This window comes from Arachis stenosperma, chromosome 3 (assembly GCF_014773155.1).
Source record: "Arachis stenosperma cultivar V10309 chromosome 3, arast.V10309.gnm1.PFL2, whole genome shotgun sequence".
Taxonomy (NCBI): Eukaryota; Viridiplantae; Streptophyta; class Magnoliopsida; order Fabales; family Fabaceae; genus Arachis; species Arachis stenosperma.
The window spans coordinates 9,026,502-9,098,590 of record NC_080379.1 but is presented as its reverse complement, the minus strand read 5'-3'; the positions used below and the strand labels follow the sequence as shown (position 1 = coordinate 9,098,590).

Here is a 72,089-nt window from a genome sequence, read left to right as displayed (position 1 = left end):
ATATCTTAAGGAAATGTTTTTATTTTAATGCTTTTGTATGTCATGACAAATAATACAAAAGATTTGATTTAAAAATCTGTTAAAAAAATACGAATTAAAGAAAAAAATTTCAAAGTCATAGAAATTGAATAAAATGTTGGTAAAACTATAAAAAATTATAGAACATTGGAAGTACGGGTTTGTTTTTCTTATTAATGCTTGGGATGCAAGTTTGATAGGGGAAGACTGTAGAATTGTATACGGTCAAAGAAAAGAAAATAAATAATTCAACGCACACTAATGTATATGAAGTGACTAGTAGTTAATCGTTTGATCTTTGATCATTTATCACATATAATTAAATTAAAAAGTATTAAAATGATAAACCTTGGATAGTTGGGCGAAAGTCTTTGAAAAATTTGTGATGAATATATATATTTAAAAAATATATTTTATTTAATATATATTTATGCATAATTTCTGTATTTTATATAAAACCTTTTAATTTTTCCAAACAATTATGAGTTAGTTACAATAAATTTAAGTACTAGTTTTATAAACTTTATACTTTTTATTTATAACTAATAACATTTTTGAGAATTTATTTTAAAAAAATTGTTCACCAAATATCTTTTTATACTTCAAACATTGCAATTCTTTAAAATTTTTCCTAATATATTATTTTAAGATCCTATAAATTTATAACAAAAAATTTAAAAACTCATTTAATAATTTTTCTTTCTTTAAAAACTTATAAATCTTAATTATCATAAAATTCTTTAAAACTTATTTACATACTACTCTCAAAATAAATTCGACTTACGTTTATAGTACTTTATTGTACAATAAGGAAAAGTACTTACCTAACTATCCCTAGAATGAAGACTCCTTCATATAAAAATATGAGTCATGTATATGCTATAGAAAAAATTTTAAGTGTATCGTTATATTAGTGTTTTAGTGATTTTTAACCGTTGATTTTAATTATAAAAAATATATATAATATATATAATTATGATCAACAGTTAAAAATCACTGAGATACCAATACAACGGTACATTTAAAAATCTTCTTATGCTATATGTATGTCTCACATACTCATAAATTCAACCTAGAAGTACTTAATAACTTTGAAAATATGATTATGTTGGTTAAGTTGGATATACTTTGCCTACAAATTAGAAAAAAAAAATCAATATACACATTGTTTCAAAATACTAACAATAATCTTAAATTATATAAGTTATATTAATTAAAGCAGGATTATGTTAATTCTATCAATAGAAAATTGAACATTAACCTGATTTAAATAATATTCTAAAGAAAGATCGAAAAAAAAGGCAGAAGTAGGATTTATCTTTTAAAATAAGAATTTAATTTTGATGTACTATTAGTATAAAATAGTTTTATATATGTATTTAATTACGTAAAGCTACATTAATAAAAATAATTACCTTTTACATTAACCACGTGAATGGTCACCCAAAAAACAGATATAATTATACGATTATGTAAAATTTTTTACACTGACTAAGCAAAGGAATTGACAGTTCCATGGTGTTTGAGCTATTAAATGATCTTAATAACAAAATATATTTGTTTATAATTATCAAATAGTTCTTTAATTTTAATTACAAATTCTAACCTCTATTTTATAAATTATTATTTTATTATTAATCTATCATTATTTTATAACAAACTCGTGGGGAGGGAGAGGCCTATGCTTGCCCCCTTCCTTAGATTCGTCCTTGCCTCTAGCAACTATCTTTTTATCAAGTTATTACGTTGCGAGTTTTTTCGTTCACGAGCAAACTCATAAAGTAGGTCTCACTTACGTATCTCATATCTAATATTATTTTGAAAAATAAAAAATACTATTTTAATATGATAAAAATGACGATTTTTAACCTCTATATTTAATTGTCGTTTTAAACAATAAAAATGTTATTCAAACACTGAAAAAATATCGATTTTGTAACTGTCATTAACCAACCAAAAAAATTGTTTGATCTAGATATAAAACCATTTGAACAACCATTTTAACAATAAAATATGATGCTAATAACCAATGAAACATAAATTTTTTTTGCTAATTCTTTTTGAGCTACACTGAGAAAAAAATTGTTAAAAATTGACACAAATTCTATTATCGATAAATTTTATGATATGAAAAATCGTTGTATTACCTGACCCCTTACATGATTTAGCTAGAGTATGATTAGCAATTAATAATGTATTGTTTAGATGATTATCAGATTGATTAGTTAAGTTATTCTTGTAATGAACTTGTTAGTCATAGCCAATATAAATAACTAGGCATCTAACGGAATGAGTAACTGATTGCCAATTTTCATTTCATTCATCTTTCTTTCTTACTGTGTTCTCTGAAAACTTCTCTTTCACTCTTCTGCTAATAACTTCCCACATTCTTAACATGGTATCATCGCCTTCAGATATATGGCCCTCTTTACCATCTTCTTCTTCTTCCTCTTCTCCTAAACTCACACCATAGAGACTAATAAGAGCTGCTTGGTTCTTTCCACGACAGTGTTCCGATCAGCGAGTTAATGAGGAGAAGTTCTGAATCTCACATTTCAAGATTCATTAATTACTCTTCATTCTTTTTCAGTTCTTGATTCTTTCTTTGTGCCTTTTTTACTCCACTGCTTCCAATTTTCATTTCTTCGTGGTTTCTCTCATGGATTCTCAACATGGTGATCTCGGCAATGCTACTCCGAATGTCGATCTCAATATTCTGTCTCAGTTGCTTCTTCAGATTACTCAACTTCATAATCGGTTGAATCAACCTTCAATACATCCTTCGGATGATCCTAAGAGTCCATATTTTCTTCATCCAGGTGAGAGTCCAGGAAACCCTATCATTTCCTTTCGACTCAATTCGCATAACTACACTATATGGTCGCGATCTATATGGCTAGTCTTGAAATCGAAGAACAATATCCCTTTTATTGACGGTTCTCTCCCCAGGCCTGACATTTCTGATCCCTTATTCACTGCTTGGGATCGCTGTAATACATTTATTCTCTCATGGTTAAATCTGTCCCTCTCTCAATATATACTTCAAAGTGTGATATGGAGGAATGATGCATCTGATTTATGGAATGATCTGCGAAGAAGATATTACCAGGGTGGTCTCTATCATGTGTCTGAACTGTATGAAGAACTGTACAACACTAAGCAAGGTGATCTTAACATCACATCCTATTTCACAAAAATGAAGGGTATTTGGGAAGAAATTGACAATTTCAGACCAATCCCTTTGTGTGCCACATGCACCAGTGACTATAATTGTGGGTTAGGAGTGATGCATTTTTACAGAAATTTCTTGGATTCCAAGATTTTGTATGCTGCAACACAAGGTCAAAATTTCAATAGAGGCAGGGGTAGGGGTAGAGGGGGCACTACAGGCAGAGAGAGAGGTCAAGAAAGAGGTTACAACACCAAACATTGTTCTTTTTATGGAAAAACTGGACATATAATAGACACATGCTATAAGAAGCATGGTCTGCCTCCTCACTTACAAAGAAATGGTGCTGCCAACAACACATTCACTAATGAAGTTGATGAAACCAGTGATTCTCAAAATGCCACTGTTAAAGAGGGTGAGAGCTTAGCTTATAGCCTGACCCATGACCAAAGGAATGCACTAATGTCTCTCTTTCACCAAACCACACTACCATCATCCACAATCAATCAAATTTCTGCACAACAACCTAAGGATCACAATATCACTCAAGGTACTATTCTTGCTGTCTCGTTATCTGTTAATAAAAAGTTTCTCAAATCTGGTGCCTGGGTTATAGACACAGGTGCCACAGATCATGTATATTTTCACTTGATTTCTTTCATTCATTCACTAACATCACTCCAATCTCAGTACACTTACCTGATGGGTCCAGAGTTGTTACAAAAATTGCCGGAACAGTCTATTTTTCCTAAGATTTATACATTACAAATGTCCTTTATATACCATCATTCAAGTTTAATTTGATGTCAATTTCTCAAGTCACTTCATCACTAAATTATCTATTTATCATCTCTCACAAATTCTGTCAGATTTGGGACCATCATCTATTGAAGATGATTGGCATAGCTGAGAGTAATGGCGGATTATATGCGCTTGGTCACACAAAACCATACACTAAGGTCTCTCATTCATCACCAAACACACAGCATCATATAAACACACATGCATCATCATCGCGAGCCCAAAGCAGTCAAATTTGGCATAGAAGATTGGGGCATCCAAGCAATTCTGTTTTAGAAACTATGAAGAAAGTTTTCCCTTTTATTGATTGTGATAATGGCAATTCACCTTGTGAACCCTGCTACTTAGCTAAGCAAAAGAAAATTTCTTTTCCAATAAGCAATTCTGTACACAGTCTGTATTTGACCTTATACATGTAGACATTTGGGGACCAATTTCTATTACATCCGTTTCTGGTTATAAGTATTTCTTAACCATAGTAGATTATCATAGCCATTTTACTTGGATAAGATTCATGAAAACAAAATCTGAAATCTCTAGCTCACTGCAAAATTTCACAAAAATGATTGAAAATCAGTTTTCAAAGTCAATAAAATGTATAAGATCTGACAACGGTCCGGAATTTAACCTTCTTGATTTTTATGCTTCAAAAGGAATTTTACACCAAAATTCATGTGTGGAAACTCCTCAACAAAATGGAGTTGTTGAGAGAAAATACCAGCACTTTCTTGCAGTAACTATATCACTCTTATTTCAGTCTCATGTTCCTAAATGTTTTTGGCATCTTGCTATCTCCCATGCTGTGCATTTGATCAATCGAATTCCAAGTCCAATTATTCAAAATGTGTCTCCATTTGAAAAATTACATGGACGATTACCTGATTTAGCTTATCTCAAAATTTTTGGATGCCTAGCTTTTGCTTCCACTTTAACTCATAATCGAAAGAAATTAGATGCAAGAGCAATTAAATGCTATTTTTTGGGTTATAAAGAAGGTGTCAAAGGTTTTTTCCTATATGATTTAAAAACAAGACAATTTTTTCTTTTGAGAAATGTTTTCTTCTATGAGTCTGAATTTCCTTTTATTTCAAAAGACAATTCAAAAGTACCTTTGCCTACTATGCATGCTATGCCAAATCCCTCTGTTCATTGGGATGATCTCTTCACACATGATCCATACACACACTCACAATTTACACAATCTGATATCACAAATCACACAAGTGTAAATCCCGTCATTCCTCTTAACGATGTTTCCCCTCTTCCTCCGTCAATATCACTGCATTCCACAGAAAATAACTCACCCCCATTGCTAGTGCATTCCTTAGAGCATAATCCTGTAGAACATATAGATAGATCATCTCATCTTAGAAGGTCTACTAGAGTCAAGAGGCCTCCAGTGTATCTAAAAGATTTTTAATGTGCAAATAGCATCACTACTCAACAATCTGTACAATAATCTAATTGCAAATATCCCATTTCTAATTCTGTGTCTTACTGTTCATTATCATCTACTCAACTCACTTTTTCTCTTGCTAGTACTACTGTTGATGAACCAAAAATATATGAGGATGCTATCAAAGAAGATTGTTGGAGGAATGCTATTAGTGCATAATTCTTGGCCCTTGAACAGACTAAAAACTGGTCTCTTACCCCTTTACCACATGGCAAGAAGTCAATCGGATGCCGTTGGGTTTTCAAAGTGAAATTCAATCCTGATGGTTCCGTGGAGCAATATAAGGCAAGATTAGTGGCAAAAGGCTACACTCAACGCTATGGTTTGGATTATTTGGATACATTTAGTCCCATGGTTAAAATCACCACTGTGAGACTAGTCTTGGCCCTCACTACCATCTATGGTTGGCACTGCCACCAACTTGACGTAAACACTGCCTTCTTACATGGCGATTTGAAGGAAACAGTGTACATGCGACCTCCACCAGGGTTACCTATCTCATCTCCTGACCTAGTGTGCAAGCTTGACAAGTCCCTCTATGGACTCAAGCAAGTAAGTCGACAATGGAATCTGAAGTTATGTTCAGTTCTTCTCACTCATGGTTACAAACAATCAAAGAATGACTATTCCCTTTTCACCAAGTTGGCTGCTAATTCTTCATTTACTGTCATACTTACTTATGTCGATGATTTAGTATTGGCCGGCAATGATCTAACCGAAATTCAATCAATCAAAACCATCCTTGATGTTCAATTCAAGATCAAGGACCTTGGTAATCTCAAATATTTCCTTGGCTTCGAGGTTGCAAGAACTAAAGCTGGCATTAGTCTTTATCAAAGGAAGTGTGCCTTAGATCTTTTGGAAGAATGTGGCTTATTGGGTGCCAAACCAGCCTCCACCCCTATGGAATATACCCTGAAGCTTTCAAAAGAATCTGGTTCCCCTCTCACAGATGTTAAGTAGTATAGAAGACTTATTGGGCGTTTGGTGTACCTAACAAATACACGGCCAGACATCAGTTTCGCAGTAGGCAAGCTCAGTGAAATCCTCGACAAACCAACAGATTCTATTTACAAGCTGCATTTCGTGTCCTCAAGTACATCAAGTCTGCACTAGCCTCTGGCTTATTCTTCGTAGCATCTTCAGAACTCAGACTCTCTGGGTTTGCAGATTCTGATTGGGTTCAATGTCCAGATACACGTCACTCTATCACAGGATTTTGCTTCTTTCTTGGCTCATCCCTCATCTCTTGGAAAAGCAAGAAACAATCAATAGTGTCTAGATCATCCTCTGAAGCAGAATACAGATCTCTCGCCACAGCCACTTGTGAGGCTCGCTGGCTTTCCTATCTCCTCAAGGATCTTTAGATTCCTCATCCTCAACCCATCTCCTTGTATTGTGACAGTCAATCTGCCCGACACATCGTAGCTAATCCAGTCTTTCATGAGCGTACCAAACACATTGAGATCGATTGCCACGTCGTGCGTGATAAAATTCTTAGCGGCATGCTTCATCTCTTACCCATTCATACCACTGATTAAGTGGCTGATGTGTTTACAAAACCCCTGTCATCAGCTCCCTTCTCTTCTTGTGTTTTCAAGCTTGGCATGCTTGATTTTTATCAACCAAGCACTGCCAGCTTGATGGGCCATATTACCTGACTCCTTACAGAATTTAGCTAGAGTATGATTAGCAATTAATAATGTATTGTTTAAATGATTATCAGATTGATTAATTAAGCTATTCTTGTAATGAACTTGTTAGTCATAGCCAATATAAATAACTAGGCATCTAACGGAATGAGTAACTGATTGCCAATTTTCATTTCATTCATCTTTCTTTCTTACTGTGTTTTCTGGAAACTTCTCTTTCTCTCTTCCGCTAATAACTTCCCACATTCTTAACACGTTGTGTACCACTTTACGAGTAAAATATATACACATATTTTTTATATTTTAAAATATATTTTTTGTTAGTATATTTTTGTAATATATTTTACACCATATAATTTATTTGTGTAAATCTTACTTTATATTATATATATTTTTTCCCCTCGTAATAATTTTTCTGGATCCATTTATGGTTGGAGAAGATTATCGTAAAAAAAAAAAATCATAATGACAACGTTCAATTTTATTCTCATAGGCAGCGAAGGCCTAGCACAGATAACATTCCTATATGTCTCTTGCAAGCTACATCCGGATTCAAATTCAAGCTGAGGCTGGATGTTGTTTAAGAACTCATAGTACTCATGTAGTGTGTGTGAGTGTATCATGTGGATGTGTGAAATATAGGTGTAGTGCCTAAGATTTGAGCTGTTCAATCCACTTGACCAAAAAAAAAAAATCTTACTCTCATAGTAAAAGTGTAGCACTTTAGTGTGTAACTAGGGTTGGATCTTGAACGTTTTCAAATGAAAAAAACTCATAACAGCAATTTAAAACAATTAAAATTATAAAAACGGTCACTAAATACAAATTAATTGTAGCAACAACAAAAAAAATATCTTAATACCCAAGTATCACAGTGGTTTTATAAAACTGTCATAATATTAATACTATTTTATACTTTTTTGTAATGAAAATTTTTGAAATTTTTACATTAATTTTTTTATATAGATAAACAATCTAGTTTAAAGATTGATTTATCTAATAAAATAAAAATTTAAATACTAATTTAATGATTAAAATTATAAAAAATTAAATTGTCTATTTAAAAGTATTTAGATTATGATTTGAGGTATCATTATTTTTTTACTTTACGAGAGATATCTTAAGCAAATGTTTTTAATTTAATGTTTTTGTATGTCATGACGAATAATACAAAAGATTTGATTTAAAAATTTGCTAAAAAAACGAATTAAAGAAAGAAAAAATTAAAGTGATAGAAATTGAATAAAATTTTGGTAAAATTATAAAAAATTATAGAACATCGGAGGCACGGGTTTGTTTTTCTTATTAATGCTTGGGATGCAAGTTTGACAGGCGGAAGACGGTAGAATTGTCAATTGTATACGGTCAAAGAAAAGAAAAGAAAATAAATAACTCAACGCAACAATAATGTATGTCAAGTGACTAATTAGTGTTTGTTTGGATTATAGTTTGTAAACAGAAATTTGTATAAAATTAATTTTATAAAATTAATTTTGATAAAAAATTAAGTTTGGATTAAGGTTATGTATGTTTGGCAATCTTTATATTAAAATTGAATATAGTAAAATAAATATTGTTTGAATTATACTACTCAAAATTACTTTTAAATAAAAAGTTATTAAAAAAGATTATAGTAAAATAGATATTGTTTGGATTATATGAATAAAAAAACAATAAAATAAATAAAAGATCATATGAACAAAGTCAAACAAAAATAAAAAAAGATTTCATAAAAAATATACATATAAAAAATAGTATAGTAAATGATAAAAAAACTCATAAAAACATAACATGAGAAATCAAAACATTACACAAATAATATAAAAATATTTATTATATAAATAAAAAATACAATAAAAAATATATAAATTAAAATATAAAAATGAGTACTAAAAATAATAAAAAAATATTAAATTTGTTAGTGATTGAAACAAATATGAACGATTTTGATGAAAAAAAATTGGAATGAAGAATTATGACGAAATAGGAAGAATTACAAAGAACTACTGTGAAAGTAATAGTTACTAGTATCTTTTTTATATAAGAAAACAAGGGTAGGATTGGTAAAAAAGAAATAAAATTTTCACCTAATTTTTCAAAGATAATCAGCATAAAATGATGCAGAAGTTACAAATTTTAGCTTCTCTTAAAGTGCGTTGAGAAGCAGAATCATTTTTGCGTTTAGAAAGATAAAAATTGCCAAACATAGAAGTAAAACTTTCGAGAAACTCAAACGCTATTCTCTCCTCCCTAACGCATTTGTCAAACACACCCTTAATCATTGATAATTTATCCCGTATAATTAAATTTAAAAGTATTAAAATGATAAAACTTGGGTAGTTAGGCCAAAGTCTTTGAAAATTTTGTGATGAATACATCTATTTAAAAAATATATTTTATTTAATATATATTTATACATAAGTTCTGTATTTTATATAAAATCTTTTATATTTTTCTAAAAAATTATGAGTTAGTTACAATAAATTTAAGTACAGTTTTATAAAATTTATATTTTTTATAACTAATAACATTTTTTATTTAAAAAAAATTTGTTCACCAAATATTTTTTTATACTTCCAACAATGCAATTCTTTGAAATTTTTCCTAATATATTATTTTAAGATCCTATAAATTTATAACAAAAATTTTAAAAATTCATTTAATAATTTTTCTTTCTTTAAAAACTTATAAATCTTAATTATCATCAAATTCTTTAAAACTTTTTTACATGTTACTCTAAAAATAAATTCGACGTTTATAGTAGTTTAGGTTCCATTTGGTTTGTGTATGTATTAGGGCATAGACATTAAGATTGCGTTTGTTTAGTGTATCCTATAATACATAGACACAGAGACAGAGACATTGAAGACACAGACACAATATGACACAAATTTTTTAAACTTGTTTGGTATACAAATACAAAATAGAAGACACAAATCACAATCTTGTTAAATTTCAATATTACCCTTATTGCAAACTGTTACCATTATCATCACTATCTCAGCCAAACCATTAATAATCCATCTCAACAAAAAATAATTACCAATAACAATCCAAAACTAAATAACAAATTTAATACAACAAATATCAACAAAACAAAAATCAATCTAACAAAATTTTAACAAAATTAACAAAAATTCAAACAAATAAAAAATTAAATTATACAAAAAAAATAGTGCCAGAAGAGAGAACAGATCTAGAACATGGTAACAAAGTACGGCGCGGAAGAACGGAAAACGATCTGAAAAGATGGTAAAAGGCGAGAGAACAGTGCGTAGATCTGGATCATCGACGAGAAATGAAGCAGAGGCAACAATCGCAAAAGGTGACAGCGGCGAAGAAACAACTGTGAAGAGACAAAAAAAAAAGTGAGGGAGGAGAAAAGGGAGGAAGGGATAGGGTGGTAGCGGTGGTCTGGGTGGAAGAAAGGAAGGAGAGGCGGTGGTTTGGGTGGAAGAGAGACGGTGGAAGGAAAGGAGGAAGAGAGGCGGCAGTGATTTGGATGGAAGGAAAGGAGGAAGAGACGCGGCGGCAGACTAGTGGTACCACGGGAGGAGAGGTAGTGGTGGTCGGAGTGACAAAAAGAAAAGATGGTGGTGGTCTGTATTTTGGAAGTGGAAGGGAGAATGGATGAAAGGAATCTGAGGAAGCAGAAGAATTTGAAGGGTAATTATGAAAATTAAATGTTAAAAGTAGTGTGTCTATGTCTCAAGTTTAGTGTTCTACCCCTCCCTGCTATACACAAATTTTGTGTCTTTGTGTGCTTTTATGTCTTTCCGTGTCTATCAAAATTTTGTGTCTAACTAACCAAACGAAGAACGTGTGCTTCCGTGTCTATGTCTTAGGTAGACACACCCACTAACCAAACGCACGCTAAGATATAGACACTTGAGACATAGACATAAAATATTTGTGTTTGTATATAGTGTTTGGAAATAATAGACATGACACTAGTGTAGAGTCTAATGCTATGTTTAGTTGCAAAACACAAAAACATTATATAACTAAAAATAACTACTTTGTCCTCATAAATTAAATTAAAAAAATTAATATTAAAAAAAAAGTGAGATAAAAATCCCTATTTTTCACCATTTATCGTCAATTATCCCTATCCCCAAAAAACTTCCTTCTCCTTAGTTGCTCTCCTCCTTCGTGGATGTCTTCACCTTGCACGCTGGCCGCATCTACCCTAAACCCTCTACTCCATCTTCGTATCCAATGCTTGTTTTCTCATGTGCTCTTTCCTTTGTTTTGTTTGTTGCGAATTCCTCTTCTCCACTGTGTATGCGTTCAATTTCCATGGAGGCCATGTATAATGTGCTGCTTCCCATCAATTTCTTGCTCTTCTAAGGTTTAATTGAGAATCAGTGGAGAAAAGTTGCTGCTTAATTTTTTTAGTTATGCTGAAAAATTAAGAATTGGTGACATTGAATGAGTAAATTGTGTTAGATTGCTAAACATATATGTAAATTGGATAATATTTGAAGCCTTTAAGCCCTTGATCCTAGTATTTTTTTAAATGGGTATTGCTTTGACACTTCAAATTTTATATCTTTTTAGTTGAAAATCATATGGGCATTATGATTCCCCTCTCTTTCTTTAATATTTTATTTAATTTATTATTTATTTTTTTCATTAGTGAATGTAGTATTAAAATGAAATTTATGTTTGCAACTTGCACTATCTTCATTATGTCAAAGCCTAAACTCTTCAATGTTCAGCCTATATTTACGTGGTCATTTACCCCACTCATTACATTTGCTAGTATTTGCACATGCTTTTCTTGATCTTCTACTGCAGACTTAAAAGTTTCAGCCAAATTTGATAGAATTGCAGCATCATTGATTTTTTTAGTTGCAGATTGTCGTACTTAATTTTTCTCACTTGATGAAGCAAAAGAGGTCGAAAAGGTGTTGGGTAATTCACTCTCAGCAACAGCTAAATCCTCCATGTCAACATCGTCGCCGCCTAATCTCAAGCCACCAGTTGTGGCCGCAGCAAATGTAAACCCCGGAGTTACATATTCTTCAGCATCTTTTTCACTACATGCTTCAACACCGGTAGCCCTATCCTTACCAAAAATATTGCCAAGACGTTCAAACAAGGGAAAATGACTTGTCGGGAATGTAGAGTGTGACATTGCGATCCTAAACCATAAAACAAAGTCGACATTAATAAATATAGCAAAAGTGAAATTCACATGAAAGTTAAAAATGAAAATAATACCTTTTTCCCAAGCTTCCAATACTTACTTGCTATCTACTTCAACACATATTTTTTCCGAAGTCCATTCAAAGCCGTTACAACCCAACATCTCAGCCACATACATATATATTTCTTTTAGTCGCTTGTGTTTATTTCTGATGTGCTTCACAGTGAGGCCACATCTAGAAAACTCCTCATTCATCTTATCTGCAAGCTTTTGAAATGCCCCGGATTTAAATTGACCGGCATCCGCCTTCTTGTCTTCAACAGCCAATTCCTTCATGAAAATCACAAATTGTTCAGTTTCTTGTTCAGTCCACTGACGTAGTATGGAAGCCATTGATGCTGGATAATATAGTTGCACAATAACGAAAAAAGATGAATTACTATAACAGCAACAACACAATAAATATCAAGCCACTAGCAGAATTTTAATATAGCAATACTTACTAGCATATTAGTAACAGAAAAACACGACAATAAATTAACAATTGCAACAGAATTTAAATAATTACTAGTAGAATATCAATATAATTCACCAATTTCAATAAAAGTAGAAATAATCAAATCGTACAATAATACAACCAACTGTATCTTTAATTAGAATACAACTAATTAACCCGAATATGCAAATACATTATACCTAACAAAAAAATTCAAATAATTTATAGTACAACAATTTATAGTCCACGACAATTACAGAAATAATAAAACTAGGAAAAATTTGAAATTCTACGCGTCATGTTCTCCTCTCCATATTTTTCACATTTCAGTTGCTAAGTCCTCACGCCATTGAGTCCACTCATGGCTACTTTTCACAACATCAATTATGTCGGCTTCATCAACAATTGTGTCATCTCCTATGGGTATATATGCTCTGGTAAAAGAGTTGCATCTTCCTCGGGATCAACATCCATGTTCATCCGAATAAAATTTTGTAACAAACAACTCGCAATAATAATGTGACTTTGAATTCTAATTGGATAGAATGAGGGGCTTCGTAGAATTGCCCAGCTCTTTTTAAGCAACCCAAAGCACCGCTCAATCACATTTTTTGTCGAATAGTGCTTCTTATTAAATAACTTTAGACGATTTTGTGGTGCACAGTGACCTTGAGTCCACTCATTCACATGATACCTGACATTTCTATAAGGAGATAAAAATTTTCTACCATTGGTGTAGCCAGTGTCCACTAAATAATAAGACCCTAAAATGGAAGGATGGAAAAATTATAAGAGGCATATTGTAATTCTTTAATAGATAGCTAATGCACTTATCAAAAGATTAATTTAAACATACCAACAGGTATTTTCAAGCCATTACGTCGAGTAATTGCATCTCTAAGTACTCTTGAATCAGATGCCGATCCTTTCCAACTGCTAAAGACATAGACAAAATTCATGTTCCGATTGTAAACTCCTAAGACATTGGTGGATATTCTAGATTTCCGTGTCCGATACCTAGATTTATCACCTTGGAGACGGTAACATTTATGTAAGTGCCATCTAATGCTCCTAGACAACCCTATCAAATGGACAAAACAAAATAGTTATTACATACAAGTAAACTTGACCAATAAAAATTTAAACTTTATGCAACACCTTACCTTAAACCATTTCCATCTGGGATCTATACAATCCTCTGGTACAGGGTCTGCCTTTGCAAATAACACACTTTGGACATGCAAAATCGAACCTAATACCTTATGAAAATACCTACTAATAGTTTCACTAGACCTATAAAATCTAACTTGTACGATACAATTTTTGGTATAATGAGCTAATATGATAAAGAAAGTTGCTACTTGCTCGCCTATGCTAACATGACCATCTTTGTCTAGCCCACCTTGAACTTGTAGCAATTCACACAAATTTGCAAATGCATTCAAACTCATTCTTAACTCCTATATGCAATTTCTATCTCCACCTGCCCCAATGATATTATCTAATGCATCTCGTCTTAATAGCAATGTGTTCACTCTTCGCCCAATTGAAGAATGATCGCACCTTCTAATCATAATATACATATATAACGTAACTAAAAAAAAAACAACATCAACGTGTCAAATTGTATTCTCATAATCTAGTAATATCCAACACATAACTTAATTTGTTCAGAACGATCTATCATCACTTCTTAACAAACAATAAAAAGTAAATGCATAAAAATAAAATAAATTCTATTATCCAGTATGAAAACACTAAAAAATAAGCTTTTCTTTATCATTTCAATTAAACTTCAAATGGAGAAAATATTCATTACATAATAACATACTCATATTATCAAGCTAATAGTTTTTGATATATAAATGGAGAACTCTTAATTTAGTTACCATCACTTATAATCTATTTTATTGACCAAAAAAAAAAAAACAACAAGATAACCCAACATAATACTCCAACTGAACCTTAAACATAATACTCCAACCAAATCCCATTAAAAATATAATCATTCCAGATATTTAAAACTATAAATTTGCATACTCAGAACAGAGAGAACAGAAGAGTACCTAACACATACGTGCTCAAAAAAAAAAAGAATATCCAATATAACAACATACAAACAAACAAAAATATTATAATTATTTTAAACTTTGAGTTGAGTTTTCTAGCACAGATGAAGGAGAAAAATTGTGATAGAACAATAAAAAATTTCAGAAAAAATGACAGCACACACAAGTGAAGAAGACACAAAGTTGTAGAAAGCCAGAAACAAAGGAAAAGAGATTAGAATTAGTTAAAGTTTGTGAAAAGGAGAAGGAGATTGTCTTAGGGTCCGTTTGGAAAACTTTAAAAGTAACTTTTTTTAACTTTTGACTTATGAAAAGTAGTAGTATTAATGTCTGGTGCAATTTTCAAAATCAAATTGCAACTTTCTAAGAAGCTATTTAGGAGCTTATAGAGAAGTTAAAAAAATGACTTCTCTCATAATACTTCTACTTTTCATCACATTTCTATAAAATAAGTACTTTTAGAATTAAAAATTCAAATACAAAATAACTTATTTATAATTTACTTTTAACAGAGTCATTTATTGTCTAAGTTATTTTATCAAAATGAGCTTAATTAAATTGGTTACTGGGCCTAAGAATAATAAAAAGCTACACAGAATCAACTAACACATACCCACAATGAAGAACAAACGAAGTTTTAAAAAATAGAAGACAAGAGCTCAGAATTGATTAGGATTTATAAGAAATTTAAAATTTCAAAAAATCGATGAAGATAAAATAGTCCAAAAAAAATGTTTTAGATTAGTGTCCATAACTTTAATTTCCTATCTTATCATTTTAATGAGACACTAAACACATGTATATTGTGTATATTTTTTGTATCTTACAAACCAAATATAAAACATGTTTCACCATATCTATGTCTTAGCCATACACACACTAAACAAACACAGTCTTATTGCACAATAAGAAAAAGTGCTTACCTAGCCATCCCTAGAATCAAGACTCCTTCATATAAAAATATATGTCATATACATGCTATATGTATGTTTCACATACTCATAAATTCAACCCAGAAGTACTTAATAACTTTGAAAATATGATTATGGTTGGTTGGATATCAATACTTGCCTACGAATTAGAAAAAAAAAATTCAATATACACATTGTTTCAAAATACTAATAATAATCTTAAATTATATAAGTTATATTAATTAAGGCAGGTTATTTCAATTTTATCAATAGAAAATTGAGCATTAACCTGATTTAAGTAATATTATAAAAAAACACCGAAAGAAAGAAGTAAAATTTGTCTTTTAAGATAAGAATTTAATTTTGATGTACTAAAATAATTTTATATGTATATTTAATTACGTAATGTTATATTAGTAAAAATAATTATTTTTTACATTGATCGCGTGAATAGTTATAAAAAAACGGATATTTTGAAAAAACCTATATTGTCAATGAATTGGTTGTACTTTCAATCAATTAAATTACTAACAAACACAATTTTTTTAATTTTTATAGATGTAATGGATTAAGAGATAAAAAATTAATTGATTAGATAAAATATTTATAAAGATCATAATTAATAGAAGATCTATTTCGTTGTTATTTTTTTTTTAATTGTTGATAAATATGATAACAAATAATAAAATAATAATTTATAAAATACAAGATAAAATTTATAATTAAAATTAAATAAAGACTATTTGATAATTATTAAAAAATTTAAAAAATATATTTTATTATAGAAACTATTTAATAGTCTAAACATTATGTACCATCGAATTTTGGTCATTGACTGCAATGCAATAAAATTAAAACCCTTAAATAAAACAATATTTTTTATTCATTTTCAAAATACCAAAAAAAGAAATTTACATGATCTATTACATAATAATTGTAACAATAATATGACAAATATAACAAAGTAAAAAACTAAAAAGTAAAAACAGTTAGTAAGGAAGGGCAAAATGGCAGGAATATAAATATTGAGCCCTAAATCGAAATGAAAGCAAAGCATGATACAGGGATTTTCAGCGTGCAAGCTTACTGTAACGTCACACACCCTAGCTGCTTCTCTTCACTCACTTTCTCTCTCATCTCTCACTCTCTCTCCTTCTCTGTCGCGCTTCTTCTGGCGGCGTAGCTGCTCAATTTCTCCGGCGGCGGCGTCACATTTACGATTCCGGTCACCTGAAATGGCGGCGAACGATCGGAAAACGCCGAAGCTTCCCGTGAAAGGCAAACGCAACATCCTCATCACAAGCGCCTTGCCTTACGTCAACAACGTCCCTCACCTTGGCAACATCATTGGATGTGCGTTCCCCTATCCCTCTCTCTTGAAATTGAAATTTTCTGATTTGGAATTTGTGATTGCCGGAAATGAAATTGAAATCGAAATGAAATGAATCTGATTGATTATTGTTAGGTGAATGAGAATGTGTGTATTGTTTTTTCAGGTGTCTTGAGTGCTGACGTGTATGCTCGGTACTGTCGCCTCCGCGGTTACAATGCTATTTACATTTGCGGTACTGATGAGTATGGCACTGCAACAGAGACTAAAGCTATGGAGGAGAATTGCTCTCCCAAGGAGATTTGTGACAAGTACTTGTTTCCTCTTACTTATTTTTGTGATTTAATAATATGTTGTTTACTTACTATAGTTTATTTGATGAGGTGTAATGTGTTAATTACTTAGCTTAGTTGTGGTATGAAAATTGGATTGGCAGTGGCAGTGTTGTTTCAGTAGGTTGTTTTTTGCTCTTATTATCTGTTGTGAGAATGAATAATCAAAGGATGATGCTGTTGTTTGGAGTTTGATCAATTCTAGAGCCATATTTATACTTTATGGTATTTGTGTGTTCGTAGGTACCATGCAATTCATAAGGATATCTATGAATGGTTTGATATAAGTTTTGATGAATTTGGGCGGACTTCAGCCCCACAGCAGACTGAAGTTTGCCAAGCAATTTTTAAAAGATTGTTGGACAACAAATGGCTCTCAGAGAACACAATGCAGCAGGTGATGATGAGTTATCTATTACTTTTCAGTACAAATTGTTACCTATATAAATTTTTAATAATTTTCTTCTGTTGACACCATTTGTCACTTGTAATTGGTTGTAAATGAAGGGTTCATTACTGATGTTGAGTTTTTTCACAGACATGTTTCTCATGCTTTGTTTTTGCTTAAACGTCTATCATATTTCAGCTTTACTGTGACACATGCAAAAGGTTCCTAGCTGATAGGCTTGTGGAGGGTATATGCCCAACTCCAGGGTGTGAGTATGACTCTGCACGAGGAGATCAATGTGAGAAGTGTGGGAAGCTTCTAAATCCAACAGAATTGAAAACTCCCAGGTGTAAGGTAGTATACTACAAATCTATTTCTTAACTTCTCAATATAGCTTTCATCAATTGGTTAACTAGCGGTTTTTAATCTAATTAATGGGAGAATTTTCTCACTAGACTTGTGATTGTATTGGATGATCTTATTGAGCTCAGATTTTTTAGTATTATTTCCATTACATAATCCTTTTCCTTAAAGTTTTGTTTCACCGTTGCATGGGGTTTCCTTCTTTGGTTCTTTCTAATTATTTAATGTAGTTCAGGTTTCTTGAGCACTATTGACTAACTTGTTATGTTCTAATACAAATATAGTTGTCGCAGTATGAACTTTTGGCTGAGATTTTCACATCTTAAACAGGTTTGTCAAAATACTCCACGAATTCGTGATACAGATCACTTGTTTCTTGAACTTCCCCTGTTGAGAGAGAAATTGGAAAAATACATAGAGGAGGTGAAAGGGTCATGGAGTTCAAATGCTAAGCAAACAACAGCTTCATGGCTTAGAGAAGGATTAAAGCCACGTTGTATTACCAGGGATCTGAAATGGGGGGTTCCCGTTCCACATGAAAAATACAGTGACAAGGTTAGTTTTTCTGTTCAGTCTTTCACAAAAGAACATGTTGCTTGTTTTTTCATTCACTAATTTTATAATCATATTATTCAAATTGGAAGGTTTTCTATGTTTGGTTTGATGCACCTATTGGGTATGTCTCAATCACTGCATGCTACACAACTGAATGGGAGAAATGGTGGAAAAACCCAGAGAATGTGGAGTTGTATCAATTTATGGGCAAGGACAATGTGCCTTTCCACACTGTAAGTTATTAGATTTATCGTAGTTCAGGGTTTATGTACCATTATTGCTCCTATAGTTTCCAGGATAATGCATGTTAATATCTTGTTTCCTATGTTCTTTTTTCCCCCCAAGTGTCATCAGTGATTCCCGTTAGTTAAAATGGATCCTTCTGTTAATTTTATATTGTTTTCAATACAATTTTATTTGCTAGTGTTGCTTGTTCTTATGAGAATTGCTTCGAAGTCTCAGCTGCATACTGTTTGTACATGTGCACATCTTTTCCCTCTAATGACGTTCATTACTTGCAAAGCTTGTTATGGTTGCCACATTTTTTGAAGTGTATAGCCTGTGCTCCATTGACAATTTGACATTGCTTTGCTCTATGGATCCTACAAGTTTAGTTATGTTATGCATCACCTGGTTGCTTAGTCGAGCCGGTCAACAAGAAAAAGACAGCCTTTAATTGCATTGCAGAATGGAGTATAGTTTAGAATGATTGGAAAAATACTTCTTTAGAATCTGATTGAATTGCTTCTTCAGGTGATGTTTCCATCTACTCTTCTTGGAACTGGTGAAAATTGGACCTTGATGAAGACTATTAGTGTTACTGAATACTTGAATTATGAAGCAGGTTGGTTGTTTTTCTTGTCATGTTTATTGATAAGTGATTTATTGAGACATCACTGCTTGTTGATTTTCATTTGAATAGTTTGAAGTTGAACTAACTGAAATTTGCCTCAAATTCAACTTATTTATAGGGAAGTTTTCTAAAAGCAAAGGCATAGGAGTATTTGGTAATGATGCAAAAGATACTAATATTCCAGTTGAAGTATGGAGATATTACTTACTCACAAATAGGCCCGAGGTAACTAGTTTAAATGTACTTTTGGAATATAACTTGTATCTCATGAAGTATAATTGTATGCTCTATTCTGTCTCCCTTTATTAAGTACTTGAATGTGATTATGCAATGTAGGTATCTGATACATTATTTACATGGCCTGATTTGCAAGCAAAATTAAATAGTGAGCTGCTGAATAATTTGGGCAACTTTATCAACCGAGTTTTGAGCTTTATTGCCAAACCTGAAGGTTGGTTGAACTTTTTCTGCATCTACATCTTGAAATATCTATTGATTTGCTACTACAGATCTGTAGGAATTAAATGCCTAAGGACTATGAGTACATTATTTTGGAACTACATAACTGCAAACAAATTGTTGTCCTTTATCAGTATTTGGGAAGTCAAGTGCACAGTGCTTACATTGGAGTCATTTATCTGCTGCTTTCATCTTGTTCATTTAATGGATTCTGGACATATGGTTAATCATCTACAATATTTATGTGTTGAAAAGTAATAAGAGTCCAAAGAAATGTTTGTCTTGACCTGCTTTGCTTTTGCAATAACATTTATTACTAACTCCATCTTATATAGGTCAAGGATATGATTCTGCTATACCTGCTCTTGCTGATGGTCTAAGTAGTGAATCCCATGATCCTACCAAAAAATTGGCTGAAAGAATTTTTGCATACGTGGACCAGTACATAGAGGAAATGGAGAAGGTTGCCAATCCTCTTTTGAAACAACATTGTTTTGTGATTGCTAGAGTTCTGAGTCAGTGCACTGTATTATTATTATGACATTTCTTTTTGCAATCTGGGGACAGGTTAGACTGAAACAAGGATTGAAAATTGCAATGGCCATATCCACCGAGGGGAATGGATATCTGCAGGTATTTGTTCTCCATTCCCCTTGTTGGCATTTTAACACCAATGTTATGTTAAATGGCTGTGTAACTTGCTTCTGGACCTTTTTCTTAATTAACTTTGTAGGAATGTGAATTTTGGCGCCTTTACAAGGAAAACAAACCTCTTTGCTCTCTTGTTATGAAAACTGCGGTTGGGGTTGTATATATTCTTGCATGTTTATTGGAACCCTTTATGCCGTCATTAACACAGGAGGTAAATTCACTTCCCTTTTTACGTGATTTTCCGATGTAGTGTTGGTCTTCTGTTTGTTTTTTCCCCAAACAAAAACTGAGATTTTTTATATTGCAATATATTCTGGGTACTTTTTCTGTTTTGTCATTGAAGGTATTTAAGCAGCTAAATTTGTCTACGGAATTGCATCTTTCGCTTTGTGACGAAAAAGGAGATGTTAACAAGGCAAAGATACCTTGGGAGATCCTAAATGCTGGCCATAAAATTGGGAAACCGCAGCCACTGTTCAAGGAACTGGTATTGACTTGTTTTTCATGAATTAGGAAAGATCCTTGCATTCTAGTTGTGTGATTTATTGATTTGTTCAATGTTGTTAAACAGAAAGATGAAGATGTAGAGTTCTACAGGAAGAAATTTGCGGGAAGTCAAGCTGATAGGATCTTGCGTGCAGAGGCTGAAGCTGGAAAAGTCGCCGAGGAACTGAAGAAGACAAAAATTTCAGGTTTTGTTTTCTATAAATTTTTATTTAATCTACTTTCTCTAATTTTAGAAAAGTTTTGGTTTTTGGAGGGAAAGAAATAGTATACAAAGATAGAGGGTGAGATATCCTATTATTTCCGCGGAATATCAAAACCAGAAGACAAGGGTTGGAAAAGTATCAAAACTATATGCATTAGTGCCTTAGATGTCCCTAAATATCACAGATAGGTACTTCACCACGAAGAGGTGACAGTCAATCCTATCCCCCAATACAATAAATAGCTTCTTGGACCATTTATAATACGCTGCTCCTTTTTAACTTAATAACCCATAATATAGCAATCGTTGCATCCTTGTGTATGATACCATTAACTAATTCTTATTTATCATAGCAATCATTAGATATATCTCATTTGTTATGGTGTGTCTGATTGCATACTCTTTTCGAAGTTTTAAAGATCGGATACACAGATTAATGCCATTGTTTGCAACAGATGGTGGAAAGAAAAAATCATCGTCAAAGTCATCAAATGATGGCAAAAACAAAGCTGCTCCTGAGCCAGAAATTACCATCAGCAGGCTTGATATACGTGTTGGCCTTATTAAGAAAGCTCAAAAACATCCCGATGCTGATTCACTATACGTGGAAGAGATTGATGTTGGCGAAGAACAGCCCAGAACAGTTGTTAGTGGGCTTGTCAAGTATATACCACTTGAAGAAATGCAGGTCTGTTCAACTAGCATGTGTATATCCTGTTTATATAACTACTTTTGTAGGTACTGTTTTATCTATCGCTTGACTAATCCTAATAAATTTCTTCAGAATCGAAAGGTCTGTGTTCTCTGCAACCTAAAGCCAGCAACCATGAGGGGAATTAAATCCCAAGCAATGGTTCTAGCTGCTTCAAATAGTGATCACACCAAGGTAAGGAAAACACAATGCCTTTACATGTATGTACATTGGTGGGCATATATTTCGTTTGTTTGTTTACCAAAGAAAATAATTGAATCATGATTAGTAAAAGATGTATGATCTCACGCTGCGTGTACATAACCGCTGCGTGTATCTTTTAACCACACTGTTGCTGCGTTTGAATTTCTTTGGAATTTTCTTGCTTGAAGTATTTTTTTTTTGTTTTCCTTTCAAGTACTTCTTTCACATGAGGTATTAGAGTAGTAGAGTGCTAAATTTCTGATTGCTGTGCTCATAGGTGGAGTTGGTTGAGCCACCCAGTTCAGCGAAAGTTGGAGAAAGAGTCACATTCCCAGGGTTTGAAGGTAATCCTGATGAACTCTTGAACCCAAAGAAGAAAGTCTGGGAAACATTGCAAGTGGATCTGCAAAGTAATGGGGAACTAGTGGCATGCTACAAAGATGTTCCACTAACCACATCAGCTGGTGTTTGCAAGGTCTCATCCATACAAAATGGATCAATTAGGTAGACAAACATCAAAGGTTTTCAGTGTTGGGGAGTGTGTGTCAGAGTGATATAAATTAATTAAATAGGAAAAGATAAAACATAATTTATCCCTTACTTTATTGACTAGCCAGATTGTTGTTGCTTTTCATGTTTAAGTTTAGAATATACATTGATGAGTAATTTTCATTTTTTGTGAGCCGGACCCAAATTGTTAAGATGTTCGGCTAAATTTCAGTTGTTCTCTGTACTTTTCTTGTGCCACGTGCTCATACGATGATGATATAAGCAATCATTCCTTCAAAGCCAATGTTGAACATCTTGTGATGGAGACGCTTACGGTTATTCAAAGGACAAAGATTACTATAGGATGAATGGTAAACGGCTCCTGAACAAAAAGGATAGATGGCAGTGAGTGAAATTGAAAGTAAAGAGAATGTCGGCAACCGGGCCATGCTGGTTCTCAATTCTGGTCAGAACTAGCCCCTCTTTCTTGGCAACTTTGGTAAAACCCAAAAAGAAAAGGATTGATCCGGTCTATTATATAAACCGTGTTATGGTTCATGTTTGGGTTATCCGGCCGGGACTGGTTAAACCTAGAGAGTAGAAATGTAAACTCGAGTTAATTCTTGTCTACTTTCATTAGTTTGTCTAAGCAAGTATTGGAGGTTCGAATTAAGCCTTGTGCATGTAGCAGCCCATTAGCTAGGAGTAAACTCTTAAATGGAGCTTCGATCCACAACAAAATCATTGACCTACTAATCATTGACCTACTAGGAGATTGGATCTACAACAAATCATTGACCTACTAGGTTAGGGATATCGTGATGGAAAAAAAATCAGCTAGGCCTTTTCCTCCTTCCTTTCCTCTACTTTGTCTCTCGAATCATCTAGCCCTTCTTGGTGTCATTGATTTGTAATTTCTCTACCGCTGCGTGTTGCAACTGCAGGACTTAGTGTCATTGCTGTGGAGTCTTTACTTGTCAATTCTCATCATTGCAGGCTCTCTGCCCATCATTGTTGCTAGATATTTGTTCCTGTTACCATCGCTCCATCCACTGCTCTTCTTGTTATTTCTTCTTCTTTTACTTCTATCATCTTGCTAGATTTGTATTCTTTGGACATTGGCACGTTGTTGCTAGAGGTAGCAAACGGGAAAGTCCGTCTTGCTTGCTAAAAGCCTGTCATCAGGCGGGCTGGTCCGTCCCGCCACACCTAGTGAGGCCCTCGCCTCGCCTAACGGCGGGCTGATGGGCCAAACCCTTAATTTTTTTATAAATTATTAAATATTAAATAATATATATAATTTCACAACCATTTTAATAAATTTATAATTTCTAAAGACATAAAAAATTATAATTTCTAAATTCACAAATATTAAAGTCTTTATAATTATAAATGTAATAAACATAATTATAAACCAAGCTTTTTGAAACAAAGTAATAAAACCAACATTGTTCAAAACAAAACAAACATTGTTCAAAACATATAATTAAACATTTTCAACTTTATAATCAATCAAATATAAAACATAATCCAAAATATAACTTAGAACATCTTCAATTATCATCTTCATCTTCTTGTAGATAATAATACTATAGAAATTTCTAAAAAGGCTCTAACAAAAAAAACGTCTGGCCTACTGGGGATGTCCACCCCGCCGAAGCCTATGAATTAGGCGGTGCGGGTGAGATAGTTTCAAATTTCCAGCCCAACTCGCCTTTTTGGCGGGTTACATAGGCTAGCCCAATGAATTTCAACCCACTTGCCACCCCTAGTTGCTGCTAAATTTGCACTCATTGTCGTTGTTGCATCTTTGCTTTGTCGCCATCATCAAATAGATTTGTAAACTTTTGCTGTCGTTGCTTCCTTTGACCATTTATTTTAATACTTGAGACCGAATTATTATTATTGTTGTTGTGAATTGATGTATTTAGCATTTTTGTAGGCAAAATAAAATTAGATTGAGAATTTAATTTTGTTTAATTTCTTCGTTCATTTATTTGTTTAAAATATTCTATTAGTTTCAGTTTTGTTTAATTTCTTTTTAATTTTGACGGCCATCCTTCACGGTCATTTCTTTGCTGGCAACAGACACCTTCATGCCCAAAATATAAGATTAGTTTTGGGTCAAATTTTATCTAATTTTTGCGATGTTGCTAAACCATAATCATATGGCAGCCGAGATTTTAGTTCAAGTCATAAATCATATGCTTTGTTATATTTTGATTTGAAATTTGGCAAAGATCAAGTAATGAATAAGAATCCAAGTGTTGAGGGTGTGAGTTTGTAATGTAATATTTAGGATTGAGAACGGTTTGTTTAATTTATCTAACAAAAAAGAATACTCGTATGTAAAATGTAAATAGAGCGTTGCTTGTCAAAGCATACTTTTGATTTGTAAACTTTGCTTACTAAGAAGTAAGAACTCGCATCTTGAAAAGGTATTTCACAACAAGAATCTAATTTTTAATCTTTTAGAATAAATTATACAGTATTTATTTAATTTAAATCTTAAAAGCAAAATACTAAAACGGTCAAAAGCGAAAAATAAAATATTTTTTTTATCTTAATTCATTTGCCAACATTGTCTGTTTTATTAGGTAGGAATGTCAATTAAGTCTCTTAATCTCACCCTAGTTTATAATTTTATTCTTGATGATAGAGATGATAATAAAACACTCCATATTCACTCATAAAAAATGCGACTACAAATATTCATACCTTCTATAAGGCATGTTTATTGCCAATGAATTATATATAGCTCAAATAACATAATCTTTTCAAATAAATTCTTTTGAATTAAATGTGTTTGAAAAAAATATTCCAAGTTACATATGCTGGTTTTGGGTGATGTTTGCAAAATAATTCTGACAACTAGGTGATAGGAGGAAAAAACCGAATTAATGGTGTCAATATCATCAAAGCAGAACTTTGGAGCATGTGAAAAGATTTACATCATGCTGCTAAATTTGGAATCAAGCTCGTGGAGTATAAGTCTGACTGTCCTGAGGCGTATGATCTGGTGTCTGGATGTAGATTGCCTATAGACATAGTGAAATAGAGATGGTTAAAAGGATCTTTCACTTAAAGACGAGAGCAGATTGAGAAGTGAAATTTGAACTCATATCAAGAGATTCTAATAAAATTGCACATTGGTTTGTTAAAAGAGACGTTTGTGATATTGATGCTGAAATAGTTTGGCTACCTCCAAATGCATTACTTCCTCTGTGCAGAATTTTGGATAGTTTATTCTTCATTGTTTTCTCCTTCTTTCTCTTTTTTTTTTTTATTGTTGTTCACCAAAAAAAGACGCAATTTGTGTGATTAATCTTCTAAAATATTTTTTTGTTAGACACAAGAAACTAAACTGGAGAAAGGATGGTAAATTATTGAGTGTATTTAAATTGTCTAGAATGATACAATATAGAAGGGTATTTATAGATGTTAAGAGAATTAAAATAATAAATATTCAGATATATTAAATAATGCTAATTGATCCTAATTATATTTTAAAATCCCCTACAACTTGAGTTTGAAACTTATTGAAAACAACGAATAGAACAGGTGCAGACGGAATTGCCACTTGTATGAAGGAAGCGCGGACGGAACTACCACTTGTCTGAAAGAAGCACATACAGAACTACCACAAGAAATGCAGACGAAACTGTCTCAAGGAAATATAGACGAACTGCCACGAGAGAATACAGATGGAACTATCGAAAGAGAGCAAAAACTATATGATTTCTTGTGTATTCTAGTTATCTAGAAAGGTAAAAGTTTTTGTGTATTCTAGTTATTTAGAATGATACAATATAGAAGGGTATTTATAGGTGCTAAGAGAATCGAAATAATAAAGACGTAATATTCTATAATAAATATTCAGATATGTTAAGTAATGCTAATTGATCCTAATTATATTCTAATATTTTATGAGTTTAATTTTAATGCTTTACATAGTCGTACAATCATATGTGTTCTTTTGGATGATCATTCACGCAGTTAATGTAAAAAATAGTTTTTTTTTACTAATATGGCATCACGTAATTAGATACAAATGTAAAACTATTTTATATTGGCAATACATTAAAATTAAATTCATATTTTTTACCGTTTCATTCAAATATTGAATGATATAACATAATATAACAATAATCAAAATAAAAAAATAATTTTTTGTTCAATTGGCAAGTAGGTAATTAAGAAGAATATAATGGTTAGCTCCATCAATTTGAGCATACAATCTTATTTGGGTTTGAGATTTTGTGACAACAACAAAAATTAAGAAAACAATAATAATAATTAAGAATACTAATAAAATAATTATTTAAATACAGTTATTTTAATGTAAAAATAATAGTTAAGAATAATTAAGTAATTTAATATATTTGATTAAATTAATTTTTTAATTATTATTTTCATAAAAAATAAAATTTTTTTTGGTATGAATAATAAATAAATTTTTATTTAATAATAAATACAAGTGTAAATTATAAACCGTAAAAGTGGTTTACTAAAATTGACTCACAAAAATCCATGTACACAAGGTTTAGTAAATAGTAAATAGCCCCACCCATGAAAGGAATTAGAGTTATGTAAGTTATAGGGCCCAAAAAAGTGTCAGTCCCAGCGAGTTGGACTGAACCCATTCCATTCCTATTCATTCTTAGTTACCAAACTCACACACACACCCGCACTCATCCAATCAAATCAAATCAAATCAAATCACCCTTCATTCACCACTAACAACTTCACTTCGCTTTTTCCCCCTTCACAACACACTTCTTCGCTCTCTCTTTCTCTCTCTTACTCTGCTTCAAATTCAAGCTGTCTTTTACCCTTCTCTCACTCTATATATATATTTTTATTTCCAAACGAATAAAAATTAAAATAAAAAGTGGGAAAAAGGGTTGTGTCTGCGTGTTTGTGTCTCTCCCTCCCTTTCTCCCTAAAATCTTTCTCTCGAATCTCCCTCTCTTTCTCTTTCTAGGGTTTTGCTTCTTTCTCTTCTCTCTCTCTCTTTTACACATTCTATTCGCTCTCTGTATTTGTCTCCTTGTGTCTCTCTCTCTAGGGTTTATCACTCTCTAAGCTCTCAGCCATGGCCGCCGAGAAGCTCAGAGATTTGAGCCAGCCGATTGATGTGCCCTTGCTTGACGCCACCGTCGCCGCCTTCTATGGCACCGGATCTAAAGAAGAGGTCAGCTTCCACTATTCTCCTCCTTCTTCGACTCCCTTTGCACTGCCGCAATGTACCCTACATATTTTAGGGTTTAAAATTCTCTTGAAGTTGCCACTTTTTTTATTGGGTCTTTCATTAGAAGGGGCTTTAGCGAAGCTGTTTAACACCGTGCTAATATTATTGACTGCAAAAATCATATTTTCAGAACTCAAATTGAGTATGATTAATCTGGGGTGTGTATTGCTTTTTGAGTTTTTTCTTTTGTTTTGAACTAACTAATGGTTGATACTTAATTAAACTTATATGGGATTGAAAATTGGGAACATTACCAATGTCTATTGGTTGGTTGTGTTGGAGTGCTGTTTTGATGAATATGCTGCTGCTGCATTAGTCGTTGGGCTTGTTTCACTTAAAGAGGACGTGGCACTGTGTGTGGAAATTTTGCCCCTTTGGTGTTGTGAAGACTAACAGGTTTTCGTGCGGATTGTAATCTTGCAGAGAAGTGCTGCTGATCAGATTTTGCGCGACTTGCAAAACAATCCCGATATGTGGCTTCAAGTAATGCATATTTTGCAGAACACTCAAAATCTCAACACAAAGTTCTTCGCCTTGCAGGTTGGTTTTGTTAATGATCTGTGCCATAGCATTTAGGGTTTACGGATTTAGGGACTTAATTCATTCCTGCAAAATGTGTTCGTTTAGGTCATAATGCTATTAATATGCTGGACAACCGACCATTACATGTATAAAGCCGATGAAAATAACAAGGATATTGTTGTCCAGATAACTCCTTATTTATATATTCAGTCATTCATTTAGGATATGGTTTATTAGGGACTTAAACCGTTCCTGCAAAATGCCATGGTTAGACCGTAAGTCCATAATGCTATGACTAGTGGTGGACAAGTGTGCATTATATTTAAAAATACAAAGCAAATGACAAGGGTCGCTATTGTTTAGATAACTCTATAGAATGGTTCATTTGCTTCTTGTGCTTTGTTCTTATGATATTTGGGTATTTAGTTCTGGCCTCTGCATTCAAGAGGCTGATAGTTCTGTTTACAACATTTGTTAGGTCTCAAACTAGCTTTCCACTTGTTATCAGAATGTCAATTTAGCTGCCTTCTTACTACATGTTTTTTTTTGGCTTGTACATACAGGTTCTAGAAGGTGTAATTAAGTATAGATGGAATGCACTACCTGTCGAGCAGCGAGACGGAATGAAAAATTTCATCTCTGATGTTATTGTACAGGTATCAGCTGCATTTGGAGAAAGAAGAAACATTTAGCTAATCAGACATACCTTGATATTCATCATCTTTTTTTCCGGATACCTAGTTTCCCTGCATCATTGATATTGTTGTACTTTCATTGCACAGCTTTCTAGCAATGATGCATCATTTCGGACTGAAAGGTTGTATGTCAACAAACTCAATATCATATTAGTCCAGGTAACAAATGCCCTAATGTTGTTTTTAGTAGTTATTCTGTTAGCTTTGTAACCCCATTATCCAGTGCACGTTGTATGAGTTCAAGGTTCTTAATGTTGCACACCTCTTCATTTTCATCTCTCAAATTATTTTTCTCTTGCTACCTAATTGTTGAAACTTGAAAGTCTATTTTATTATTTAAATTGATTATTTTATTTTTAATTATTTTTTGAGATCAAGGCTGCCAATTCTTTCACAATTCGTCCAAAATCTGGATTCAGGAACATTCTTTGCGTTGAGTTCTTATTTTCATTCCCCTGGCCTTTGATATATAATCATGAATTTGCGCACAGCTAAAACCCATACAATGATCTGTTTATCTCATGCAGATTTTGAAGCACGATTGGCCAACAAGATGGGAGAAGTTTATTCCTGACCTTGTCGCAGCGGCAAAAACTAGTGAAACAATTTGTGAGAATTGTATGGCTATATTGAAAGTAAGTTTATCATGTGTTGAAAGTCAGCTTATCTTATTTTTTTAAAACTTTTATTTTTGTCCTAACAGCGAGTACTAAATTCAATTTTTTTTTCAGCTTTTGAGTGAAGAGGTTTTTGATTTTTCAAGAGGAGAGATGACTCAGCAGAAGATTAAGGAGCTTAAGCAATCATTGAACAGGTAACTCTTGATCGCTTTTATACAGAAATTTCATGTGATCTGAAAATTTTCTTTGATGGTTGCTTTTCCATTTCTCTTTCTATTAAGCTGGAGTTCTGTAGATTTAGTTATTGGTTTTGAAGCAATAGATTTATAGGATGCCTTCATGGAGTTTCATAATTTCTGTTTCAAGTAAATAAGGTTTAAATGTTGCTAGAAGAAAAGATTTTTGGACTTAGGATCATGATGTGCAATGTTTGGTATTCTGCAGTGTGTTTGATAGGGAGAAGTGCTTGGGTTTTGAGAAGTTTTTCAGTTGAAGTCTGTTGATGTGTTGGTTGGTTGTGGGATCAAAAGTTCTTGGTTTCTTTTGGCTCCTAAGCCAATTGGTGTTTTAAGGGTGTTTTGTGTACTGATTTGCATAGGAAATGTGCTCTCCATGGCCACTGCCATTCTTGAGGTTATTAGGGGAGTTTTTCTGTAGCATTTTTGGTATTTTTGTTCTGATGGAGGAAATCTTATTCTCGCCTCACTGTATTTCTGTTGCTTTGATGAACTTTTTTCCCTGAAAAATATTTTTGTTCTCTTTTGGAAGTGGTGTATTGATTGAAAGACTAGTGAGCTATTATAACTGCTTATATGAATGGCTAGGTCAACCAATTATTGAAAATGACTAGTTGGGAGAAAACACTATGGTTGTTACTGCAGTATTTGTTAATTGCTAGATGCATCTACTCACTGGCAGGTTGCATTGGGTTGACTGAAACAAAATGATATGTTTGTTGATTGGTAGGATTTTATGAAAAACAAAATCATCTTTGAAAAATTACACATTGGGGTTTTAGTACTTTCTATGTGTGTCTTGTAATTAGTTGACAATTTAACTTAATAGCATCACCTGGTTCCTTTTATTCCAGAATTCATCATACATGATTTTGCTTGTTTCGTGCTTGGTTATTTGAATATTTCTGCAACATTTTTGCTAATTATTCTACTTTCTTCTTTGCAGTGAATTTCAACTCATACATGAGTTATGCTTATATGTGTTATCAGCATCGCAGAGGACTGAGCTCATACGTGCCACTCTCTCTACTTTGCATGCCTTCTTATCCTGGATTCCCCTGGGTTATATATTTGAATCAACATTGGTAGGCCCTTTTTTCTGCTTTAATGGTATTCTATGGGAAAATTCACAAACTGATAATTTTATATTTGTTACGTCACAGCTTGAGACACTCCTTAAGTTTTTCCCAATTACAGCATATAGGAATTTGACATTGCAATGTTTAACAGAGGTATGTTTCATCATATGAATTCTTATATTTTTACCTGAAATTTTTTATGATAACATTTATTTTTTTTTAAAAATCTTTGTAGGTAGCATCCCTTCAATTTGGAAATTACTATGATGTGCAGTATGTGAAGATGTATAGTATATTTGTGGTCCAATTGCAGGTGTGTTTTGGTTGTTTTCTCTGTGTATAGTTGTATAGTGTTCAATTATTCAGTTGATTCTATTTTGAGCTTAATATAATCTAGTTTTCGTTGTTTATGGGATAATTTTTTATTCAATGTAGGGCATACTTCCACTTACTACAAATATACCTGAGGCATATGCACATGGCTCAAGTGAGGAACAAGTGGGTCTTTGTAATTTTCTGAACAAACATCCTGATTTACTTATCGAAAGAATTGACTGTGAATTGTTTTCCTGACCCTTTTCCTCATTTTCATAGGCATTTATTCAAAATTTGGCACTGTTCTTCACATCATTCTTCAAGGCAAGTCTAATTTTTGCAGGCTCTCTATAGATCAATGGTTATGGGTTTTGGAGTTGAAAAAATCTCTTCTTTTAATTGTATTTCTCATTCCCTACCCCTCGCTTTTTCTGTTTACTGTTTCTCTTAACAGTTTCCATGTATTTATGCAGGTTCACATTCGCATCCTTGAAACCACCCAAGAGAACATATCTGCTTTACTGCTGGGCCTAGAGTATCTTATCAACATTTCATATGTGGACGATACCGAGGTCTTTAAGGTCTGTTGATTTTGAAAATTTTTTTTTCCCTCTCTACATATATCCAAAGTTGTCTCTAACCTTGATATTGCTGATAGTCATGCTCTTCAACCACAACCAACAGTGTGTCTGTTAGCCTGCATTTGCATACTACAAAAGTATTTGTTCCTGCCTTCTGTTCTGAATACTGAATTTCGGATTATTCCTTGTTTGTTGATACAACAGGTCTGTCTGGACTACTGGAATTGCTTGGTATCGGAGCTGTTTGAGCCTCACCGTAGTTTGGATAATCCTGCTGCTTCTGCAAATCTGATGGGACTTCAGGTATTATCTCCGTATTGTTGGGACTCTGATTGTTGAAATTATAGAATATATGATTTTCTTGTGAGGTTAGTGTTCACAGTACATCATTTATTTGCCTATTTGTTTTTTGATTGATAATGTGTAAAAGGTTGTAACTGTTATTAAATGGGGGAAAAAATAAGATATCTAATCCTGTTCTTGTATGCTCTCTTCTCATCTAATACATTTTCCTTTTTTCTATCTAGAAAACAAAAGGCAAAAGCAAAGGAACATAATTGGTTTCAATGTCTACCGTCCTTTTTGTTTTCCTTTTACTCAATTCCTCTTAGATCTCCTCTTTTGCCAATTCTTATTTATTTGAACAACTTCAAAATATTTTCACGTCACAAGATAGAGTCTAAATCTTAACACCCACCCCCCCCCCCAAAAAAAAAAGGGTTTCTCAAACCATTCAGTTTTAAAGCTGTTATTTTGGGAAGGTCAATGGTTAACTGTCTCTGATATGTTATACCTCGTCTTTCTTCTTTTATGTGCTCCTAATGTACTATTTGCTGACGATGATTTGTGATGGAATGATCAGGTTCCATCAATGCACCCTGGTATGGTTGATGGGCATGGTTCGCAGCTTCTTCAGCGGCGTCAGCTTTATGCTGGCCCCATGTCAAAGTTGAGATTGCTTATGATATGCCGTATGGCAAAGCCTGAAGAAGTTCTCATAGTTGAAGATGAAAATGGGAATATAGTTCGAGAAACCTTGAAGGACAATGATGTTCTTGTTCAATATAAGGTTATGAGCGGACTACTAATATCAAAGAAGAAAAATGCATTGAAGCTAGTTTACTCTGAATGCTATCTTTTGATTGATGGCCTTTTCAGAATATATTGTTAAATCTGACTTCCACTCATCATTTTTGGCTTATACAGATTATGAGGGAGACTCTTATTTACTTATCACATCTTGACCATGACGATACTGAAAAACAGGTATGTGAATTGGAAATCATCCTTTTTCATTTTGCTGGGAAAGACAATGATATCATTCTTTGGTTTCTTATCATTCAAGTTATTGTTGCCCAATTTATGTTGGTTCAAGATAAGCTGACTTTATATTATTTAGGGAACCACGATTTCCAATTTTATGTTAAATGTTACTTGTAATATAAGATTAATTATCTAAAATCTGATAGAATACAGTACTATAGTGGTATGGGCATGTTTTGGTTTACAGTGATGGCATTAAAAGGGATATTATGAAATCGTCCATTGTCTTGCTGATTGACCTTTATATGGCTTGTTTCGTTAACATATTATTGTGTAATATACAGATGCTGAGGAAATTAAGTAAACAATTGAGTGGTGAGGATTGGTCGTGGAACAATTTGAACACATTGTGTTGGGCAATAGGATCTATATCTGGTTCCATGATGGAGGAACAGGTACTTTAGCTTAACGGCTTATCTTAATTGTCATTATATCCTGTTATATTATTAAATATAAGAAAAGTTATCCTATTCCCCCCCCCCCCCCCCCCCATTGCTCCATTTTCTTCGATGTTAGTGCTTTGAATAGTGATAATTATTGTTGAGGAATTTCTCTTATTCTGGTAGTGCTCGTAGTTTTAACTTCCAAGCCTTTTACCATGTTGTAGTCCTGAGAAGTGAGGACTACCATATTTATTTACTTGGTCATATCTAAAAAGGATCAATGTTTACCATGGCATCTAATATTTCAGATACATATTTCCTTATATTTTTTTAACAAATCTCTGTTTCTCTCATGGTTTCATTTTGATTTATATAGGTGTAATGTATGTATTAGATTCCTTTTTTTAACTGGTTAAATTTATCAATATGGAGTGCATTTCTATTTCTTATATTTCATTATTTTATGAAATGTTTTGCTTTTCCCTGACGTTTATAAATAAAATTTTGGATTTCTGGCAGGAAAACAGATTTTTGGTTATGGTCATTCGTGATTTATTGAATCTATGTGAAATCACAAAGGGAAAAGATAACAAAGCTGTTATTGCAAGTAATATCATGTAAGAATTGTTTTTGCTTGCCTTGTTGCTTTTGTTTTTGCAAAATATTTCTGCATAATGTATTAATATGTTTCTTTTATTGACAGGTATGTTGTCGGGCAATATCCACGATTTCTAAGAGCTCATTGGAAGTTCCTTAAAACTGTTGTTAATAAATTGTTTGAGTTTATGCATGAGACTCACCCTGGAGTTCAGGTTATTTTTCCTGCTTTGAAAGTTCACTGCAATTATTACCAGTGTATTATTTTCAATATTATTGGGAGATGTATAAACATTAATTATGAAATTACAGAACTACTTAGCAATGAATGTCGAATTATTTGTTTTGGTATTTCTGTTCTATTTATAAATATCTCTCTCTCTCTCTCTCTCTCTCTCTCTCTCTCTCTCTCTCTCTCTCTCTCTCTCACATTATAATAATATATGTGGGGGTATGTAGACACAACCAACCCACCTTATGGTTGTAGTGTTTCTATGTGTACCCTGTACTTGCTTTGGCCAGCGTTGCTGGTATTTTTTCTGTGAACTCGAAGGGAATATTGTTTGAAGTTGCTTATATTTTCGGTGGGCAATAATCAGTATTTGATAATTGTCTTTTCTATGTTTTTTATTCAGGATATGGCCTGTGATACATTCCTGAAAATTGTCCAGAAGTGCAAGCGTAAATTTGTGATCACCCAGGTATCAGGGCTTCTAATTGCTCGTTTCTCACGTTTTTGCTCTATAGTGAATACTTCATAACACAATGTAGTTTCTGAAAAGAGCTTCCAAAAGTAGTAATAACGTAGAACTTAGCATTTCCCCAAAAATCAATAAATGTGCCAATCCAAAATTGCTATTTCAGGTTGGGGAAAATGAGCCATTTGTATCCGAACTGTTATCAGGCCTTGCAACCACAATTGCAGATCTAGAACCCCATCAGATACACTCTTTCTATGAATCTGTATGTCTTCGATCTTAAGTTCATTTTTATTTAGTTAGTTGTATTTGTGGATATTTAATTATTATTGTATTCTAGGTCGGTCACATGATTCAAGCAGAGTCTGATACACATAAGAGAGATGAATATCTTCAACGATTGATGGAACTCCCAAATCATGTATTTTATTTTTGTGATAAGCTATTTTAATTTTTAAACTGTCTTGCTATGTACATGAATTTGTTTTCTTTTTTCTTTGGGGTTTCTATAGAAGCTAATTGTTGGAGTTTGTAATTTCCTCTATTTTCCTCCAGAAATGGATGGAAATTATAGGGCAGGCACATCAAAATGTGGACTTCTTGAAGGATCAAGATGTAATCCGTACCGTGCTTAATATATTGCAGGTAATACCCTCAAAATTCATAGATATTCGGCTGTCTATTCCTTAATATTTTACCTTTGTGCAGTCTATTGCACAGTGTAAGGTCGTCAGTGGTGGAAAACTTTGAATGATTTGTTTGTTGACTCAGCCAATGACCATTTTTTCTCCTACTCATGTCTAGTTTCGGGATGACATTCTTTGACAATTACCAATTCATCCTTGTACTCAACTTCGTGATAGCATAGTAGAATGTTTCCCGCTGCTTGTTATTTGACTGTTGTAGGCTTGTCACCATGGTTCGGGTTTCTGCTAGGTTATAATGTGTAATTGAATAATTGATATGATAAATTGTCAATTCCAAGGGTCTCGCTTTTCGTAGATATTTTCTTATATGATGGTATGGTTTAATTTTAGTCCCTTGAAAATTGCAGACGAATACAAGTGTTGCATCTTCTTTAGGGACATATTTTCTCCCCCAAATTACATTGATATTTTTGGACATGCTGAATGTATACAGGTTTGTTCTTTCGATGTTGTGTGTATTGTGAACGTATTGTAATTATATTATTTATTTCTGATGAATGCTCAACCATTTCCACCCTAAAACAGGATGTACAGTGAGCTTATTTCTAAAAGTATTTCAGAAGGAGGACCATTTGCATCAAGAACATCTTATGTGAAACTATTACGGTACGATAACCCTTCCTTTGTGGTGCAGACAGGGTAGTTTAGTTGCTTTTTTTTATGCAAACTGGGTTACTGTTTAGTTGCTTATATATACATGTGCTTCATGGATGCAGTTCGGTTAAGAGGGAGACACTTAAGCTTATTGAGACATTCTTGGATAAGGCTGAAGATCAACCACAAATCGGGAAACAATTTGTGCCACCAATGATGGATCCTGTTCTTGGAGATTATGCTAGGAATGTTCCTGATGCAAGAGAATCGGAGGTTTTGTCCCTTTTTGCCACAATTGTAAACAAGTATGCTTCTACTCATTTGTTTTTCCCCGTTTATTTTTCCAAAATGCCAACCCTATGACAAATTTAGGTTGATAGTTATATTGTGAATACTTACACTGACCCACTTCCTCTGTCTCTATCTGTTTCTGTGTGTATGTGCTTGCCAGGTATAAAGCTGCAATGATTGATGATGTACCTCGCATATTTGAAGCTGTTTTCCAGTGCACACTTGAGGTAACTGTGTAGAGTAATTTGTTATCATAAAAATCGTATTGCTTAGCATTATAATGTGATTGCTGCCCTACTGTTTAAGTGCTGTATTGTGGTTTGTTGTCACTTGAGATTTTAATTTGCATATTATGGTTAATATAGAAATTTTTTCTTCATGGTATGTTGTAAATCTATTCCCATCTAGTGGGATAAGGCTTCGTTGTTGTAAAATTGTTGTTTCTGGAAAGAAATATCAACTGGATTTTCTTTCTGCAGATGATTACTAAAAACTTTGAAGATTACCCAGAGCATCGGCTCAAGTTCTTCTCATTGCTTCGTGCCATAGCTACTCATTGTTTTCCTGCATTAATCCACCTATCAAGTCAGGTTGTCCCTCTTTCTCTACATGCAGAATCTAAAGCTGAACTGTTTATCTGGCTTCTTTTGTTGAACTGAATTGTTAAAAATTGGAATATGTGTAGTATGTGCCTGATGTTGTTTGTTGTCTCTGTCAGCAACTGAAGCTTGTCATGGATTCGATTATATGGGCTTTCCGGCATACTGAAAGGAACATTGCTGAAACTGGGTTGAACTTGTTATTGGAGATGCTGAAGAAGTTTCAGGTGTGGTCTTCATATATTATTTTGCTTGTCTTGTCATAAGACACCCTAACCTGAAGTTCTTTTTCTGCATTCTTATTTTTTTTGTTTGTTTTATTCCTGTTTTGGAGAGTTAACTCCTCAATATTATCTTATCTATAATTATTCCCGCTGGTTCGTATTTTTTGGCTGATTGTCGGTATGCATAAACAGGGCTCAGAGTTCTGTAATCAGTTTTATCGGACCTACTTTTTGACAATTGAGCAAGAGATATTTGCCGTCTTGACAGACACCTTCCATAAGCCAGGGTTCAAATTACATGTGTTGGTGCTTCAGCATTTGTTCTGTCTGGTGAGTGTATCATCATGGTTCATTTTGCTTTACTAAAAACTGTGGTAATATGAGAAGAGTTACTGGAATAACAAGTTTGACATTTTTCAGCTGGAAACGGGGGTTATTACCGAGCCTCTTTGGGATGCTGCAACAAATCCCTTGCCATACTCGAGTAATGCAGTATTTGTACGTGAGTTTACTATAAAACTTCTAAGCACTTCATTTCCCAACATGACATCAGCAGAGGTAATTTGAGTGAAATAATATTTGTTGCCAGTTGATTGTCCCCTCCTTTACCAGAACAGATAACTAATTACAAGCGGTGTGTAGGTTACGCAATTTGTAACTGGACTCTTTGAGTCTACAAAGGATCTTTCAACATTTAAGACTCACATACGAGACTTTCTTGTACAGTCAAAGGAATTTTCAGCTCAGGTAATTTTTTTTGTTTATTATTATTTTTATTTTGTTACTTGTATTCAACAAAATTGCTACTATGGCTTTCTTGTATTTTCTTGACCAGTACATCTCGCCCTAATGGTTGGTTTGTATATCAATCTTATTGAGCTTGGTTTGGAAAGCGTTTCGGAGAGGTGTTTGTGCTTTAGCATAAGCATAATTTTGTTTTGTGTTTGGTAAATAAAAAGCTCATGTGCTTATGCTTGTAGCTTTTAAAAGCCAGGGGTGTTTTTGAAAGCACCTAAGGGGGAGCTTTTCAAAGTTGGTTTGTGCTTATCAAAATTAAAAAGTCTAATATAACCTCGTACATTAATTAATATTCAAATTTAATTCTTATATTAATTTCTATTATAGTATTTTTAAATTTTAAAAGTTATTTTACCAAACGCACTTGTTGCTTATGTTATTTTTAAATGAATTTACCAAACACAGATGTTACAACTTTTAAAAAGCTAATTTTAATTTAATTTACCAAACACAGATGTTAGAACTTTTAAAAAGCTAATTTTTAAAAGCTAGCTTTTATAAGCTACTTTTGAAAAGTAAAAGCTTTACCAAATTAAGCTTTAGTATTTTGCTTGTTATTTGGCGAAGCTTTTATTTATTTGATCTTATTCCATTTCTAAATCACTTGCTTCTATTCTCTCGTCATTCAATGTAGTGTCTTGTGTGCTAACTTGCGTTAATATTATTGCTTGACTGTTATGTACCCCTCTGTACTTCAGGATAACAAGGATCTGTATGCTGAAGAGGCTGCAGCTCAGAGAGAGAGAGAGCGACAAAGAATGCTTTCTATTCCGGGGCTTATTGCCCCAAGCGAATTGCAAGATGAAATGGTGGATTCATAGATAGGCTAAACAGCGGGGAGTCAACTCCATGGTCACCTTAACTTGTTCAGCAGATGCATTGGTTTTACCAGAGTACAAGATACTGAGAAATGATGCAGCCTTTTTCCTCCAATTTTAGTTTTTTTTCCCCACGTCCCAATGCTTAATGTTTGGGGCTGGTTTGGCAAAGGTTTCTCTGGTTGTCGGAGTTTTGGCTAGCTGGCTGGGTGGGGATACTATTGCCATGTCATTTGGGTGAGTGTAGAGTATTTAGTTGCTAATTGAGGTTGATGATTAAGGGATTCAGTGAAAAATTCATCATTTATATATAGAATCTCAGGATGGAAAGAAGACTATGACTCCTTAGGTGTGCTAACCTCTGGCGGTTTGTGCAGAAACCCCTTGTGGTTTGATATTTTGTATTTTTTCACCAATTAATTCTTAGGGATATTGATGGACCATGAGTGCTCTACTCTTAATATATGGTTTCATGATACTATTATTGTGTTATAAGTTTTGTTCTCTTCTCTCTCACAATAGAGGGGAAAAGATATTGTTCTATACTTTCTATTTTTAGTATTTCTTCAAAATCTGTTACATTGTCTTCACAAATGGAAAATCCTGAATGTGAAGTCGGATTGTTTGCATTGTTCTCTCGCATGGCTGTTGACTTGATAAAAAGGGATTGAATTCGATTATCAACTGATTGCAAGCTTTCAACTTAAATTCGTAAATAACCACTTAAATTCTTGTATTCAATTGGGCAATAAATTAGAAGAATATATAATTTTCTACATCCATTAAACATATCCTTTTAGTTTTGTCGTGCATGTTAAACTTAGATATTATGTTTAGCAAGACTTAATCCTCTTTTAAGTGTAATTAAACCCAAAATGGTGGTGTTTTTTTTACCAAGAATTACAATGTTTAACATTTAATAAAGCCATAAAGGTGACCCACGTCTAATTAATAGCTTAATTATGCTGAGACATTATCAAAATGGAGAGAATATTTTCATGGTCATCCAATCATTTGCGGGGATGATTAGATTCATTTATGAGTTATTTTTTACTAAAAAGTAAAAAAAAAGAGAATATTCTATTTTTCGTTTGATAAGTGTACTTCCTGAATTTGTTTATGTTGGAATTGTGTCCAAGTCAACACAGAAAGGGGAAAAGGAAGGAAGGGAAGAAGGAATAAAAGGAATTACGAAAGTGCTTAGAAACAAAGCAAACCCAGCTTACCCAAACCAACGCTGTTTTTTCTTTCCCTCCTTTCTTCGTATTGGTTCCTTCTTCTCAGATCGCTAATTCTTCTTTCGATTCGATTCGCTTCTTCGTCCATAGTTAGGATTTGATCTCGCCGCCGGCATGGGTCAAACGTTTCGTAAACTGTTTGATTCCTTCTTTGGCAACACTGAGATGCGGGTACCCTAATTCTCCTCATTCTCTACTATTTTTTATTACCTTCCATATAATAATAATTATTATCATGATTGATGATTGATATTTCTTCATTTAATTAATATAGCTTGCCTTTCAGGTTGTTAACAAATATGTTTGGTTTGCGGTCATCATGATCATTTTCAATTTTGGATGATTTATTTATATTACAATTTGCGCGCAATACGAATCGTGATTATGTTTGGTTTCTTGTTACATGCTACTCTTATTTATTTATTTTTTCTCATTTTCCTCTGAATTCCATTGATCCGATTCAGGTTGTGATGCTTGGTCTTGATGCTGCTGGAAAAACAACTATACTCTACAAGCTGCACATTGGAGAAGTTCTATCAACTGTTCCTACAATTGGTGCGTTTTCCTGTATTAATAGGATCCTTATTATTATTCCTTTTTGTTGAATATAAATTGAATTTGTTGTTTGGTCCTCTTGCATCTACTCGGTAGTTGCTAAAGGTAAAAAAATGTGTGTTTTTTATAGGCAAACAGTGTTAAGCTTCTTCAATGTTATTTATATCTTATCTACTGCTTCAGGTAGCATGTATATGTGAATTTTTTTGGGTAAAAAAATGTTTGGTGAATTTTTTTTCTTTTGGTAATGGAGCTGGCTGGTTTCAGTATAAACTAGATTTTGTTGCAATCACTATTGGTAGGGATGATAACTATTAGTATGTATATGTGAATTGAATGGATGGAAGCATGTTTGAAGATTTCAGTTTAATAATAATCTATACATTATTTTGGACTTATAATTTTGCATGGCTTTGCAGGTTTCAATGTGGAGAAGGTTCAGTATAAAAATGTTGTATTCACAGTTTGGGATGTCGGAGGTCAAGAGAAATTAAGGGCACTTTGGAGGCACTATTTTAACAACACAGATGGTCTGGTAAGGATTAGTTTACGTTCGTGTTCCATTTGGTTTCTCTTGTGAAATGTTACTTTCTGTTACATTTATGGAAGAGGACTGACAAGCAAGCTAGGGGTTTAAAGTGTGATACTGATATGTGCATGTTTATGCAGATATATGTTGTCGACAGTCTTGACCGAGAGAGACTTGGGAAAGCAAAGCAGGAATTTCAGGTGATAAAAATAAAATCCAATACCATACACACAATGTTATTCCAACTAGAATTTGAATTGATCCATGGATTACTTGCAGACAATCATAAATGACCCATTTATGCTCAACAGTGTCATCTTGGTGTTTGCCAACAAACAGGATCTGGTATGTCTTTGTTACTTATTAAGCTATGGTCTTTAGGCCGAATGACCCAACATTTAAGGGTAAAAGAAGTAAAGATAAGTTAGAACCAAAGCGTTTAAATTGGTCGAGTTTGTTGATAGTCAATAATAATAATTATGCTATAGTGGTTAGCAGATTGTTCTATATTGGCATGTGCACAATGTAATTAATTCATATATCACTGTTGCAAGTATAGTAGTCTTCTTCATTTACTGGTATTAGTGAAAGTAAAAATAGTTCAAATTAGTCACTCTGTGAAGGGTTTGGCTCTAAAATCATTTCCAAAATTTTTTTTGATTTGAATGTGGGGCCAAACTAATCTGATCTCCTAAGATATTTGGCATGGTGGGTTATCCTTTTGTAAGTTTTCTTATGTAAAGACTGTTAGCATTGATAGTGTATACGACTCCATCAAACCCTTCTTATCCCAGTATCTGTAGTCTCGTTAATTTCTTCACTTTCATTGAAATCGACCTGCACATCTATACATTTATCAGTTTCATATAATCTTAGACTACTGTTCCTGTTGAACTCCAACAATTTATGGGGTTTTGCCGAACTCCAACAATTTATGGGGTTTTGCCTTTTTTCTCAAAGTGAGTTTATAATTGTGAATATCTTATTTTAATTGTTCAGAGAGGAGCAATGACACCAAGGGAGGTATGTGAAGGATTAGGTCTCTTTGACCTCAGGAATAGAAAATGGCACATACAAGGCACTTGCGCGCTTAGGGGAGATGGCCTTTATGAGGGCTTGGACTGGTTGTCCTCAACTTTGAAAGAGAGACAGGCTGCTGGATACTCTTCAATAGCACTAGGAACCTCATCCTTCTAATTTTCCAGGTTTGAACTTTGATGAACTACCGTCTTTCATTCATGACTTGCTTTCGCATATATTTGTCATTAACTTAAATTAAATGTGTATTTCTCTATTGCAGGTATTTTGGCCTTAGGCTTTGGCGATTGATGCCATGATGCATGGTTGTAGGGTTTGGCCAGTTCATTCTAAAATGTTGTGAATGTTAATCAAATTTTTTTTAGACTCACATCTGGAGCTCGTGAGGTATATATAGTTGGTTCAACTTTTCAGGGTATTTGAGATATGACTTACTCAAATTATAGTAAGTTTGTGAATTAACTAGATTCGGTTGCCGTATTTGAACCCTCTCATTTAAGTGCTGCGTGGATCATTTATTCATTCTCCCCTGATTTCCTCCTTGCTCTGATTCTGTGTGTCTGTATCTGCATTCCTCAAATATCATTACCCTATAAATAATTATTCCGAGTTTCTGACACAACATTGGGAGCTTGTCATGATCTCTTTGTCGCCAACGTTGTTAATAATTTTTCATGTTTTGCTTATCGGGTGAACCAGCCTCTATTTTATTTATTTATTTTTGTTTATCATGTTATGCCACACTCTACTATCTCGATACTTAGTACTATCTAAAAGAACAAACATCAAATAATTTTGATTGTTGGAATCTAGTGTAGAATGCCACGCTCTACCGTAATTGAGCTTTTAATTTGCGCCGTGCGAGTATACATTTTGTTATTAAAGAGAGAAATAATGTTCCTCATAGGCTCATACAAATATACAATAATTTAGAAAGTGTTGCTACAATAATGTGTGTAATTACTAATTACTAAGAGCCTTTTTTTTTTGTCGTGAAGACCTATATTAGCTCAGAATGTCAGAATGAATTGATGGTTCGAAAATACAAGAAAAATGTTTAAAATGTGTAAAAGTCATGTGGATATCAGGGTTCTGAAAATCAGATTGTTTGGCCGACCAGACTGATCCGACCGTGAATGGAAAGTAATTACGGTTCGGTTTATCATATGAAACTGCCTATCCAAAAATCGGGTGCGAGTCGTTGAACATGGTCAGTGACTTGGTGATGCACGGTCCTCGTGTCCTCATTCTCTCCTGAGTCTTCAAAGGAAGCATAGTTGTAAAAATCAGACCGGACCAGCAGGTTCGATCGGAAAATCGATGAATCGGACCCTATACCGGTGAGACGGTCCGACCGAACTGCTTGGGAGAAAATATTTTCAAAATGTTTGAAGTAAGGTTCGAATCCTTGCCCTCAATGAAACCAAAAGGCTCCACAACCACTAAACTACTATATTTTCTATTTAATTTAATGTAAATTATAATAAATATAGATACTTTCATCAAATAGTTTATTTTTATTTAATTTATTTTAATTTTAATTATAACTCACTCATTCTTAAATTAATTATATTTTTATTTAATAATAATTATAAACTCATTTATTTTTTATAATTATTTAATATCTATTAATATTATTTTTTAATTAATACTTGTAGCATATAATAGTATAAAAGATATAAATTAATTAATAAATTATTAAAATTTAAAAATAATAATTATTTTAATATAAAAATAAAATAAAAATATTTATGATAGAATAAAAATAATAAAATATTTATTGTTTATATTCTATATTATTTTAAAATAATTTGATATTTTAAAATGTTAATAAAAATATATATTTTAAATTTTAATTTTAAACTTTTGATATTTTAAAATATTTATTGTTCTGACAACTATGAAAGGAAGTGTTTCCAGTTTTCCCTCCAAATCAAAAAAGAAACCCTAGTTACAGTGGCCTCCCCCACCACCCACTTATTGTTGCCGTCCGTTCGTCTAACTGTCGCCGCCGGTCGCGCGATTGCCACCTGGTTCGTCGTGCTCGAAGGCCCGCCACAAGTTCGCCAAAGCCAGAATCTCCAGGTCCTGCTACGCGGCTCTTCGCCCGTCGTCCTCCGTCGCCAGCGTTCTTCGCCAGCTTCCGTCGTCCGTTACTCTCCCCTCGCCGAAGGTAATGCCTCGATTCTTTCCCTTAGTCAGTCCTCAGTGCGTGTTCTTGGAATCTTGGTTTGATTGGATTTGTTGACTTGGCTCCCTGTTTGAGCTTCTTGATAAATTTTAATTTGATAACTCTGTTACTGATTGAATGGATAATGTTGTCTTACACACTTTTCTTCTCTCGTCTAGCTTCTGTTCTCCTACCGCTCTGATCATGGATGCGATCATGGAGCTCGGCTTTTTCTCGAGCACTGTCTCGGCCACCTTGCAGCTTGTTAAGAAGGAGCTATTTGTTATACTTGGTGCTGACGAAGAGCTGAAGAAGCTGGAAAGGACCCTGCTGAAAGTTCAGGTTCTTTTTGATAGTGTGAAAGCAATGCAGCACTACCCTCTCGATTACAAGATGCAGCAACTGTGGCTTCATGACACTCGGTGTGTGTTACTTGATGCTGAGGACTTAATGGATGAGATTGCCTTGGCAATCTCAAGATTTACTCCCGATGACCTCATTGAGGGTGATGAAAAGCAGTTGAGAAACTCTGTCTTAGGTAGTCTTAAGCTTAATATTCCATCCTCCATTGTTAAGATGAGAGAGCAACTGGAGGATATTGAGAGGAAGGCGGATGCCAATTTTATGAATGAGTTGTACAGAATCAACCAATTTCAATCTATAAGCAAGCTGCAATCCAGTTCCCTGGTAGATGCATCCTGTGTAATTGGAAGGGAAAATGACATGGAAGAAATTCTATCGTTGTTGGCTAATGACATGACGAATGAAAATTTTTCAGTCATTGCATTAGTGGGAATGATGGGAGTAGGAAAAACTACACTAGCCCAGTTTGTCTACAACAATGATCGTGTGGCCGACAATTTTGAATTAAGAATCTGGATCTCAATTTCTGGTGATGAAGATGCAAAAAGAATTACAAGATCGATTGTTGAAGCTGTTTGCGAGAAAAGCTTTGAGTCGTCTGATATGGATCAAATTCAAGTTACACTTCGAAAGGTACTCAGGGAAAAGAAAGTTTTAATTGTACTCGATGGTATGTGCAATGAAGATGAAAATGATTGGGAGATTCTTTGCTTGCCATTCAATGTTGCTGCTAAGGGGAGCAAAATTTTGGTTACTACACAAAGTATGCTTGTTTCAGAGATGGTTGCTACTGTTCCTATGTACCATGTGCGCACTTTGTCTGATCAAGACTGCTGGAGAATAATAGAGAAAGGAGCATTCTCAAGGCTTATTCCGGATGATTCCAAACGCTCGGTGTTGGAGGAAATTGGATTCAAAATTGCACAAAAATGCAATAAATTACCATTGATCGCAAAGATGTTTGGAAATGTTTTGCGGTTTAATCACGATGAAAAGAAGTGGGAAGCCATATTGAAAAGCAAACTATGGGAACTTCCAGCATCTCGAAATATACTATCAGCAGTGAAATCGAGTTATGACCGGTTGCCTTCCTATTTGCAAAGATGTTTTGCTTATTGTACCATTTTTCCTCCAAATCATAAATTCAGCAGACATGAGTTGGTCAAGTTGTGGGTATCTGAAGGCTTCATTCAACAAAGCGGAGTAAGAAGTGCACAAGAAATTGGTGGAGAATATTTTGATATCCTGGTTCAGAGGTCATTTTTTCAACTCTCACCAGTGGATCACGGTAACCATCAAGTATTTAGAATGCATAACCTCATTCATGAGTTTGCTGAATTTGTTTCTGATGGGCTGTGTATTAGAGTGGAAGATGGCATGTCATCGCCAATTTCCAATTTTAAAGATGTCAGACATGCATCTTTAATCTGTGACGACGTTCAAACAGAACACTTGAACATTTTTAGTAAATGTGATCGAATGAGGACTCTTATTTTGTTTTCTAAGGGTGGTGTTACCCCTGTCAACATCCCTAATGATTTCTTTGGCAAAATCAATTTCAGTTATTTGAGGGCTCTAAACTTGAGTTTTTCCAAGATCAGAGAGATACCTGAAATTATTGGGACAGCAAAACACATGCGCCATCTTGATGTGTCTAGCACTTCTATTAAGAAGCTACCTGAATCAATTACAAATCTGAATGGGATGGAAACGCTTAAGCTCAACCACTGCATCTACCTACTTGAATGGCCCAAGAACATGAAGAATCTTACAAACCTTCAGCACCTCGAAATTGACCTGGATACACTGAAGCGGATGAAATCTATGCCATCCGAGTTAGGAAAATTGATAAATTTACAAGGTTTATCTGCATTCATGGTGGCTAAGGAAAAAGGACGACGCATAGAGGAACTCAAAGATATGAATTATCTGCATGGGTCCTTATGCATAACTAAGCTTGAAAATGTCTCTGATGCAACAGAGGCTGCCACAGCCAACTTGCAAGAAAAGTCATATTTAGATACGTTGGAGCTGCAATGGACTGATGCTAAAGATGACAGAGAAGGTGTGTTAGCCAAACTTGAACCTAACGAGAAGATCAAATATTTGACCATAGAAGGATATGGTGGCACCTTGTTTCCAGGTTGGATAGGCAGCCCAAAATTTTCAAAGATCGAGAAGATTATTATAAAAAATTGCATTTGTATGGTTTTCCCGTTTCTTGGCCATCTTCCAATGCTGAATGATCTTCATATTGAAAAGATCAGTAAATTGCGGTACGTTGACTGTGAGCCTAAGGGAGACTCTCCTAGTTATCAGTCTTTGCGAGCTCTTACAGTATGCAATATGCAAGACTTAAAAGAGTGGGGGGTGTTGCAGGCGGGTGACATGGCTAAGCTTGAGAAAATAGAATTTTCGGAATGTCCCGAGCTTAAATGCTTACCAAGGGGACAACTACCAAGCTCGGTGAAATGTTTAATCATCAGAAATTGTAACAATTTAAAAGCTCAATGTATGATCCCTGGGAGTGAAGATTGGAACAAGATACAGTCAATCCCTAAAGTTGAGATTGACTAGGAGGATTGGCAGCGCAACATCTGATATAGGACAGATAAATGCCAGGTAGTAACTGCATATTTATCATCATGAACAGCATGATTTTCTTTTAAATTTATACTTGTCTTCATTGTTAGTATTGATGTTAAAAGATTTTGACACTCAAGGGAGCAGACCTTAGATAAATTCAAAGTTATTTGTATCTGCTTTGAATAAAAAATCTGATTTCTCTGTAGCACACCCTTCTCCATATCAGTTATGTTATCTTTTATTACTTATCCTTTGATTCTTGCTTCATCTTTATAGAATGGAGCATAGGCGTATAATTTATACCAAAAAAAAAATAAAAACAGTATGCTTTTGAGCAAACCATACTTGAAACTGCATGTAGTAAGGGTTACAGACGTGACCTACCTTCCTCCACTAGATTGTTTGATGATTTTGCAATTGGGTAGTTTTAATCTTGAAATAATTTGTCAAAAAAAAAAAATTGTAGCTACAATCAATTCTTGAAGACTCTTGTTTTATCAATCTGTCAATTGAATTCGCCTTTTACCCTTTGTAAAAGTTGCATCTGATTAATTGTCATTATAACTGCTGATTGTTCATGTTTTATATGGTGTAACTACAGCCTTGTTGGATGGAGAATATGCTGCAGCAAGTAACTCTCTTTATTGGCCTAAAATCAATGAAAGACTCGTAGGATTATCAGATGCTGTGATGAATAACAGTTGCCCTGTACTTAAATGAACTTGCTGAAGCAGAGATGCTTGTCAAAGAAAGAAAAGGTTAGACTCCGATGCAACCACCCAAAATTTTTGCATAATTTGTGATTTATCTAAAATCAGGATGTTATAATCATTTTTTTTGTGACTAGATGTTATAATCATTTTTTTAGTGCATGTGCATATCTATATTACACATTTATTTTGGATCAAAACTCGTAAATATTAATGATAAATGTTAAGTGACAAACAACATACTTAAAATGTTTTGAAAACAAGTTAGTGTCTAATAGCTATATAAGAAATTTTCCTTTTGCTCTAAGTCGCCCAAAATTATGTCATATACTTGTATGCTCTATTATATTTTTATTTTTATTTATTTAGGTTTTTTTTTTGAAATATCTCCCATTTTCATTTTTCTATGTTATATATATGTGTGTTTTTTTTTTGGGACAAGTATTTTAAATGTTTTTTTGTAATATATTTTTTTGGATTACTCTTAATTTGTAGTTTTACATATTTATTTTTAATTATCTTTTATCTATCATCATTATACATCTGCTCTACTTCTACTATGTATAATGTGAATTGAGGAAGGATTTGGTGCACATAGCATTTTTGAATTTATATTCCTAAAATACTCTCTGTCATGTATATTTATAAAAAAGAAAAGAAATTTTCTAGGTATTGTTAAGATTGAAACCTAAGAACTTTAGACTCCAAAAGATAAAACCTAACAACTTTAGTTTACCATGAAAAGTATCTACTATCATCTTAACTAAACTCACAGGTATTAATGTATACATATTTAATAAATGAACAGTTGAATTAATAGGCACTAATGGAGATATGTGAGTTCTGAGAGTTTTTGTGTACCGATTTCTTTTTCTAAAATATTTTTCATCGTATATAACATATAAAATAAAAAAACTCACGATCTTATCTAATCCCACACTTGTAAATATCACACATATTTTATGACTAGAATTCTAGAAAGATGAATTAATAGACATGCTCGTGTTACATATATAATGGGGAAGGATATAGAAGGATTTTGGTGCTCAAATTTCGTTTTCTAAATTCTCTTTCATTATAGACAACTTATAAAAATATTTTTCGTACTATTTGATTCATGAAAAATACATTTCACAGTTTTTTTGTAATTGTTACACAGTGTTGCTGTCCATGCATTAGTTCCGTTACTTTTTTTTAATTATATTTTTATTTTTAATATCAGGTTGAAGCATTTTGGTTTGTGATTATCGTTGTTGCGCTAGATGCAGGGAGCAATTATTGGTACTACAAGAGTACAAGGCATGTAAAAATTGTTTCAAAAAAGTAGATATTGGACAAGAATGTTATTGATTTTGATTAGATAAGCTGTGGTTACCATGTGAATTTCAAACTCCATTTAAAGTTGCATATACTATTTTGGTTTCTTAGTTAAAATCTATGGTATGCACCATAGCCATAGGTGTAGACTTGAATCGATTATGGGACTGGCAATTTACTTAAACAATGTATTATTGATGTGAGTTTTGATAGATATGTTTTCTAATAGGTGGTTTCTTAGGTGAGGGAAATATATTAAGGACCTTTAATCCTTCTAAGCTCCAAGATATTTTTAAAAATTATGAAAAATATAAAGGTAAATTTGTAATATTAAAATTTAATTTATTAAAAAAGTTCCCAAATTTTTGAATTTTCTAAACTATCCTATCATTCATCAATTTTAGAGTGCACGTCAACGCTACCCACCTCCGTAGTTCCATGGTCGCTATCCTCTCCATCCTCCAGCATTCATCCTCTCTGAGAATTTCCTTTCCACTTCGTCATTACTGCCACCTCTTACACCTCATTCTTCTGCACCAGCTTCTCCTCTTTTCCTCAGTGGAGAGCACGTAAACGTGCAATTGCGATGAAAAAACACACATGGTTTTTGTTTTGTGGGGGTACAATAGAAAAAGTAAAAGAAAAAGAAATAAGAAAAGAAAAACAAGAAATTAATTCCAATGACATAGTCAGCCACTCTAACCATTAATATTAAATATGAAATTTTCATATCTAATAGTCCAATTCTACTAAGTAGTGTTTGAAAATTATAAGAGAATGGGATCTCAATGCCACAATTTTAATTTGTCATTCTTTTGGGACCTTAACGTAAATTATAAAAGTTATATAAAGAATGACAACCACAAATAGAATATTTTGAGTTGGTCCTCCAAGTTCCAACTTTTAGATTTCCCCACCAAACACAATGGACTTTCAAATTTAATAATTAATAGTTTGTACTGTGATTTTTTTTGTTTTTTTGTGTTAGATGGATTAGATATCCCTCTTAAGCATGATAAATTTACCGACATTACACTCACATACGTAATACTTAAAAATTTCGTCCACCATAATGTTGTCTAGTCAAGTTTTAAATTGAGGTGCACTTATTGCAAGGCATAAATGATGACTATACTAGTAAGGAAATGGATCCTGAAAAAAATACTTAAAAAAATAAAGTGTCTTTAAGACACTGTACCTATGATGCATAGACACTTACACGGACGTAGAACACGATACGACACAGGATACGTCGATATACTAATTTTAAAATCTTAAATGATACGGGGACACGCATACATATAAAATATAAAGTATTTTTTAGATAAATCGTAATGATATTTTGATATTTTATTGATATTAAAATATAAATTAAATTTTTTAATTATTTTTAATGTCTTATTTTAATTATATTAAGTATTTAAAATATTTTTTGTTTTAATAAATAATAATATATACTATATCTAAATTTATTTTAAAAATATATGTTAAGAATAAGACTGGACACGCTGACACGTGATGGTATTTAGGTGTGTCCAAATGTGTTCGGAGAAAAACTTTTTATTTTTTATTAAAACACGGTTGAACATAGCAGACATGCGTATTAGACGAGTATCAGTAAGTGTTGTGTCCAAAATGTGTTCGACATGCACACGTAAAAGCTCATCAAAATGTATGTGCTTCATAGCACTATACACCGGATTATCAAAACAATCAGGATTAAGGAATTTCTTCATACATCAACTGTATCCTATAATGTTCTTCGCCTTGTCTTTCCCTTGCATCCAAACTACGTAGCAAATTGCTCCACTCAACCTAGAGATTTTAGACAAAAATTGCTCCTTCTAATTGTTATGCTACATCAGCATCTAAGGCTTGGTTTGATAAAAATTTTTAAAGAGGTATTTATATTTTTTAAAAAACAATCTCTTCATCTGTATTTAGTAAATTAAAAAAATTATGTATTTGTATTGGTTATTTTTAAAAGATAAAAATATTTTTAAAATTTAATGTGAAATTTTTAAAATTTGTGTTTAAAACTAAAAAATCTAATATAATTTTATACATTAAATAATTTTTAAATTTAACTTTTATATTTATTATGGTCCTTTTTAATTTTAAAAGTTGTTTTATCCAACATAATTATGGTACTTGTACTTATCGAAAGCTGTCCAAGATAGAAAACCAGGTCCAAAAAGATTGAAAGTGTTGTGATAAGAATGGGACGTGGATGCCCATTCTCATGTGAAACTCACTTTCTCAAGGAAGAATAATATTAAATGAACGTTGAAATTATATCCCTTCATACATGTATAAATAGAGGCCTTTACTTCTAAGAAAAATACAGTCAATAATAACAACGTTCTCTCTCTTTTTTATATTCTCTCTCCTTACAAGTATTTTAAGTACTCCTCTCTCTTACTTTTATATATAATATTAGTAAATATATTAATCATCTCTATTATATTGAGATAGTAATTCTAGTAAATATTACTACTTGGGTTATCTAATTATATTTCCATATTTTATTTGTTACTTCTTCCTTATTTATTTAGTTATTTTATAACACGTTATCAGCACGAGACTCTGATCAAATTTTAGGAAGACTCCAGGTAACAAATTTTTATTATGTTGAAACCCTTTCATCTTGAATATAATGCTCTTGATATATTTGGAAATAATTATTTATCATGGATATAGATGTTGAAATCCATCTTGATTCAATGGATCTTGAAGATACCATTGAGGCTGAAAATAATACATCCCAAAAGGATAAAACCAAAGCCATAATTTTCCTTCGTCGTCATCTTGACGTATGATTGAAAAATGAATATCCCACATTAATAGATCCTGCAGATTTGTGGAAAGACTTTGAAGAAAAATACAATCATGTGATACTTCCTCAAGCTCAATATGTTAGGAAAAAATTTTTGACCTTCCATGTCTCGAATGTGCTCCTACAGCAGCAGTATCGAGAAAAAGAATTTAAAAATATTCTGAGTTAATTTCTTGCTTTCTTGTTGCTAAACGCAACAATGAGTTACTTTTGAGAAATCATAAAGTGCGCCTAGCTGGCGCCGCCCCATTTCTTGAAGCAAATGCGGCAAATTATAACCCCAGAAGAGGTAAATGGCAAGATTTTGATAACAAAAAAAATTATGGAAGGAAAAATAAATTATGTTCACAAGAAAGATCTCACCAGAAGTGGGATAAAGAAAGAAATAATGGGCAAAGTATATCAATTGAGGATAAATGCTTCCGTTGTGGTGGAAAGGACCATTGGTCACGTACCTGTCGTACCCCAAGACACCTAGTTGATCTTTATCAAGCATCCTTGAAAAGGGATGACAAAGAAAAGGAAACAAATTTTTTTTCAAATGATGAAAATTCCACCACTCATTATGATGTATCTAATTTCTTTAAGGATTCTTAAGGTAATATTGGTTATTTGATCAATGATGGAATAGTTTGATATGTGTATGTGTTTGTTAAGTATTCATGTGAATAATTTGACTGTGCATGTACCTCTACTCATTTTATAATTATTATTTATTTTTGAAGAAAAATGGTAAGGATATATTTTGAAGATATTTGCCTTGCGGATTGTGCAAGTTCGCACATTATTCTTAAAAGTGATATATATTTTACCCATCTTGTGCCAAAAGAAGAATATGTTAATACTATTATTGGCTCAGGCAATGTGATAGAAGGCTCCGGAAGAGCTATAATTTTGTTTCCTGGAGGAACAAAATTTATAATAAATAATGCACTATTATCTACCAAATCTCTGAGGAACTTGTTGAGTTTCAAAGATATTCGCCGAAATGGATATCATATTGAAACAATGAATGAGAAAATTCATGAGTATTTATGTATCACAACTCATGATTTAAATAAAAAGGTTATATTATAAAAGTTACTCTCACTTTCATCTGGGTTGTATTATACCAAGATTAGTGCAATTGAGTCACATGCCATTGTAAACAAGAAGTTTACTAGCCCAAATGAATTCATAACTTGGCATGATAGATTGGGTCATCCGGGAACAACCATGATGAGGAGAATGATTGAAAACTCTCATGGACATTCACTAAAGAACCAGAAGATTCTTAAATCTAGTGAATTTTGTTGTGTTGCATGTTCTTAAGGGAAGTTAATTTTAAGGCAATCACCAGTAAAGATTGGATTTGAGTCTCCTGAATTTCTAGAAAGGATTCAAGGTGATATATGTGGACCTATTCATCCACCATGTGGATCTTTTAGATATTTTATGGTCCTGATAGACACATCTTCGAGATGGTCACATGTGTGCTTATTATCTTCTCGCAACCTGGCGTTTGCGAGATTACTGGCTCAAATTATTCGATTAAAAGCACAATTTTCAGAAAATCCAATCAAAGCAATTCGCCTTGATAATGCTGGTGAATTTACTTCCCAAGCTTTTGATGCTTATTGTATGGCTAATGGAATAAGTGTTGAACATCCAGTAGCTTATGTTCACACACAAAATGGGTTAGCAGAATTACTTATTAAGCGCCTCCAATTAATTGCTAGACCCTTGCTTATGAGAACAAATCTCCCAACCTCGGTTTGGGGGCATGCTATTTTACATGCCGCAACACTTATTCGTTTGAGGCCAACGAATTACCATCAGTTCTCTCCTATGCAATTAGCTTTTGGCCAGCAACCAAATGTCTCCCATTTAAGAATATTTGGGTGTGCAATATATGTTCCCATTGCACCACCTAATCGCACCAAAATAGGACCACAAAGAAAATTGGAGATATATGTTGGATATGATTCTCCCTCTATAGTGAGGTATCTTGAGATACAAACGGGAGATGTATTTAAAGTCCGGTTTGCGGATTGTCATTTTGATGAATCAAAATTTCCAACATTAGGGGGAGAGAATAAGCTTCCTAAAAAGGAACTTAGTTGGAATGCATCCTCGTTGATGCATTTAGATCCTCGATTAGGGCAATGTAAACTAGAAGTTCAAAAGATTATACATTTGCAAAGAATAGCAAATGAATTGCCTGATACATTTTTCGATACAAAGAGGATAACCAAATCTTATATACCAGCGGAAAATGCCCCAAGTCGAATTGATGTCCCAATAGGACAAGTAGCCACTGAAGCAAATTCACGCCAGAAGCGTGGCAGGGTGGAAAATGCCCCAATTCGAATTGATGTCCCAGTAGGACAAATAGCCACTGAAGCAAATACACGCCAGAAGCGTGGCAGGCCTGTCGGTTCCAAAGATAAAAATCCTCGAAAGAGAAAAGAGGTAAATAATATTCCTGTTGAAAAAGACATAGTAGAGACACCTGCAGTTGTCGAAAATTCTGATATAGTTTTAACGCCAGAAGACATTTAGGTACCTGAAAATTGTGAAAATGACGAGATCTCGATAAATTATGTCTTAACAGGAGAGAAATGGGACTGACATAAGACAATTGTCAATGAAATATTTGCATATAATGTGACATTAAATATCATGCATGAAAGTAAAGATCTTGATCCAAGATCAGTCGAAGAATGTCGACGAAGGAATGATTGGCTAAAATCGAAAGAAGCCATGAAGGCTGAATTAGACTCACTTGCAAAACGTAAAGTCTTTGGACCTGTAGTCCGTACACCCGAAGATGTAAAACCTATTGGATACCGATGGGTATTTGTGAGAAAACGAAATGAGAAAAATGAAGTTGTGCGCTACAAAGCCCGACTTGTGGCACAAGATTTTTCACAAAGGCCCGGTATAGATTATGAAGAAACGTATTTTCCTGTAGTGGATGCGATAACATTGCGTTATTTGGTCAGTTTATCTGCATATCATAAACTGCATATGCATTTAATGGATGTGGTAACAGCCTATTTATGGCTCATTAGACCGGGATATCTATATGAAAGTCCTTGAAGGACTAAAGATATCTAAACCATCCAATGAATATTCGCAAGGGTTATACTCAGTCAAATTGCAAAGATCTTTATATGGTTTGAAGCAATCTGGATGAATGTGGTATAATCGTCTTACTGAGTATCTGGCCAAAAACGGATTTAAGAATGATGATATTTGTCCATGCGTTTTCATAAAAAAATCTGCATCTGGGTTCATTATAATTGCTGTGTACGTTGATGATTTAAATATCATTGGAACTCCTGAAGAGATTCCAACAATTATAAAAACTCTAAAAGAAGAGTTTGAGATGAAAGATCTTGGAAGGACTAAATTTTGTCTCGGCCTGCAGATCGAGCATACAAAAAATGGGATCTTTATTCATCAAACAACATACACAGATAAGATCCTGAAAAAGATTTTATATGAATAAGTCACATCCATTAAGTACCCCAATGATCGTAAGATCTTTGGATGTGGAAAAGGATCAATTCCGTCCTAAAGAAGAGAATGAAGATATCTTTGGTCCTGAAGTACCATATTTTAGTGCTATTGGAGCGCTAATGTATCTTGCTAGTAATACGCGACCTGATATATCATTTGCTGTGAATTTACTAGCAAGATATAATTCCTCTCCAACCAGAAGACATTGGAGTGGAATCAAACATATCTTTCGATATCTTCATGGAACGGTTGATATGGGATTATTTTATCCCTATGGATCCAAGTCACAACTAGTTGGCTATGCAGATGCCGAATACTTGTCTGATCCACATAAAAGGAGATCTCAAACAGGGTACCTGTTCACATATGGTGGTACAGCTATATCATGGAGGTCCACGAAATAGACAATAGCAGCAACCTCCTCTAATCATGCTGAAATACTGGCGATTCATGAAGCTAGTCGCGAGTGTTTTTAGTTGAGGAGTCTGATTCAATATATTTTGTCATCATGTGGACTGATTGATCATAAGATAGCTCCAACTGTCCTGTTTGAAGATAATACAGCATGTATTGCTCAACTTAAGGGTGGATACATCAAAGGTGATAGAACAAAGCATATTTCTCCTAAATTCTTCTTCACTCATGATCTTCAAAATCAAGGGACAATTGATGTCCAACAGATCCGTTCAAGTGACAATCTGGCAGATTTATTCACAAAGTCACTCCCAAAATCCTCCTTTGAAAGATTGGTACATGAGATTGGGATGCGCCAATTTCGAGACATTAAATGATGTCGATAAGAGGGGGAGACTGTACTCTTTTTTTTCTTGGTCAGGTTTTTTTTTCATTGGATTTTTCTTGACAAGGTTTTTAATGAGTCAGTCTCCATCATAAAGGATATTGTACTCTTTTTCCTTCACTAAGGTTTTTCCCACAGGGTTTTCCTTTAGTAAGGTTTTAATGAGGCAATAATCCTAAATGGGCATCTAAGGGGAAGTGTTGTGATAAGAATGGGACGTGGATGCCCATTCCCATGTGAAACTCACTTTCTCAAGAAGGAATAATATTAAATGAACGTTGAAATTATATCCCCCATACATATATAAATAGAGGCCTTTGCTTCTAAGAAAAATACAATCAATAATAACAACGTTCTCTCTCTCTTTTATATTCTCTCTCCTTACAAGTATTTTAAGTACTCCTCTCTCTTACTTGTTATATATAATATTAGTAAATATATCAATCATCTCTATTATATTGAGATAGTAATTCTAGTAAATATTACTACTTGAGTTATCTAATTATATTTTCATATTTTATTTGTTACTTCTTCCTTATTTATTTAGTTATTTTATAACAGAAAGCCCATCCAATAAAAGTGGCTTCTTTTACGGCTGCTATAGCTTTCATAAGCCATTTTCAAAAAGTAAAACGTTTATCAAACTAAGCCTTAATCGTGTTAATCGTTATGTCACTACTTAGGGTCCGTTTGGGAAAGTTTGAAAGTTACTTTTTTCGACTTTTGACTTATAAAAAGTTATATTAATAGTGTTGATACAATTTTATATATATATACTTTTAGGGACCCGATTCCATACTCTTCTATAGTTTGGAGTTTTGAAACTTCTTTATATTATTAATACTATAATATACGTTGGTGCAATATTTGGGGGAATATTTTATTAATGTAGCATTTAATGTACATTGATAAGATCACTAAGCAATTAATATATTTTTTGTAAAACTACAAAGTACAAACCAATGTTCTGAAAACCGGTTCGAACCGGCCGGTCGAACCGATTGAACTGCGAACCGATGAGAAATACGATTCGGTTATATGCTAAAACCGAAAAAAATGAAAACCGTTGTTGAACCGCTAAACCGGCCGGTAACCGGTCAGTCGAACCGAACTGGGACCCGGCCGGTTTTTTTCACTTTGCCCAAAAACGCTCAAAACGCGCCGTTTAGCATTCAGTAACCCCAACCTTACCCGTTACCAACCCTAACTCACTCCAACACTCTCTCCAATGGCGCAGCAGCAGACCCTCCCTCGTCCTTCCCATCACCCTCGAGCTAGCCGTTCCTCTCAACGTCGGCGAGCTCAGTCCCTCCCTTTCGTTCAGCCGCCGGACTATTCCTGACGCCGTCGCTGGTTGGAGCTTCGAAGCTCACTCAATCCCTCACTCAGCTAACGTTTTAGACTCTCAGCAGTGGAAGCATAGTCGCCGGGTTCGCCTCCTGCCTCCGTCGCGAAGCTTTGTTCCACCGTCGCCAGCTCTCCGTTTCCAGCGCCGTCATCCTTCCTTGCATTTGAATCTGTAATGGAGCCTCTGTTTGATTTTGATTCTGATCTATTTTTATTCTGAACTTTTTTATTCTGATTGTTGGTTTGATTCTGATTTATTTTTATTCTTCCGTCGTCCTCCCTATTGTTGATTCTGATTTGTTCTTTGGTTGGGTTGTTCTTGATTCTTTGGTTGGGTTGTTAATTTTATTTTTTTTACTTTGAACTTTTTGTTCTGTTTTTTTATTAGTTGCCAAATCAGAAGGTACAATTTAGTATTACTGATATGGCTGATTTGGATTTGCTGAGGAAGATTCAAGATTTATTATCCCTCTCTTGAGTTGAATGAAGTTTTTGTCAAAGTTAAAAGAATGTATCTGAGCAATTGCAACATGCATTGTTACTATTACACACAGCAATTTGATGATTTGTTTGATCTTTGTTGCCTGTGTTGGTATGTGTTGATGGCCTGGAGTTTTGAGCTATTTGTTAGATATGAGTATAGATTGTGATAAATTTTGATAATTGTTATGTTTTGAGAAAGTTTAGCTCAGTGATTACGATGAGCTTAATTGCAGAAGAGGTCTTGCTACTTTGTTGAATTTTGAGGTATACATACTTGCTTCTCTCGGTGTCTTTGTCTCTGTCCCCTTCTGCAACCATTGTCTCTTTTATAGTGATATCTGATATGTGGTCAAATTGCTTCTCTTTAATATCACGGTTACTAAAATTCAATTAATCTTTTCCCTAATCTGATGAGAACTCGATCAACCAAATTGGATTTCAATAGAACAGTTACATAAATATAAAGACATAGAATTGAAACTGAAATTGAAATTTATAATCAGACATGGAATTACAATCCACAGATTTGAAAAAGAAATAATAAACGGGATACTTATCCCCTTATATAACCTACATGCTTGTTACATATACTTAGAGAAATAATATCCGAGGATACTTATATAACCTACATGCTTGTTACATAGACCTAGAGAAACTTACAGTACATGCTTAATCGATCTAAACAGCCCTAATAAAATCTATGACAAAGAAGGGGTTTTAACTTTTAACAAGAGTAATTGTATTGAGAACATGTATGTAGTGAAGCTATGCGAACTCTGATTCAAGTAATTCAACCGTGAACTGAAATGGTGATATAGTGATATAGTTTTTTTGTGAACTGTGAAGTGTGAACTGATATAGTGATATAGTAATTGAATAAATAATTGAATATTGTTCTTGCTATTTTAATTTTCAGTTTTGATTGATCTTATTAACTTGTTAATTTGATAAATTATTGTTTTGGTGTTGTTCTTGACCTTTTGACTTTTATATTGTGTTTTGCTGTTGTTGATTTAATAAATTGTTCATTGAGTGGAAGATGAAAATTTGCCATGATAAACCTACTCTTGCCATGTTAAACCTGTCATGTTAAACCTACTCAATTCATTTCATTATTGGCATTCATAACAAGGCCTCTCATCTCCTCTGGTTGTTCTGTTAGGCATATCCACAAACAAGTCTCGCAAGCCACAAGGGTTTACATAAGTGAGGGATTAATGTAGCAAAACTGCAGCAAGTTATAGCGGATTTTGATGATTGATGATAAACTTAGATGTTGTCATTTTATGTTTGGTTGGTTGTTTTTGTTATTTGATTTTTGAGTATGTATTTGAATGAGATTATAACATTTTAGTTTATGTAGTACTTTTAATTTGGATGATATTTTAAAATTTATATTAAACTATAATTATGTTTTAGTGTGTTTATTTATATTTTATTTATTATTTTATTATAAAACGGTTTTTTCGGTTCAACCACGGTCAAACCGGTTGAACCTATAAACCAGTAAATCAGTAACTAAAACGGTTCGATGACCGGTTCGGTTTTCAGAACCTTGGTACAAACACATTAATTATATCCTCTAAAATATATTTTCAATAAAATGACAATTATGATTATTATTGAATTTTTTTTTATGACTTACTATTAGAAATTTAATATGTTCTATTGGTATATAAGTTATTAAAATTATTAAATTCATTTATAAATTCTAATTAATTAATAACTTTTATTTTTATTTATTTTAATTATTTATTTGATATTATAATTTATCTCATAAAACTTGTTTTATATATTACTCTTTTTTTTCATCTATAGCATCATGATTTTAAAAATTAACTATATTATAACATACCATTTAATTAGGATATATATATAAGGAACAAAATTAATATTTTTTAAACTGTTATTTTAAATTAATTTGTCAAAAGATATTTCAAAAGAAAAAAGAGATATTAAAAATAAATTTAGATGCATTGAGGTACTGCATAATTTTTTTTTAATATTTTATTGAAGATGTTTACTTTAGGTTATTAGTTGAATGTAATTTTAGATTTTTATAGTTAAAACTAAATTTAAAAATAATTTTAAGTAAGTAGTCACAAATCAAGGAGCAAAATAGTGTTATATTATTGTCAGATTTGTAATTAGAGTTGTTGCTTCTAATGTTTAATCCATGAAGTTACGATGTAATAGGATTGGTTTATTCTTATTTTTCTTTGTTGAACATTTTTTTTCTTTTTTTTTTGTTTTTTAGAAATCTAATTCTAATTCGGTATTCAAATCAATGCAAACTAAGATGATCGGTCCAGATTTAGTCACAAAAACATATTTATCTAATTTATTTCAAAACGATCAAATTTAATCAGGTCAGTTTTCAATTTCTTCCAAACTCAACCCAAGCCAATCCGATTACACCCTAACTTCATGGATTAAACATTAGAAGCAAAAACTCTAGTTATGAATTTGACGATAATGTAACACTATTTTACTTCTTGATTTGTGACTACTTATTTAAAATTATTTTTAAATTTAATTTTAACTATAAAAATCTAAAATTACATTCAACTAATAACCTAAAATAAATATCTTCAATAAAATATTAAAAAAAATTATGCAGTACCTCAACGCATCTAAATTTGTTTTCAATATCTCTTTTTTTAAGTTATCTTTTGATAAGTTAATTTGAAATAACACTTTAAAAAATATTAATTTTATTCCTAATATATATTTATATATATCCTAATTAAATAGTATGTTATAATATAATTAATTTTTAAAATCATGATGCTATAGATGAAAAAAAAAGAATAGTATATAAGATAAGTTTCATGAGATAAATTTAAACAATATTTATTTTTATTCCTCTTTTTTATATCATATTTAAATTTACTATAAAAAATTTTAATGAGTATACTAAAATAATTACTCAATAATATTTTTTATAGTACTTACTAATATATTTTATTGTACTTATTAATAATTTTTATAGTATAATAAAAGTATTGTATAAAATAGAAGAATAAAATATTATATATGTTGAAATTATAATAAAAGTATTAGCGAGCTTGATAAAAAAATATTAATAAGTAATTATTTTATTATATTTTTTAATATTTGTTATAGTATAATAAATATTTAAATATGTAGTTAAGTATTTATAGTTTAAATATAAATATTTGTTTGTGGTTTTATAAAAATAATATATTAATTACTTAATGATTTTATTGATATGCATTAAAAGCTTTATTAATGTAATACTTTTTAAAATACTGTGTCAACATATATTATAATATTAATAATATTAAGAAGTTTCAAAACTCCAAACAATACAGGAGTATTGTAATATCTAATGGCCATGGATTTTTTACTCCTAATTTTGTATAGGAGTATGATTCATCATCAGTAAAATATTTATAAAATGAACCCCGTTTTTTATTTTTGAAAGAATTTATAATTAAACATTTGCCCTCTGCATTTTTTTGTTTTACACATTCCTCCTGTTTTTTTTAATCTGAGTTTCAAAGAGGAGACTCCAAAGCTCTGCTAGGGCTTTTGCCCCTCTGCGTCCATCAACGTCGCTCGTTCCTTGGTCCTGCCCCTCCGCGGTAGCTCGCTCTCTGATCCTCTCCCTGCGCCGTGGTCGTTCTCTGATCTCTCCATCCGCGGGATTGCTCGTTCTCCCCTGTATGGTGCTTGTTCTCTGATTGTCGACGTCGCAACATGCTGCCGCCGCCGCCGCTACACTCGGGTCTACCACTTCATTGTTTTCTGTCGCCTCTCTGTTCCTCTTCTTCACCAGCGACTCTGATCTCTGTCCTTCTTCCTCCACCTCTGCCTCTGCGACCTACTCCTTTAAGATTCCATTTTGTTTTTATTTTTATTGTACTTTATTTTCTTTTCTATAAAAATTTTATGTGAATTTGAATGTTCTTCGTTTGCCAGAGTATTGAATGTTGTTTTTATTTCAAAAGAATTTGATAATAAACCAGTGAAAAGTTTCAAAATGGATTAGGAGTCCTTGATTATGCTTGAATGATTGAATTTGATTGTTGTGACTTGGTTGGTAGTAACTCTTTTGATTTCTAATTGAATAAGATTCCTACTTTTTTCTTGTTTGAAGTTTAACCTCTATTGTGAAAGTAGGACAATGATTGTGGAAAGCTAAAATACAATACATGGCGTCTTGCATGAGGGAACTCATTGAATTAGGAGTAAATTTCAGAGATTGTATCATTAGGAAGTCAATAATGTTTCCAATTATGCTGATTTACTGGGTAAAATAAAATAAAATAAAATAAGGATGACTAAGAGAAGAGATTTGATTGATATTACCTCATAATGTATTTTGTAAAACTTGTTAGTTTAAACTTCAGAAATATTTTGATTTAATTGCTAGGTTATTGTTAATTGGAATGAATTTGTTGAAGAACAAATCAATCAAAGAGGGTAAACAAAAAACCTTTCATACGAAATTGATGGAGCCCTCTGCCACTTTTATCAAGTTCAACTGCCCGTTGACCTCTCTTTTTGTTATTGCTACTGTGTGATATAATCAATTAAAGGAACAAAGAATTTCGATTAGTAGCAAAATCAAAGGCAGATAATTGCCACTTATATGTAATAGTACACTGCCAAATTCATACTTATTTCAATTTCTTTTTTTGATATACTCAGTAAAAGGAAGCCTTTAGTATAAAATATATGCAGATCAATTAAACAAAAAATAACCAACAATTCTCCCATAAAAGCAAAAATACAATAAACATAAAATCAACAGGTCAAAGTTAAATTGCACTCTCAATCTTATGAACAATAAATTTTTTTTTTGCTAATTTGTCGCTGTAACACATTTTTGTCTTGTCCCACACTTTTGTATGAGAGCATGTAAATATAAAAAGCACTGAGTAATGATACATCTTCCTAACATGTACTCCTAATGGTCCTTCTAATATTAAATTAAAAAAAAGTATTAAATGAAAAAGTAAAGGTATTCAATGCCTTGTAAATATATATATTAAAAAAAGCATTCAAGATTTTCTAAATCTATTAGTTAGGGGAATTATTAGTAAGAGTATTAGGGAGATTAATCATTTTTCTATAGAATTTCCTATGCCTAATTGCTACTACTGTTGAGGACTTAAAATTGCATAATTGTATATCTCATTCAGGAGATCTTTTTATCAACATTATTAAACAATATGATATCATATTTAGTGGCTTATAAAATTTGCTGTTCTGCATCCATGTTTTAAAATGATTTTGTTGTAATTTATTTTTGTTGTAGTTAGACTGGCTAAGCTAGCTGTTGATAAGGTCATGACTGCACCATGCGAGACATCAATTTTATATCCAAAGCATGGTGGAAATCTGCACTGTTTCACAGCAATAACACCTTGTGCTGTGCTAGACATTCTTTCACCTTCTTATAGAGAAGATGAAGGAAGGAAGTGTACTTACTATCATGATTATTCATATTCAACATTCTGTAAGTAACTCTTCGAACTATCACTTATATTCCATGCACCATAGGATATGCATTGGTACTCGGTAGTAGGAATGATCTTAGAAGTTCTATAAACTCAATTTGCTCCCTTTCTTGAGTTTTGAAGCCACTGATTGAGGATGTATAAGTTTAGTTATATTCTTAGTTTTTCCCCCTTAGAAAGTTATCATCCTTTTCAAAACTTGCAAATCACTTATAAATAGATTTTTAATTTTTTTCCCTTTGAAGCTGCTCTATTAGTTTTTAGGGTTTAGGATGGAGAGGTGTTGGCTCAAGAGGAGAAGATTAATGAAAGGTGGAAGAGCTACTTCTACGAGTTATTTAATGAGGGACAGAAGACTCTTCCGAGCCTTGGTCGATTATGTACAAGGGAAGAAGATCAAAACTTTGACTACTATCGAAGGATTCGAGACTTCGAGGTAAAAGAGGCTCTAAAGCAGATGAAAAATGGTAGGGCAGTAGGACCTGATAATATCCCGATTGAGGTTTGGAAGGGTCTTGGAGAAAAAGGCATCAACTGGTTAACCAAGCTTTTTAATGAGATTTTAAGGTCAAAGAAGATGCCTGATGAGTGGAGAAAGAGTACCTTAGTACCTATCTACAAGAATAAGGGGGATATACAAAGTTGCGGAAACTATAGAGGGATTAAGCTTATGAGTCATACTATGAAGTTATGGGAAAGGGTGATAGAACGAAGGTTGAGAAAAGAGACACAAGTAACAGAGAACCAATTTGGATTTATGCCAGGAAGATCTACCACTGAAGCGATATACCTATTAAGAAGGATGATGGAGAGGTATCGTAGTAATAAAAGGGATCTACATATGGTGTTTATTGATTTGGAAAAAGCGTATGATAGGGTACCAAGGGAGGTCTTATGGAAGGTTTTAGAAAAGAGGAGAGTAAGGATCGCATATATTCGGGCAATTAAAGACATGTATGATGGGGCCATAACTAGTGTGAAGACTCAAGGGGGTGTGACGGAGGAATTCTCTATTGGTATAGGATTACACCAGGGATCATCCTTAAGTCCATACCTTTTCACATTAGTCTTGGAAGTACTCACAGAGCACATCCAAGAGCCTGTGCCATGGTGCATGCTGTTTGCCGATGATATCGTCCTTATGGGAGAGTCAAGGGAAGACCTAAATAAGAAGTTGGAGTTATGGAGATAAGCTTTAGAAGTGTATGGTCTGCGCATAAGCCGTAGCAAGACGGAATATATGGAATGTAAGTTCAGTTTGAGTAGGAAAAACCCCAATATAGAGGTGAAGATTGGAGAAAACATCCTAAAAAAAGTTAAAAGTTTTAAGTATCTTGGATGTATCATACAGGATAATGGAGAGATTGAACAGGATGTAAATCATAGGATCCAAACAGGTTGGTCAAAATGGCGGAGTGCATCTAGTTTTATATGCGACAAAAAAGTGCCTTTAAAACTTATAAAGGTAAATTCTATCGCACCGCCATAAGACCGGCTATGCTGTATGGTACGGAGTGTTGGGCGGCTAAAGAGGAGCACGAACATAAGCTGAGTGTGACAGAGATGAAGATGTTGAGATGGATGAGTGGTCATACGCGATTGGATAAAATAAGGAATGAAGATATAAGGGAGAGAGTTGGAGTAGCACCTATTGTGGAAAAGATGGTTGAATCGCGTCTCAGGTGGTTTGGACATGTGAGAAGAAGACCGATAGAACATCCAGTCAGGAGGGTGGATGAGATGGAAGATGGACAAAGGGCGAAAGGCAGAGGAAGACCTAAGAAGACCATCCATGAGGTGGTCAAACGAGACCTACATGTAAACGGTCTCTCTGTAGACATGATACATGACAGAACACAATGGCGTCGTTTGATTCATGTAGCTGACCCCACTTAGTGGGACAAGGCTTTGTTGTTGTTTGTTGTTGTTGTTGAAGCTGCTCTATCTCATATCATTTCATATAAAAACCAACTCAAATAGATTTTCCAGGGGCATCAAGAAATAGATAATTGCTATAGTGGAGGATCTACTTTCTTTCTGGATTCAACCATTAAAATGTGCATTAGGCAGCTTCTGTAGCAGTTGCAACTTGGTAAGCATGTAAGTACTTTTGTAAAATTTTGCATTGTGGTATTATTATTTTGTGTCAATCTTTTCTCAAGCTAAATTTGTCCCTTTCGGTTCTGCTTTTGAAGCTAAAAAGGAATAATACATCATTGTATATTTATCAAGCGATCATTTTCCTTTGTGTGAGGCCCAAGCAAACACTTTTTGCAGAGTCCCTCTACATCACAATTAGTGTATTAACCTGAACGAATGAATGATCGAATGGTTAAATTCTTTTCTGGTTTACCTGTAGTTCTTCACTCATAGTCCTTCAACTTTGAGGTGTGATTACAATCCGAGCTCTCTAGCCAAAAAGTTCGTAAGCAACGGCCGTCTATTGTATCATTGATTTCACCAATTAGTTTATGCGTTTATGTTCTTGTACAAGAATTCTGCATGTATGCTTAGTAGTGCTTGTAAGTTTTGACTTTTGAGACTTGTTTGTAGCTTTGATTTGGAAAATAGTGAAAATTTTTACCTTGCCGCGGATTTTTTTTATCTCTCACATTGGGTGGTTTAGTGCTCATAACAACTACACTCACAAAATGACAAGCATTTAATTTATGATGGGGCCATAAGTTATGATGGGACCAGAATGAGACAACGATAATTTGATACTACAATTTGAGCAACTTGAAAATATTATTACTTTTTATAAAACACTTGAGCTACTTTTTGTCTTATATATCAGAAGGACGACATCAAAATTTTGATTTTTAGTAATAATGAATGAGTATACAATGAATCCCAAATTGTGGTGGGAGGGAAAATTATGCAGCAAAAATACACTCATTGCATATTGTTCAGATTGAGGTAGAAATTAATATAGGCAAACTACTAAAACCAAAAATAATAAATACATAGCTACATTTACCATTTAACAACTATCATCTCAACCTAGTGGGATGGACAAGATTTTTACTGCTATCATCATCTTCACTTCAATCAGTGATCTCTTCACCTATTCGCTTTCTATCTCTGTTAGAGTCCTTTTGCTCATGATGATAATTGCCATGGGATCGCAACGATTCCCCTCCAGTCCTCCGTTCCTACAAGAAAGAATGATAAAATAGTGATAAATGAGAATCAGATTATAGCAATGCTGAATCATCTTGCTTTTGCTCTCCAGTTATGTATAATACAGAGTTCAAGAAAGGGAAAGAACATACATCACTGAATAGGATCTCGTCGGCCTCAAGCATGTGGATTATTTGTCCGATTTTAGGTCTCTTTGTGGCATCTGGATCAACACATTTAAGAGCAACCAACAGAGCAAAGCTTAAGAACCTTTGAAGATGGCTTTTTAGGAAGGTTCGGATCAATGAGTTCCTCTGATTTTCTATTGCCAACCATAGCTTTCAACCATTCAATTAAATTAACCTGCAAATATACCAAATTCTAGTTAGAAAAATAGAAAAAGAGAGAAAATAATCAGCATAGAACAGTGTAAGAAGATTAAAATCAAAACTGTATACTATTATTGGTTATAGTCTCTAATCTCTCCTTGGGATTTACTATAATCAACGGGACTTCTTCCGGTAATTATTTCCATAATAAGTATCCCAAGGTTATAAACATCACTCTTCTCAGTCAGCATTCCAATGCATGCCTACTCCAGTGCAACATAACTACAGAATTGCAACATAATTTTGCCCCCTCTTCTTTTCTTCACTCACTGTGTGCGTGTGTATAATTTGAAAGTATACACAAACTACAATGTTACCAGCCTAGAATTTACTGGGTTAACAAACCAATCAAATGTTACATGAGCAGAAAAATAGAAGAAGAAAGCAAAAAAAAAAAAAAATCACCATCTTTCATCTCCTGTCCAATTGTTTTTCTCTTTTGGCCCTGTAGGACCTTCCTCACCATACAGCTCCACTGGAAGCTTGTTAAAGAAGTTCTTCAGTGAGAACCGAAGCATTCGCGGAAGCGCATCGATTATCCTATCAATCTAAGTTTTCGAATCATAAATGATTTTTAGCCCCCACTCTCTCATATACTGCAACCATAGAGGCTCCTTGACAGCATCTCCAAGATATTCAGCTGCAACAATCTCATCGTGAACACTTGAATTCACATAAAAGTTGCTTCGACACGCATCGTTTCTGATCCCCACTCCAAGTTTTGAAGAACCCTGGATAAAGGTTCCAGGATGAGGGTAACTAGCATGTCCATTTTTTGAGGAGTAAACAATAGCTTTGTTTCCATCAATGTATTCTAAATCATATGCATCAACCCATTCTCTCCCACTATGCTGTGAGTAGTATATACTATATAATTCTCCATTGAAATTGCATATTCTAAGTGTGAAATGCTCCCAATCACCAACATGCTCTCCAAACTTGCTTAAAGGTATGTTTTTCATCCCAATTTTAAGAGTGGCTGGTCCGTTGAATGGACAGAAAATCCACATTGCAATGTCTGTGAATGTTTCACCAAGTGCCGGCTTCACATGAACATAAAGCCTTGCACTTTGCAAGTCCCCACGTTTGAGAAAATCCTTTCTATCATCACTTGGCAAGTCTATCCAAAACTCCTTGTCATTCGTTTCTCCATGAGGTAGATTCGAGCCGGTTTCATCAATTGCCTCGCCTATAGTTACACGCTTTCTGTACAAGCAAGCTCCATTGTTGAAATACCAAACCACAGAAGACGGCAAGTAAACTTCCTCCGGATGAAAGAAAATGGTAGGGCCATAATGCTGAATAAGTGCATGTACCTGTTCCAGGTTTGGCATTGTTTGTTGAACAGGATTTAGGTTCCTCAGGCATGCAATTGGAAGCTCTTCACCCATGTTCCAGCATCCGTTACTGCAGAAAAAGGATCCAACAGGAACTCCTTGGCCTCCTACGCTGCGGTCACAAGGTCTCAAGTTCCACAACTGAAATGAAAGCTCAGGAATTTTAAAATTTACAGCGAGTAATAGGCGGTAAGGCTGCATTTATCAGTGAGGTCGGAACGAACACAGCAGATTCAGATTTCATCCAACTGAGGCTTATTAGGATTGTCAGTAACCAAGTATCCAACTGCCTTGTAACCTTCTGGAGGCTCAGGTATCCCGATTTCCTGCATTCGAACTCCAAACTAACTCAAAATTCAGGGGATTCTTCAGGGGAGCTTGCTTGTCGCAATCATTGCAATGAGTAGTTTCAACTTCCCTAGCAACAAGTACAAACCCCCTTAAAGGCTTGTTACTAGGTTGACAATAATGGGCAAGGATGTGGAAACCTTGAGGTATTTCGACAGGCTTATAGAAGACCACAGCATTCTTTTTGTCCTGTAAAGCATTGCTGCTGCAAATGAACTCAAAATTAGAGACCTTGAAAGCATCTATTTCGCCAAGATTTGCAAATCCAGAAGCAAAACTTCCTCCTGTAACCATATATTTTAGAGACCGAAGTTAATTTTTCCTTTCAAAAAAAGTTCCTTCCTACTACGATATGTTGCATTGTTAATCATAATAATCTAGTGATGAATTTGGTTTGAAATCAAGTAAGGGTAAAAGAGGAAAGTAATTTCATGGCAGGCGCATAGAATGAAAAATGTGAAGAGAAGGATGTTACCGTGAGGCCAATTCGGGATCGGAGAGGGAAGAGAAAAAGTTTGAGGCTGAGAAGTACACATTATTGCGTTCGTATTCCGACCGAAGCATGAGAAACCGAGCATCTATCTCCCTTCTTCATACGCACGCATTCTGTGTCTTTCTTTCACTATATCCGACACTCCTCAATCATCATCATCATCATCATCATCATCATCATGCGATCCATCTTCTCTTGTGTTTGATTGTTTTTATCGATGTTTCTTCTGATTCATTAGCTTTTCCGAACTAATCTCTCTTGGCTCATAATAGTGTATCTAAAAGCAGGGTAAATTGTGCACCGATCCTTGAAGGAAATAAATTTGAATTTGGTATAAACAGTTTAATAATTAATAAATGGTTAATTTGTCAAGTGTCAACGCCAAAATATTATTTTCGTCTTCAATGTATATACATTCCAATTTTGATTTTCTTCCATTCACACTCCTTTCGACACGTGGTTATTTTACGTCTTGGAGTGGGAGCTGAAGCAAAATTGAGTTTAACAGCAAACATACTCGGACGGAATTTCAGATTAATCATCCCGTGAAAAAAATGTGCACAACCTAATCGTGTTTACACATTCATTAATTTGTTTTTACTATATTAAAATTCAGCCACCATATATAAATGTGTATTTGCATATTTCTCTGATATAAATTTGATTATTCGTCTATTATATATCTGATTATTCTACTATGTCAAATTTAATTATTTATTTAGTTAAAAAAATATGAACCAATAAGTTTAAATATACACAAATACACAATTGATTTGTGGAAAAATGACACTCCCCTCCCCTGAGAGATATTAAAATGACACTCCCCTCCCCTCTATTTATAAAATGTACAATTTAATCCATTTAGTTAAAAATGTTAACAGAATATTTTATTTAAAAAATTAAATATTTTATTCAATAAAATTAATATTCTAATTTACCATACTATCCCTTTATATTTATTTACTAGCTAAACTCAATTTCTGAGTTAGGATTCCAATTCCCTCACAGTCGCGTTCCAGCGCTATTTCTCTTTCAATCTCTTCAATTTCCTTTGGTTGTCTCTGCCATCGCTACCTAGGTGGTGCCATTGCTGCATAGCTTTGTGTAATCATCGCCGTTATTATCAATTCAAGTAATAAGGTTTGACCTCCTTTTCTCAAACTCAATTAATTTAAAAAAAATTCATATCATTGGCAATTCTGGATATATCCCTAAACCCTTCATTTTTGCTATCCCTAAATCCTTTTCTTCGTCGTTTCTGTTATAGTTATTCATTATTAATTAAGCCAATTTTATTTCATATTAGGAAAATGTCTACCAATATTGAAGCTATATATAGTGTTAATGAGTACGATGAAACTGAACCCCCTATTGAACAATTATTTACCGATAGTGATGAAGAATATGATGTTAATAAGGATCAATGCGTAGAGAGTTATTTGGATGATGAGGAGTGGAATGAGGATGACTACACTTCAGAGGAAGAAAATGAAGTAGAAGTTAACATAGAGAATGAAGGTGAGATAATGAAAAGATTTGATGTTGAAGATAATGAAAAAATTAGTCTAGAAAAGTTTATGATATTTGTTGACGTACATGAGTTCAGGAGTGTATTAAGAGATTACATAATTCAAGAGAATTTTGATATAATAAGAGTGAAAAATGAGAAAGCAAGAGTGACTGCCATTTGTGCTTCTGAAGGTTGTCCTTGGAGGATTCATGCTTCTCCTTCTCCAGATGGTATTGCTTTTATGATCAAGAGTTATGAGCCCAGGCATACTTGTATTAGAAAATCTGAGAAGAGAAATGCTAATTCTACATGGATAGCAAAAAAGTTAAAACAATCTTTAAATGCTGATCCAAATATGAGCTATGAACTCATGTCTAATGAATTGATTACCAAGTTTGGAGTTGAAACCCATCTTAAGCAATTATATAGGGCCAGAAGAAAAGGAAGGAAAGAAGTTGAAGGTTCTCATGTTTAAGTTATAAGAAAATAGTTAAGTTTGCTAATCTGTTACTGAAAAAAACAGGGGGAGCATAGTAAGATTGGAGTACTATGATCAAATGACATAGTAAGATTGGAGTACTATGATAAAAAAACAGGGAGAGCAATTATATATACAAATGTATTTTTTTACCTTTTCAAATTATAGGAAATTTCAGCAAGTGAATCACAAACTTCAATGATAAAACAAACTCAACAACATGCTTCAGCACAAGCCAAACAAATAAAAAGGGTTAGATTTATCTAACTTTACAACAAATATATGTTTATTAATAGCTTTTGTAAAAGCAAAAAATTTAAATGCACTATTTATTTGATGTTGCAGGATATTAGGAAAGATAAACTTCT

General features: G+C 33.4%; 5 protein-coding genes across 6 annotated transcripts; 4 read left to right on the top strand and 1 right to left on the bottom strand.

Annotated features, from left to right (window-relative positions):
* The first annotated feature begins 16,790 nt into the window (after positions 1-16,790).
* LOC130968971 (probable methionine--tRNA ligase) lies at positions 16,791-23,052 on the top strand. The gene is made up of 17 exons (XM_057894503.1): positions 16,791-17,077; positions 17,221-17,365; positions 17,630-17,783; positions 17,973-18,128; positions 18,468-18,692; positions 18,782-18,925; positions 19,446-19,536; positions 19,664-19,770; positions 19,882-19,996; positions 20,340-20,467; positions 20,572-20,637; positions 20,738-20,866; positions 20,999-21,142; positions 21,227-21,347; positions 21,820-22,052; positions 22,149-22,250; positions 22,537-23,052. The coding sequence occupies exons 1-17, from the start codon at positions 16,960-16,962 to the stop codon at positions 22,765-22,767; spliced, it is 2,409 nt and encodes an 802-aa protein (XP_057750486.1). The 5' UTR covers positions 16,791-16,959; the 3' UTR covers positions 22,768-23,052.
* Positions 23,053-27,586: 4,534 nt separating this feature from the next.
* On the top strand, positions 27,587-39,574 carry LOC130968171 (protein EXPORTIN 1A). Its single transcript, XM_057893288.1, has 32 exons — positions 27,587-27,942; positions 28,423-28,539; positions 29,085-29,177; positions 29,304-29,375; positions 29,744-29,851; positions 29,948-30,030; positions 31,019-31,157; positions 31,236-31,304; positions 31,387-31,464; positions 31,587-31,649; positions 31,746-31,790; positions 31,940-32,047; positions 32,252-32,350; positions 32,910-33,116; positions 33,254-33,313; positions 33,655-33,765; positions 34,273-34,370; positions 34,457-34,565; positions 34,986-35,051; positions 35,215-35,313; positions 35,389-35,469; positions 35,604-35,693; positions 36,103-36,188; positions 36,281-36,361; positions 36,472-36,654; positions 36,801-36,867; positions 37,120-37,230; positions 37,359-37,466; positions 37,656-37,793; positions 37,884-38,021; positions 38,106-38,210; positions 38,960-39,574. Exons 1-32 carry the CDS (start codon positions 27,844-27,846, stop codon positions 39,080-39,082), a joined length of 3,234 nt encoding a protein of 1,077 aa, XP_057749271.1. The 5' UTR covers positions 27,587-27,843; the 3' UTR covers positions 39,083-39,574.
* Positions 39,575-40,208: 634 nt separating this feature from the next.
* Positions 40,209-42,964, top strand: LOC130969444 (uncharacterized). Of its 2 annotated transcripts, none has more exons than XM_057895166.1 (7): positions 40,209-40,488; positions 40,782-40,872; positions 41,292-41,407; positions 41,542-41,601; positions 41,681-41,746; positions 42,401-42,606; positions 42,702-42,964. In XM_057895166.1, exons 1-6 carry the CDS (start codon positions 40,432-40,434, stop codon positions 42,596-42,598), a joined length of 588 nt encoding a protein of 195 aa, XP_057751149.1. In that variant the 5' UTR covers positions 40,209-40,431; the 3' UTR covers positions 42,599-42,606; positions 42,702-42,964. The 2 variants fall into 2 exon arrangements, with proteins under 2 accessions (XP_057751149.1, XP_057751150.1); XM_057895167.1 differs by having other exon boundaries at positions 40,212-40,342.
* A 1,410-nt stretch (positions 42,965-44,374) lies between these two features.
* On the top strand, positions 44,375-49,747 carry LOC130969880 (putative disease resistance RPP13-like protein 1). The gene is made up of 4 exons (XM_057895785.1): positions 44,375-44,612; positions 44,789-47,594; positions 48,160-48,316; positions 49,491-49,747. Exon 2 carries the CDS (start codon positions 44,814-44,816, stop codon positions 47,547-47,549), a length of 2,736 nt encoding a protein of 911 aa, XP_057751768.1. The 5' UTR covers positions 44,375-44,612; positions 44,789-44,813; the 3' UTR covers positions 47,550-47,594; positions 48,160-48,316; positions 49,491-49,747.
* A 17,025-nt stretch (positions 49,748-66,772) lies between these two features.
* Positions 66,773-70,093, bottom strand: LOC130967655 (hypothetical protein At1g04090-like). The gene is made up of 4 exons (XM_057892609.1): positions 69,716-70,093; positions 67,961-69,524; positions 67,319-67,529; positions 66,773-67,198 (listed from the first exon to the last, which is right to left on the bottom strand). Exon 2 carries the CDS (start codon positions 69,091-69,093, stop codon positions 68,104-68,106), a length of 990 nt encoding a protein of 329 aa, XP_057748592.1. The 5' UTR covers positions 69,094-69,524; positions 69,716-70,093; the 3' UTR covers positions 66,773-67,198; positions 67,319-67,529; positions 67,961-68,103.
* Between the last annotated feature and the right edge of the window lie 1,996 nt (positions 70,094-72,089).

Coding starts and splice junctions, on each gene's coding strand:
- LOC130969444 (XM_057895166.1), top strand. CDS start 40,432: ATGGGTCAAACGTTTCGTAAACTGTTTGATTCCTTCTTTGGCAACACT. Junction 40,489..40,781: donor TTGGCAACACTGAGATGCGG/GTACCCTAATTC, acceptor GATCCGATTCAG/GTTGTGATGCTTGGTCTTGA. Junction 41,408..41,541: donor TTAACAACACAGATGGTCTG/GTAAGGATTAGT, acceptor ATGTTTATGCAG/ATATATGTTGTCGACAGTCT.
- LOC130969880 (XM_057895785.1), top strand. CDS start 44,814: ATGGATGCGATCATGGAGCTCGGCTTTTTCTCGAGCACTGTCTCGGCC.
- LOC130968171 (XM_057893288.1), top strand. CDS start 27,844: ATGGCCGCCGAGAAGCTCAGAGATTTGAGCCAGCCGATTGATGTGCCC. Junction 35,052..35,214: donor GTAAATTTGTGATCACCCAG/GTATCAGGGCTT, acceptor TTGCTATTTCAG/GTTGGGGAAAATGAGCCATT. Junction 36,655..36,800: donor TTTGCCACAATTGTAAACAA/GTATGCTTCTAC, acceptor TGTGCTTGCCAG/GTATAAAGCTGCAATGATTG.
- LOC130968971 (XM_057894503.1), top strand. CDS start 16,960: ATGGCGGCGAACGATCGGAAAACGCCGAAGCTTCCCGTGAAAGGCAAA. Junction 19,537..19,663: donor ATACTTGAATTATGAAGCAG/GTTGGTTGTTTT, acceptor ACTTATTTATAG/GGAAGTTTTCTAAAAGCAAA. Junction 22,251..22,536: donor CAAATAGTGATCACACCAAG/GTAAGGAAAACA, acceptor CTGTGCTCATAG/GTGGAGTTGGTTGAGCCACC.
- LOC130967655 (XM_057892609.1), bottom strand. CDS start 69,093: ATGCAGCCTTACCGCCTATTACTCGCTGTAAATTTTAAAATTCCTGAG.